We start from the raw sequence: 72,089 nt of genomic DNA, 5'->3' as shown, positions 1-72,089 counted from the left end.
CTTGGATTCACAACCAATCGAGGAAATTTACTGTTACCTTTCTAAAAGGATTACTGCAGTGCAAGATATTTAATTATAAACAATAATTAAAACATACATTGAAGCATGCAAAGTCTAAATATTTATCATGAGTAATAACTTGAAAATTAAAGCAATCATGCAATTTCAACAAGTTATTAGCATTTTATTCGAATTTATTGTTCCGGCAGGTGTGAATAAAATGATTCCAAGATCCTAAAATCATTGAAGAACTAAGCACAGTTTGTCGACTTAATCCTAAAACATCTTAGGTAAGCAAAAGCCTTTTGCTAATAGTCTAGAAACTATTCTTGGTTGATAGGTATGTCTAAGAACTTATTAGCTAAACCTATCGATTTTGCCACGACATAAAAGGACTCCTTACTTATATCGTTGAGTTTCACCAAAACTAACATGTACTCACAATTATTTGTGTACCTTGCCCCTTTAGGACCAATAAGTAACACCTCGCTGAGCGAAAACTATTACTAGATTGATGTAAAGGATATCCAAGCAAGTGTATATTTTGGCATGGCACCTTTTAACTCAATTTTTAAGTTTGGAACTTAAGGCTCTTACTATGTTGGTTAGATTTTAAGTGAACTAAAATCCTTAATCATGCAACATAATCAAGCTTTTGATCTCATGCATTTTAAGACATATTTAAAAGCAATAAATAACGTAAAACATGCATAAGATAAATGTGATCTAGTATGGCCCGACTTCATCTTGAAACTTTAACTTCAAAGTCCGTCTTGAAAATCTCCGTGGGAGGCACCATTTTCTTCAAATAGGATAAGCTATAATTAAAACTAATTACAACTATTTGATGGTACGCAGACCATATTTGAATTGAAAAACAACTTTGGTACTTTAGACCAATTACATTCAAATTAATGGTACGCAGACCATATTTTCTATCCTATTTGGGCCATACTAGTCACTTCATAACCTGCAAAACAGTACATATACAATATATACCATTCACCCATTCATTATGATGAATGGCCCCACATAGCTGGTTAGTAAAACACATTATGCATCACATAAACATTTGCATCAATTAATCAAGGGCACCAATAATCTACAAATTATTCAGTCCTTATTAATTCTAATCAAGTTGTTTTAACCTTAAGGATTTGTAGACCTAATCAAGAGTTTATGACTAAAAGGGGCTCCCACTTAAACCAATAAATTCATATGCTTTACTAATTTTAAACATAAAAATGTATTTCTAGTCTAACCGGAAACATACAAATTTAATTAAAATTTAAAGCTCATATAAATTTATAATTGAATCCAAAAAGTTTAATTTAATTTCAGTCGTATTTAAATTAATTCATGATTTTAATTTTAGTAAAATAATTAGAATAAATAAAATTTATTATAATTACAATATTCAAAATTAAAATCCAAGAAAATAATTTAAATTATTAATTTTAAAATTAATTAAAATTACATAAACTGAAAATTTCAAATTAAAATTTCAAAACGATCTAATCGCAACGCAACAACCCCACGCAACGTACGCCCATGGGCCACACGCACACAGCCATCGTTGGCCATGTGCGCGCAGCCCATGCGCTGCGTCGCATCGCTGCTGCTGCTCTCCTTCGCAAGACATCACGCGAGCTGGTGCTCGCTGCGCGCGCCAGCACTCGATGCACGCGAGCCATCGCTCGCTGCGTTCGATCGCCAGCGCTCGCTTCATGCGAGCCAGCGCTCGCTTTATGCGAGCCAGCGCTCGCTGCTCGCGCTTGCCAGCGCTCGATCCTGCGAGCCATCGCTCGCTGCGCGAGGCATCGACGCTGGGCGTAGCACTCGTGGCACGCGAGCTTGCGCTCGCTGCGCGCGAGGCTCCGCACGCTTGCGCGAGGCAGTGCGCGTTGTGGCGCAGCTCGCTTGCTGCCCACACGCGACTGCTGTGCCTGCTTTCGCCCTTGCCCATTCGTCCATTGCTCACAGCCCACGACACAAGGCAGGGCTGCTGCCTTGTGCTCGTGCACCATGGCCTTGCTCATTGCATTCGTGCCGCATGGGCGACGAGCTCCCTTGCTCGTCGTCACATGCCCGCACTATACAACACCCCTTAAGGGTAACACGTAGCGTCCATTGCTTTGTGCGTGCAAGTTATATGAGCGAATCGCATAAAATTTAAAAAATTTATATTTAAAATTAATGACAAATTAATAAATAATATTAATTTCATAATTTTAGGGCGAAAAATCGAATATTTATTATGCAATTGATTTCCGATTAACATGGATTCAAGACTAGGTCATAAAAATTTAAAATTTATCATAAATTTACAATTTTTATGGTGGTTTTTAATCATAGGTATCTAATTAAATTATAATTAATTATGAAAATCAAATTAATTCTAAATTATTCTAATTTTCAACAAATTAATCATAATTACAAATTAGATTGCATAATTAACAAGGCTAGGCATTCAAACTTGTTAAACATATACAGTAGGTCAATCAAAAATTCAAGATTTATCAACAAGAATCGCAAATATTTAATTTAACATCTTAAATTTACGAAATTTTGCATTCGAAAAACTAAAACCTCCGAAAAGTCATAGTTAGACTTCGAATTTGAGAATTCTGGGTTCGGCAGGAAAAGACTTTTTTTGTCAAAATTTTATAATGCCTTTTACATGCGGAATTGACACAAAAATCACTCGATTTGGATGAGTAACGAAGAAACTGCCGAAAAACTGCGTACGTATAATTAAATAAACGCAATTTGCAATTAATTAACAATTACGAAAATTAATCACCCCTTTTAATTCTTGCAAATTTGTAATATTTAACCATGTTCATGCAATTTAGATTATGAAAATAATAAGAGGCTCGTGATACCACTGTTAGGTTATGATACATATGACAATTCATAAATCATGCGGAAAAACCATAAAGCCAGGAAAACATATTATTTACACATAATCATTTAACATAGTTTAGATGCATACTCTTTGTTGCCTGCCTTCCCTAGCTGCGCCCGAACCGAACAAGAACAAGTCTTTAGGACTCCAAGTGTCGTCCCTCCGTAGATATTCCACAGCACGTCCGGATCCGCCTTAAGATTGACCAACTAGAATCGCCCCTTAAGGTACTATTATTTTCGGCACTTTATAGGCAATTGTGTAATTGAATTTTGCTCTCAAAAACTCACTTTGAATACTTGAATTCTCTATGTAAATATGTGACCCTAGGCACCTATTTATAGAGTTATGGAAAAGGATTTGGAATCCTATTAGGATACTAATTTATTTAATTATAATCCTACTAGGACTCTAATTAAATAAACTAAATCTTTTAGGATTAGATTTAATCATATGACAAATCCCGGTAGCTTTAGGATTCGAGTAGCACACAAACACACAAGCACGCACAGCAGCCCACGAGGGGCGCCATGCGCGCGCGCGCAGCCTGCGAGCTCGCAGCCCACTGCCGCAAGCCCACACGCTGCCGTAGCCTTGGCGCGCGCTGGGCCTGCCTTGCGGTGGGCCTGGCGCAGCCTTGGCTGGTGCGTTTGTGGCGCGCTGGCTTGCTGGGCGATGGCCTGGCTTCGTGCTGGGCCTTCGTCCGGCAGGCCTCGTCCGATGCTTATTCGTACGATACGCTTCCGATTAAATTCCCGGTTCCGGAATTCATTTCCGATACGAACAATATTTAATATTTCCGATTCCGGAATTAATTTCCGTTTCGAACAAATATTTAATATTTCCGTTTCCGGAACTATTTTCCGATTCCGATAATATTTCCGATTCTGACAATATTTCCGTTTCCGGCAATATTTCCGATTCCGGCAATATTTCCATTTCCGATAATATTTTCCGATACGTACCATGTTTCCGTTTCCGGCAACATCTACGACTTGGATAACATTTATATTTCCGATACAATCCATATTTCCGTTTCCGGCAATATCATCGTTTCCGGAGTATTCATTTCTTGCCTGTGACGATCTCAGCTCCCACTGAAACCAAGATCCGTCGATTCCGAATATCCATAGATGGAGTATTTAATGCCATTAAATACTTGATCCGTTTACGTACTATTTGTGTGACCCTACGGGTTCAGTCAAGAGTAAGCTGTGGATTAATATCATTAATTCCACTTGAACTGAAGCGGCCTCTAGCTAGGCATTCAGCTCACTTGATCTCACTGAATTATTAACTTGTTAATTAATACTGAACCGCATTTATTAGACTTAACATTGAATGCATACTTGGACCAAGGGCATTATTTCCTTCAAAAACAACAGTGCAAATGTCCTTGGAGGTTGCGTGCAATCAAATTACCTGCACTTCCCACATTTAGAATTGTGAAATATGGAGGACCTCACGCAAACACTTGTGTAGCTGAAATATGGAGGACCACCCTATTCTGTCTTCTGACTTTGTGTGCAGTGTTATACTTGATCTCATACGAGCCGAACCGTCTTTAAAAGTTCGTGCTATAGTGCAAGTTATTAAAGATCGCTTTTAGTATACCATCACATACAAGAGGGCTTGGTTAGCTAAAGAAAAGGCAATCACTAGTATTTTTGGAGATTGGGAGAAGTCATATGAAGAGTTGCCCAAATATATGCAAGCATTGAGTGAGTCAAATGTGGGTACTGTAGTTCATTGGTGTACTGAATCTACTCTAGATCCTTCAGTTTTGGTGTTTAAGAGAGTTTTTTGGGCTTTTAAGCCATCAATTGATGGTTTTAAACATTGTCGTCCTCTTATTACTATTGATGGAACTCATCTTTATGGCAAAAATAGGGGCACACTTCTAATTGCCATGGCCACTGATGCGAATTTTCAGTTATTTCCTTTAGCATTTGCTATTGTTGAAGGAGAGACAGGTGAGGCTTGGGAATGGTTCATGTTCTGCATAAGACGTTCGGTTACTCAAAGAGAAGGCCTTTGTGTTATTTCAGATAGACATGCTTCGATTTTGAAAACAATGGCCGAAGTAGGTAGTGGATGGGAGGAGCCGCATGCCCACCACAGGTTTTGTATTCGTCATCTTGCCTCAAATTTCAATTCTGAATTAAAAAATGCTCACTTGAAAAACTTATTTGGTCGAGCTGCCGATTCACGTCAAAAGGAAAAGTTTATTAAATACTTCGATGGAATTGGTGAATTGAAATTCGAAGCTCGTGAATGGTTAGTCAAAGATAAACCATTGCATAAGTGGTTAATTTATCATGATGGTGGGTTCAGATATGGTATACGAACCACAAATATGTCAGAATGCTTCAACGGTGTGTTGAAAGGAGCTCGTTTTTTACCTATTACCGCTCTAGTTAAAATGACATTCTATAGAGTTAATTCCTACTTTGTCACTAGGCGTGGCTGGGGTAAGAGAAGATTAGATGAAGGTTATGAGTACAGCAAAAAGGCATTAAAAGTAATTGAAGATAACGTGAAGAAATCAACAGCTCATAAAGTTGTACCTTTCAATAATGAACAAGGTTTGTTTGAGGTTACAACTGGTCGTGGAAGTCGCCCTTCTGGAAAAGGGGGTAATGTGCATACTGTCAATCTTTCTAGAAAAACTTGCACTTGTGAAAAACTGAAAATCTATAAATTGCCATGTTCTCATGTCTTGGCTGTTTGTCGTTATCGAAGCTTGTCACATGCTGAGTATGTAGACCCTTTCTTTAAAACATCAGAATATAGGCTTACTTATGTGAAAAGCTTCAAGCCTGTAGGGGACGTTTCTAGATGGTCTGCATATTCAGGGCCTAAAATTGTTGCTCCTCCTTCTCAAAAGAGGAAACCTGGACGCACCCCTTCTAGTAGGTTTCGAAATGAGATGGACCAGAACACACGAGGAAAAAAAATGTGCAGCATATGTCGTAAAAGAGGGCATAATAAAAAAAAACTTGTGGTTATAGGAATAATGGTCAAACTTCAGGGTAATTTTTTTTAATTTCTTCTAATGTTTTCATAATATTATTTCTATGATATTACTTAATCGCACTTGAATGTTTTGTACTCACGTGCTCACTTGTTTTAAATTTAAACTTGAATTTCAGGTCCAATGGTCAATCTGGACCCAGTTCCCTCGGTTCTTAATCTTCAAGAGGAGCATAGGAGTGAGGATGTTTGGAAGGGAGTAGGAGCGGATAAGGTATTATCATGTAGGGAGCATTTACTTTCCTTGTCTAGAGATTGGGTAGTAGATGATCGGATGCTACATTATGTTAGACAAGCAGGGTTCTACGGAGTACATAGATTAAGATGTTCTGTTGGTATTGATCGTGCTCTCATTACTGCTTTGGTTGAGAGGTGGAGGCAAGAGACACATACGTTTCATTTGGTGGTTGGTGAGGTAACTATTACTTTAGAAGATGTAGCTGTCTTGACAGGGTTGCGGGTGCATGGTGATGCCGTCATAGGTTCTACTGCTTATGAGTGGTCTGGTTTAGTAGAGGAATTGTTAGGAGTGAAGCCGGAAGTTGATGAAGAAACTCAAAAACCAGTATTGGTTGGTTCAGGTCTCACATTGTCTTGGTTGAGGAGAAACTTCTCGCACTTATCTCCAGATGCTGATGATCTGACTGTTCAAAGATTCACGAGAGCTTATATACTTATGATCATGGGTTCTGTTTTGTTTGCTGATAAGAGTGGCGATTCAGTACAACTTCTGTACTTACCATTACTTAGAGATCTTGAGAAAGCTGGAACATATAGTTGGGGGAGCGCCACTCTTGCTTTTTTGTATCGGGAATTATGTCGTGCATCAAGACGTGGAGCAAAGCAGATAGGAGGACCTGTTTTACTTCTCCAGTTATGGTCGTGGGAGCATATTCACATCGGTGTACCTACCATCTCTCGACTTCGGCAGCCCATGGATCCTTCGGATGGGGAACCTGATAGCCAGAGTGTACTTGGTTCTCAACATGAGCAGGGCCTTGATCCTTTAGCGTGCAGGTAGTTACTTGCCTCTTTTTATCTTCTCTAAAATTTTCCAACAAAAATATTACATGATCTGAAATAAGACCTTTTATTTCAGTTGGCTACGTGTTTACTTCTCACATGTAGACACGGCTTTTGGTGGCCTTTCTTATTATCGAGATGCATTGGATCACCAGAGTGATAAACAGGTAATAACTTCTCACTACAAATGTTTGTGGTTATGTTTTTGGTCAACTTTGAGATTTATTGTTTGGTTCAACTTTGGGATTGTAATGATGTTTCTGGATTACTAAGGAGCTAAAAGTTGTGAACAAATTAATAATATGAGTTCAACATACAGCTAGCAGTAGTATAACAGTTTTAACTACAAGTACATGTAAGAATTGTTATGTAAACCAAAAACAAACAGAAAACTCAAGAATTGACATATACCTTCCTGACTAGATAGAAATTTACAAATTCAGTTATAAGCTTTTTCTTTTCTTTTCTTTTCTTTAGTTGAGGGGAATTTAATTATAAGTTTAGACTAAAGAAAATCAACAGTGCATTGTAAATGCAAATGAGAATTATGAATATCTTCCATCAAATGTTGACACAGACACAAACAGACAATACTCAGTTTCACAGGAACCTTAAATGTTGACAATGTACTGATACAAGAACCTTAAAATAGGATAATTAGAGGCATAAATTAATAAAGTCAACTGATTCCAACAAAATCAAGTTCTTTTTGCTTATTAACAATTAGCAGAATGTAACTTTGAACAAATCTAGATTAGTGAAAATTAAGCAAACAAGATGTAACTTTAATTTCATTCACATTTGAACTACTCCGTATTATAGATGTAGAATTGAACACATCTTACGGAAAATGTGGACCTTATTCCCTAAAATCAACACATGTTTGTGTGCAAATATTTAAAGTTTTGTTTTGTAAGATAGAATTTATGTAGTTTCAGTTTTCATTGCGTGTACTCGTTGTCAATAAGGGAAAAGAAAATCCAAGTTCCAACAGAATTTGTCGCTTATTATTATTACAGAACAGAACAGAAGAGATCTGTAGAATGGAGAATAACCATCTGATCTGACTTTAGTGACTTTGTAATTAATTCTTAATAGATGACATGGCAGCCATATACAGAGGATATCCTTTCTTTACTTCCGGACATATGTCGAGATGATAGACATATTTGGCGTACTTACTCTCCGTTGATTTGCTTTCACATTGTTGAGTATCACTGTCCTGGTCGAGTGATGCGCCAATTCGGGTACGAGCAAATTATCCCTCTTCCTTGTGACACGAGTAGATCACTTCACCGTATTGATCGCCGAGGAACAAAATGTTAGGTTATGATACATATGATATTACATAAATCATGCGGAAACAACCATTAACCCAGGAATACATATTATTTACACATAATCATATAGCATAATTTAGATGCATACTCTTTGTTGCGTGCCTTCCCTAGCTGCGCCCGAACCGAACAAGAACAAGTCTTTAGGACTCCAAGTGTCGTCCCTCCGTAGATAGTCCACAGTACGTCCGGATCCGCCTTAAGATTGACCAACTAGAATCGCCCTTAAGGTACTAGAATTTTCGGCACTTTTGAGCAAGATGTGTGGCTGAATTTTTCTCTCAAAAACTCACTTTGAATACTTGAAAACTCGTTATAAATTGTGAACCCAGGCCACATATTTATAGGGGTATGGAAAGAGAATTGGAATCCTATTAGGATACGAATTAATTAAATTAGAATTATATCAAAACTCTTATTTAATTAATTTATCAAATAGAATTAGGAATTTAATCATTAACCGAACTCTGCACGTTTTAGGTTTCGTATGCGAACACAAACACTTACGCGAGCATGACCCGCATGCGTGCAGGCCATGCCCGCGCACAGCCCACACGGCCGCACGGCCCAAGCGAGCTACAAGCCCACGCAAGCAGCTGCGCGCGCTGCGCGCGCTGTGCGCGCTGCCACGGCCTGCTGGGCCTGGCCTTGCGCTGGGCCTGGCGTGGCCTTGGCTGTTCGTGTGGCGCGCTTGGCTTGCTGGGCGATGGCCTGGCTTCGTGCTGGGCCCTCGTCCGGCAGGCCTCGTCCGATGCTTATTCGTACGATACGCTTCCGATTAAATTCCCGATTCCGGAATATATTTCCGATACGAACAATATTTAATATTTTCGATTTCGGAATTAATTTCCGTTTCGAACAAATATTTAATATTTCCGTTTCCGGAATTATTTTCCGATTCCGATAATATTTCCGATTCTGACAATATTTCCGTTTCCGGCAATATTTCCGATTCTGGCAATATTTCTATTTCCGATAATATTTTCCGATACGTACCATGTTTCCGTTTCCGGCAACATCTACGACTTGGATAATATTTATATTTCCGATACGATCCATATTTCCGTTTCCGGCAATATCATCGTTTCCGGAGTATTCATTTCTTGCCTGTGACGATTTCAGCTCCCACTGAAACCAAGATCCGTCGATTCCGAATATCCATAGATGGAGTATCTAATGCCATTAAATACTTGATCCGTTTACGTACTATTTGTGTGACCCTACGGGTTCAGTCAAGAGTAAGTTGTGGATTAATATCATTAATTCCACTTGAACTGAAGCGGCCTCTAGCTAGGCATTCAGCTCACTTGATCTCACTGAATTATTAACTTGTTAATTAATACTGAACCGCATTTATTAGACTTAACATAGAATGCATACTTGGACCAAGGGCATTATTTCCTTCAGTCTCCCACTTGTCCTTAGGGACAAGTGTGCATTTCCTAATTCCTTTGTCGCTCGATGCTTGCTCTTGAACATAAGGTAAGAGTTGTCATCCTTATTATGTCCAGAGGTGTTCCTCGGTTTTAGAGTTCAACTGATCAAATAAACAGATAATCATAGCCTATGATTCATCCGAGCACGGCCATGCATTTCACAGTTTCTAGCTCTCCGAGTGGCCTTGTACAACTTTTAAGCATCTCATCCCGATTTATGGGAGGACAATCCCAATCTTGCGATCTTGAGATTAGACTTCGTTTGATAGGTGATTACCTGAGCGTTGCCTTTATAGCCTCCTTTTACGGTGCGACGGTTGGTCAACGTCAAAGCAACCAGTTCTCAAACAAGTAATCTCAAATCACTCAGGTATTGAGGATTTAGTGTCTAATAATTTAATGAAATTTACTTATGACAGATTTTCATCTCTTACAGTAAAGTTTCATAGGTCTTGTCCGATACTAGTCTTCCCAAAGTAAGTATCTATGCAAATGATTATGACATTGCCATGTCCACATAGTTCAAGAAACAGAACTACTAGTCATCTTGCATTCTAATCGTCTAACGTTTTCTATGCGTCCAATTTTATAGAAAACTCCGACTAGGGACCATTTTCAACCTTTGACATTCAAGTTCACTTGATAGACATTTCTTAGTCACAGGACTGGTCCTGACAGTCTATCTTGAATATATCGTCAAATTGAAGGGACTCATCATTTAATAAACCACAAATTAAATGGAAAAATGAATTCTTTTCATTTATTGTGAATGATTAACCAATAATGTTTTACAAAGATTTAAACTCTAAAACTTTAAAACATTAAACAGAGACATCAAAGCCATTCTCCAATATGCTTGATTCCCATAGCTGCAGTGTGCGAGTTGTGCTTCGCCTGCGGCAGAGGTTTAGTCAATGGATCTGATATGTTGTCATCAGTTCCAATTTTGCTTATCTCGACTTCTTTTCTTTCAACGAACTCTCGTAGAAGGTGAAATCTACGAAGTACATGCTTGACTCTCTGGTGGTGTCTAGGCTCTTTTGCCTGTGCAATAGCTCCGTTATTGTCACAATACAGGGCTATTGGTCCTTTAATGGAGGGGACTACACCAAGTTCACCTATGAACTTCCTTAGCCATATAGCTTCCTTTGCTGCTTCATGTGCAGCAATGTACTCCGCTTCAGTTGTAGAATCCGCAATGGTGCTTTGCTTAGCACTTTTCCAGCTTACTGCTCCTCCGTTGAGGCAGAAGACAAACCCAGACTGTGATCTGAAATCATCTTTGTCGGTTTGGAAACTTGCTTCCGTATAGCCTTTAACAATTAATTCATCATCTCCACCATAGACCAGGAAGTCATCTTTGTGCCTTTTTAGGTACTTCAGAATGTTCTTGGCAGCAGTCCAATGCGCCTCTCCTGGGTCTGACTGGTATCTGCTCGTAGCACTGAGTGCGTACGCAACATCCGGGCGTGTACATATCATAGCATACATTATTGAACCAATCAATGATGCATATGGAATCCCATTCATTCGTCTACGCTCATCAAGTGTTTTTGGGCACTGAGTCTTGCTTAGAGTTATTCCATGAGACATGGGTAGGTAGCCTCGCTTGGAGTCCGCCATCTTGAACCTATCAAGCACCTTATTGATATAAGTGCTTTGACTAAGTCCAATCATCTTTTTAGATCTATCTCTGTAAATCTTGATGCCTAATATGTACTGTGCTTCTCCTAGATCCTTCATCGAAAAACATTTCCCAAGCCAAATCTTGACAGAGTTCAACATAGGAATGTCATTTCCGATAAGTAATATGTCGTCGACATATAATACTAGGAAAGCAATTTTGCTCCCACTGACCTTCTTGTATACACAAGATTCGTCTGCGTTCTTGATGAAACCAAAGTCCTTGACTGCTTCATCAAAACGTATATTCCAGCTCCTGGATGCCTGCTTCAATCCGTAGATTGACTTCTTTAGCTTGCATACCTTTTTAGCATTCTTTGGATCCTCAAAACCTTCAGGCTGTGTCATAAACACAGTTTCTGTTAAAACGCCGTTTAAGAAAGCAGTTTTGACATCCATCTGCCATATTTCGTAATCGTAATATGCAGCGATTGCTAACATTATCCGAATAGACTTTAGCATTGCAACTGGTGAAAAGGTTTCATCGTAGTCCACACCGTGGACTTGCCTGTAACCTTTTGCAACCAATCTAGCTTTGAAAACTTCAAGTTTACCATCCTTGTCCTTTTTCAGTTTGAAAACCCATTTGCTTCCAATGGCTTGGTAGCCATCTGGCAAATCGACCAAATCCCATACTTGGTTTTCAGACATGGAGTCCAATTCAGATTGCATGGCTTCTTGCCATTGCTTGGAGCTAGGGCTCGTCATAGCTTGTTTGTAAGTCGCAGGTTCATCACTTTCAAGTAATAGAACGTCATAGCTCTCGTTCGTCAAAATACCTAAGTACCTTTCCGGTTGAGATCTATATCTTTGCGATCTACGCGGGGTAACATTTCTAGATTGACCATGATTCTCACCAGATTCTTCTAAAGATCTCTGAGTTTCATCCTGAATGTCATCTTGAGCATTCTCTAGAGTTTGTTGTTCGACTCGAATTTCTTCGAGGTCTACTTTTCTCCCACTTGTCATTTTGGAAATGTGATCTTTCTCCAAAAAGACACCATCTCGAGCAACAAACACCTTGTTCTCAGATGTATTGTAGAAGTAATACCCCTTTGTTTCCTTTGGATAGCCCACAAGGATACATTTGTCAGATTTTGGATGAAGTTTGTCTGAAATTAATCGTTTGACGTATACTTCACATCCCCAAATCTTAAGAAAAGACACATTTGGAGGCTTTCCAAACCATAATTCGTATGGAGTCTTTTCGACAGCTTTAGACGGAGCTCTATTTATAGTGAGTGCAGCTGTATTTAGTGCATGTCCCCAAAATTCTAATGGAAGTTCGGCCTGACCCATCATTGACCTGACCATGTCTAGCAAGGTTCTGTTCCTCCGTTCCGACACAACGTTCCATTGTGGTGTTCCAGGAGGAGTCAATTCTGATAGAATTCCACATTCTTTCAGATGGTCATCAAATTCATAGCTCAGATATTCACCGCCTCTATCAGACCGCAGTGCTTTAATCTTCTTGCCTAATTGATTCTCTACTTCACTCTGAAATTCCTTGAATTTGTCAAAGGATTCAGACTTATGCTTCATTAGGTAGACATAACCATACCTACTGAAGTCATCAGTGAAAGTGATAAAGTAGCTGAAACCACCTCTAGCATTTGTACTCATTGGTCCACATACATCTGTATGGATTAAACCCAATAGTTCATTTGCTCTTTCTCCAACTTTAGAGAAAGGTTGCTTTGTCATTTTGCCAAGTAAACATGATTCGCATTTACCATAATCCTCTAAGTCAAATGGTTCTAGAATTCCTTCCTCTTGAAGTCTTTCTAAGCGTTTCAAGTTTATATGGCCTAATCGACAATGCCACAGATAGGTGAGATCTGAATCATCCTTTTTGGCCTTTTTGGTATTTATGTTATATACTTGTTTGTCATGATCTAATAAATAAAGTCCATTGACTAATCTAGCAGATCCATAAAACATCTCTTTAAAATAAAACGAACAACTATTGTCTTTTATTAAAAAGGAAAATCCCTTAGCATCTAAGCAAGAAACTGAAATGATGTTTTTAGTAAGACTTGGAACATGGAAACAATCTTCCAGTTCCAAAACTAGCCCGGAGGGCAACGACAAATAGTAAGTTCCTACAGCTAATGCAGCAATCCGTGCTCCATTTCCCACTCGTAGGTCGACTTCACCCTTGCTTAACTTTCTACTTCTTCTTAGTCCCTGTGGATTGGAACATAAGTGTGAGCCACAACCTGTATCTAATACCCAAGAAGTTGAATTAGCAAGTATACAGTCTATAACGAAAATACCTGAAGATGGAACGACTGTTCCGTTCTTCTGATCTTCCTTTAGCTTCAAGCAATCTCTCTTCCAATGCCCCTTCTTCTTGCAGTAGAAGCATTCGGATTCAGAAGTGGGTTGACTGACCTTCCTCTTTACAGATTTGGCGCCAGTTTGCTTAGTTGGGATGGCCTTGTTGCCACCTTTCTTAGCATTCCTCTTCTTTCCAGATTTCTTGAACTTGCCCCCACGCACCATAAGCACATCCTGCTTATCACTTTTGAGCGTCTTTTCAACGGTCTTCAGCATACCGTGAAGCTCAGTGAGCGTTTTGTCCAGACTATTCATACTGTAGTTCAGTTTGAACTGATCATACCCGCTATGAAGAGAATGGAGGATGGTGTCTATAGCCATTTCCTGAGAAAATTGCTGATCCAGCCGACTCATATTCTCAATGAGTCCAATCATTTTGAGAACATGTGGACTTACGGGCTCGCCTTTCTTAAGCTTGGTCTCAAGAATTTGCCTATGAGTCTCGAATCTTTCGACTCGAGCCAGATCTTGGAACATGTTCTTCAACTCACTGATGATTGTGAAAGCATCTGAGTTGATGAACGTTTTCTGCAGATCCGCACTCATGGTGGCGAGCATTAGACATTTCACATCCTTGTTGGCATCAATCCAACGATTGAGGGCTACCTGAGTGACCCCGTCGCCTGCGGCTTCAGGCATCGCCTCATCTAGGACATACTCCTTTTCTTCCTGCATAAGAACTATTTGCAAGTTCCTTTGCCAGTCAAGGAAGTTTTTCCCGTTCAACTTCTCCTTTTCGAGAATTGATCGAATGTTGAATGAATTGTTGTTTGCCATATTAAAAACTACAATTGAAAAGAATAAACAAATAAATAACCATTCACAGTTTCTCTTAATAAACTTAAATTCTAGCATACATGCATAATTCAATGTTTATTAAGCATTTTATTCAAGTTATGTGTTCCGGCAGGTGTGAATAAAATGATTCCAAGATCCTAAAATCATTGAAGAACTAAGCACAGTTTGTCGACTTAATCCTAGAACATCTTAGGTAAGCAAAAGCCTTTTGCTAATAGTCTAGAAACTACTCTTGGTTGATAGGTACGTCTAAGAACTTATTAGGTAAACCTATCGATTTTGCCACGACATAAAAGGACTCCTTACTTATATCGTTGAGTTTCACCAAAACTAACATGTACTCACAATTATTTGTGTACCTTGCCCCTTTAGGACCAATAAGTAACACCTCGCTGAGCGAAAACTATTACTAGATTGATGTAAAGGATATCCAAGCAAGTGTATATTTTGGCATGACACCTTTTAACTCAATTTTTAAGTTTGGAACTTAAGGCTCTTACTATGTTGGTTAGATTTTAAGTGAACTAAAATCCTTAATCATGCAACATAATCAAGCTTTTGATCTCATGCATTTTAAGACATATTTAAAAGCAATAAATAACTTAAAACATGCATAAGATAAATGTGATCTAGTATGGCCCGACTTCATCTTGAAGCTTTGACTTCAAAGTCCGTCTTGAAAATCTCCGTGGGAGGCACCATTTTCTTCAAATAGGATAAGCTATAATTAATTACAACTATTTGATGGTACGCAGACCATATTTGAATTGAAAAATAACTTTGGTACTTTAGACCAATTACATTCAAATTAATGGTACGCATACCATATTTTCTATCCTATTTGGGCCATACTAGTCACTTCATATCCTGCAAAACAGTACATATACAATATATACCATTCACCCATTCATTATCATGAATGGCCCACATAGCTGGTTAGTAAAACACATTATGCATCACGTAAACATTTGCAGCAATTAATCAAGGGCACCAATAATCTACCAACTATTCAGTCCTTATTAATTCTAATCAAGTTGTTTTAACCTTAAGAATTTGTAGACCTAATCAAGAGTTTTATGACTAAAAGGGCTCCCACTTAAACCAATAAATTCATATGCTTTACTAATTTTAAACATAAAAATGTATTTCAAGTCTAACCGGAAACATACAAATTTAATTAAAATTTAAAGCTCATATAAATTTATAATTGAATCCAGAAAGTTTAATTTAATTTCAGTCGTATTTAAATTAATTCATGATTTTAATTTTAGTAAAATAATTAGAATAAATAAAATTTATTATAATTACAATATTCAAAATTAAAATCCAAGAAAATAATTTAAATTATTAATTTTAAAATTAATTAAAATTACGTAAACTGAAAATTTTCAAATTAAACATTCAAGACGATCTAATCGCAACGCAAACACCCTACGCATCGCACGCCCATGGGCCGTACGCACACAGCCATCGCTGGCCATGTGCGCGCAGCCCATGCGCTCGTCGCATAGCTGCTGCATCTCCATCGCAAGCCATCGCACGCTGTGGTGCTTGCTGTGCGCGCGCCAGCGCTCGACGCACGCGAGCCATCGCTCGCTGTGCGCGCTCGCCAGCGCACGCTGCGCGCGCTCCATCGCTCGATGTGCGCGCGAGCCATTGCTCGCTGTGCGCGCAAGCCATCGCTCGTTGTGCGCGCGAGCCATCGCTCGCTGTGCGCGCGAGCCATCGCTCGCTGTGCGCGAGCAATTGCGCGCGTTCAACGCTAGGCGCAGCGCTCGTGGCACGCGAGCTTGCGCTCGCTGCGCGCGAGGCTGCGCGCGCTTGCACGAGGCAGTGCGCGTCGTGGCGCAGCTCGCTTGCTGCCCACACGCGACTGCCTTGGCTTGCCTTTCGCCCATGCCCATTTGTTCATAGCTCGTGACCCACGACACAAGGCAGGGCTGCTGCCTTGTGCTCGTGCACCATGCCTTGCTCATTGCATTCGTGCCGCACGGGCGACGAGCTCCCTTGCTCGTCGTCGCATGCCCGCACTATACAACACCCCTTAAGGGTAACACGAAGCGTCCATTGCTTTGTGCGTGCAAGTTATATGAACGAATCGCATAAAAATTTAAAATTTATATTTAAAATTAATGACAAATTAATAAATAATATTAATTTCATAATTTTAGGGCGAAAAATCGAAAATTTATTATTCAATTGATTTCCGATTTACATGGATTCAAGTCTAGGTCATAAAAATTTAAAATTTATCATAAATTTACAATTTTTATGGTGGTTTTTAATCATAGGTTTCTAATTAAATTATAATTAATTATGAAAATCAAATTAATTCTAAATTATTCTAATTTTCAACAAATTAATCATAATTACAAATTAGATTGCATAATTAACAAGGCTAGGCATTCAAACTTGTTAAACATATACAGTAGGTCAATCAAAAATTCAAGATTTATCAACAAGAATCGCAAATATTTAATTTAACATCTTAAATTTACGAAATTTTGCATTCGAAAAACTAAAACCTTCGAAAAGTCATAGTTAGGCTTCGAATTTGAGAATTCTGGGTTCGGCAGAAAAAAATTATTTTTGTCAAAATTTTAGAATGCCTTTTACATGCGGAATTGACACAAAAATCACTCGATTTGGATGAGTAACGAAGAAACTGCCGAAAAACTGCGTACGTATAATTAAATAAACGCAATTTGCAATTAATTAACAATTACAAAAATTAATCACCCCTTTTAATTCTTGCAAATTTGTACTCCCTCCATTCCTTTTTGTTGTACCCATAAGGAATGTTGGGGGTATTTTAAGAAAACTGAATCTTGGGTTGTTATTGGGATATGGGTAATGATTGGGTGTAAGAATAATGATTGTGTGTAAGAAAAAGAATAAAGTAAAGAGAGAGAAAGTATTAAATTAATTGGGGAAAAAGTAGATATTTATTAAAGTAAACAATAAAAGGAGTTACAATTTCTGTCACATGGGCTGGGGGACCCAAATGAAAATTTTTGGACCAATCACATTACAATGAGTCACGTATTTTTGGGTGGGAATTTTGCCCAAAATTCTGACTCCCATTTTTCCCTCCAAAAATCCCACCAAATTTTCAGAAACAATAACATATTGACTTTGTTTTTCCCTCCAAAATTTTGAGGGGTAGAAAAAGTGATATGCCTTTATAAATAGGCTGACTTTCCCCACAAAACACCAAAATTCTGATCCAACTCAAGTTCAATAAATACAAACACACACCAAAATTTATTCCTCAACTCAGCATTAAATAGCTAAAAAACAGGGGACTTAATGGCTTCAGATCAAGAGGATGACGATTTCCTCGGTTTTTCTGATGATGAAGGCGACGGCATTAACTCCGATTCTGACTCAGAGGAAGGTGATGATGCTGCTGATTTGGTACAAGCTTCTCAAAATACTGCTGCTGAATTTGGGGACATTGGGTTTAATGAAGATGTACCAAACAGCACTGAATATGTACAGCAAGTACCAGAAGTAGAAGGGGAAGGGCAGCAGCAAACTACCAACTTTCAAGAGGTACCCTTTCTTTTTGATTTGAACTTTCCACCACCATCAGAAAATGCATCACTCATCATCATCAAACAGCAACACACACAACAGATCATCACAAGCCAAGGACTCCAAGAATAAATAATGAATTGAGGCTAGAAATATTGGTGTTCCTGCTCAATAGAAAGATTCCAGATTCAGAAACTTTGTTGTATGGGGCAATAAGGGATGCAGTCATAGAATATGATTACACCAGAAAAACCATAGGCAAAATATGGGACAAAGCAAAGAAACAGAAGGCAGCAATGAATTCATATATTGTGCAAAGCCAATATCACAGATGTGGAAGGAAAAAGGTTCAAGTCTCCTATGACTCAATTGCAAAAATAGGCATGGGGGACAGAACATGCATCGTAGATCTTGCAAGAATGCTGAATTTGGGACCAACAACAGTATGGAGGCTCATCAAGAGGAAAATTATAAAGCCACACTCAAGTCCCTTGCATCCAGGCATTTCAGAAGCATGCAAAATGGCAAGGATAAGGTGGGCAATCAGACTGATAATGGACTACACTATACCACAAGAACCAACATATTACAGCATGTATGACTTCATTCATATTGATGAGAAGTGGTTTTATTTGACTCAAAAAAACCAGAGAGTTTATCTTGCAAACAATGAACCCTATCCACACAGAAGTGCAAGTTCAAGAACCAAGATACCAAAATTCATGTTCATGGCAGCAGTAGCCAGACCAAGGTGGGGTGAAAATGGGGAATGTGAATTTGATGGTAAAATAGGCATATTTCCATTCACAAATGCAATTGCAGCCAAGAGGACATCAAAAAACAGACTCAAGGGGACCATTGAAACAAAGCCAGTGAAGTCTGTAAATCAAATAGAGACAAGGGCAATGATGATCAACAACCTACTTCCAGCAATCAAGGCCAAGTGGCCACCACATGAAGGGGAAAAGGTCATCTATATCATTCAAGATAATGCAAAGGCACATATATTGCAAAGTGATCCTGAATGGCAACTACACTACAAACAAGATGGGTTCACTTTTGTGTTGACTCAACAGCCAGCAAACAGTCCAGATTGCAACATCTTGGACTTGGGATTTTTCAGGTCAATACAATCACTTATGCACAAGAAAATGCCTAAAACTGTGGAGGACTTAAGTGGAGCAGTGTATGATTCTTTTAATGAGTTGCATCCTAAGACATTGTCTAATGTGTGGATGACATTACCGTTTGTTTCTAATGAGATTCTAAAACACAAAGGCAACAATGATTACCAACTTCCACACAACAAGAAGAAGATTTTAGAAGATGAAGGCAGACTGCCAGAGCAAGTCAAAGCACCTATATGGGCAGTTAATGAATGCATGCAACTCTATGATGAATGGAAAGCAAACCAGTGAAGCAAAGTGAAAACAATTAGATAACTTTTTGTGTTTTGGGGACATGTTTTTAAATTGACAAGTAAAACCAATATGTCACTTTTGTAAGCTTAAATGCAAGCATAACATGTAGGCAAAACATTTTGTAAGCATATCTTTTGGAAGCATCAATGAATGAATCTCATGTTTAAGTTTAGTAAAGTTTTTTTTCTTCATTCTTATTCACATCAATATAGAGTAATCAAGGCAAGGCAATAAACAAGGCAGCATTGGCAGAAAAAGTACAAGGCACAAGAGGTAAGGCAGCATTGGCAACACTATAAACAAGGCAGCATTGGGTTCTTAAGAACAAGGCAGCATTTGCAATATCACAACTCTAAACACATCGGCTTCAAAATGGAAATAAATAATAATATCACATCATTTTCAGATGGAAATTATTCCCATTCTGAAACCGATGCGTCAAAAGATGTAATTTTGACAAAAACAATCAATTCATCATTGATAACACATGGAATATGCCTCACATAAACAAAGAATCATAAATATCTCAGAATGTCCCCAAAAATCATTGAATCAAACCCTTTCCAATTAAACTTAGCTCCTGAAAAACATCATGGATGCTAATGGTGCATGAGTTTGATTGAAAAACAAAGGGTTTGACACTCATAAAATGAAGACTCATCACAGATCACAAGGCATAAGTACAAAAACTTTATCACATCACATCTCTAAACACATCGGCATCCAAATGGAAAGAATGCATATCACATCATTTTCAGATGGAAATTCTTCCCAATTGGATGCCGATGTGCCAAAAGATGTAATGGACAAGGAAACAAGAACAAAGCAGCAAAAACAAGGAAGCAATGAACAAGGCAACATCATTGACTCTCAGTTAAGTTGTTTTACATCATTGACAGATTTGTTTCTAAATGATTTACAACCTCACCACCAATTCACCAAAGGGGATACTAGATCAATCAATGATGTGACATGATCTGTATTCCCTTTGGTGATTGGTGGTGAGGGACATGTTTAGAATCAAATATCTCAGGTTATCAACACATACATCACAGAATATCAACACTAACATCATTGAATATCAGAAACACATTATACATGTTTTGCAATACATGAATTGCCTCTCCTGTCTAACCTGACATAAGATCTCAGAATGTCCCCAAGCATCATTGACACAAACCCTATCCCCTAACACTTAGCTCCGGAAGAGCATCAATGATGCTAATGGTGCACAAGTGTTATTGGAACATTGGGTTTGAGTCTCAGCAAATGAAAGACTCATCACAGATCAAGCATAACAATAACAATCAACAATGCATCAGATCACCATGAACTGATCAAAACATAGGGTTTGAACCTCATCAAATGAAAGACTCATCACAGACCTCCACTGATTCATGGGACATGAAGCATTAAACAGATCATTAACATGTAGGGTTTCATTTCTCAGACATATTGACACACATCATTGATCAAGTAGTTTCAATACTATCATATCTTTAACATTCTTCTGCCGAACGGAATGATTGATATTCACATTCCATTGTGTGAAATGACATTCACTCCGTTCGACAAAAGAAGTTAAAGGACAATTATCAAAACAAAGATCTCAGAATATCAACAATCACATCATTGAAGATCACAAACCTCCTAATATTGATCTCAGAATGTCCCCAAGCATCATTAAAACAACTCCAAACCACAAACACTTAGCGCCCGAGAAATATCATTACTGATACTAATGGCAGCACGAGCATTTGTGGTTAGTTGGACTTGTTCCTCAGCAAAAAAAAGACTCATCATCGATCACAACAAATAAAGGGACATTATTGTATCCTAAAGGGACATGCTTGGACATTAAGCATTCAACACCAGGCCACACTGAGAGGACTGAAATAACCCAAACCCTATCCCCAAATTATGATCATTTCATGCCCTTACTAATCCAAAACATAGTTATACTGATCAAATCTCATACTCACCAAAGCATCATATTTATCATACACAAAACATACCATAAAACAGGGGACATTAAGCCATCAAATCATGTTCATCACACAGACAACATTCCACAAAATTTCATAACCATATGGAAACACCATCATCCAATCATCATTATCAATATCAATTTCATAACATCATTATCTAACATCAACATCCATACAACTAATCACAACATCATCATCCAAACAACAACACCCCTGGCCAACAACAGATCACAGTTGTTGGCATCCACCTTATGACTCCACAGCTAGCCAGCATTCAATAAAATGAAAAAAGGGAGAAAGGAGACAGACTTATCTAAGCATCATCAGACGCTGAAGCCGATTTTTTTCCCTTCCCTCCTTTCTTTGAGGAGGGATAACCAGATGAAAGTTGTCCTGGAGACCCAACAGCATCACCATTCTCATTTTCACACTCTCCAACATACACCAGATCAAATGAATCAGACCCACTTGGTTCCTTGCAATCAACAGGGGACAAACAACATGATTAGTGCCCTCATAAAATAACAGGGGACCATGAATTAAAATCAGATTTAATCAAACAACTCAAAATAAAGTTCCAAATAATTTCAGATCACCATGGTTACCACATGCAATGAGATAAATGAGAGCAAATACATCCAGATCCCATTTTTAACCACATGCAATGGGAAATCAGATCAACAAAACACAGGAATATTCCGATTTTCTTCAAATAATTTCCAAATACCTCCAAATAAAATCAGAACTCAATTTTAACAACATGCAATGAAAAAACAGAGCATAAAATACCCATAGAACTCAATTTTAACAACATGCAATGAGAAAACAGAGCAAAGAATAACATAAAAAGCCCGAATGAATCCAACAGATCTCCAAAAAATTCTTTTAAATTTCGAAATAATACCAGATCTGCATTTTTAACACATGCAATGGGAAATCAGACCAACTTATCCAAAAAATAATCCGAGTTTAATGAACAATACTCCAAATAAATCCAACATTTATCAAATCCCACTTTTTTACACATGCAAACAATTATCAAACCATTTTTTTAAAACCGACATCAATAACCCTTAAAAAATCGCAAAAAATCAAAAGTAATACCTCATCGGAATCTCCTTCACCGAAAAAACGCAGATCTGAGGGAGTGGGTTTCCGATCGTCATATTTTGACTCAACCTCCTCTCCTGGCTCCACTTCCCTCTTCCGAAACCATTCTTCCAAATAGTTTCGAGTACTCGTATTTTCTTTTTGGGCCAAATACAGATTGTTTTTATATTCGGCGGAGTAGGAATGCTCGTTATTGGGACAGTTGCACTTGGATCCCCAATCACAGTTGGAATCGGGGATTCTTTGACCAGTAGTTCCCACCCCAGAATCACCTCGAGTTCTAGAAAAAGAAGAACCCATAACGTACCAGAAAAACAAAGATCAGCGACGATTAGGGACCAAAAAGGGGACAAAAATAGAGGGGATCTGATCGGAAAATCAATCCGAGTAATTTGTATGAAAGTTTTTCGGCAAAAACGTTTCAGATTTGTGAGATTTGGAGAGGAAAACCCAGATCAGAGGCGGAAAACCTAGGGTTTTCTCAAGAACAGGGGAGGGATTTTAAGAGAGAGAGAGAGTGAAATAAGAGAGAGAGAGAGATCCGAAGAGGTGAGAGAGAGAAATCAGAATGAGAGAGAGAGAGATCAGAATGAGAGAGTGAAATCAGAGGGATGAAAGGGATGGGTAATAAAGGGAGGGGGGGTAGGGTTAGGTTAAATAATTAAATAAGGTGGGTGGGGTAAAAGTGGGTGGGAAAGGGTAGAATCTTAGGGTATTTTTTGTAAATATTGGGGAATCTTAGGGTAAATTGGTAAAAAAACTATGGCCAAAAATAGTAAAGATTCAGTAGGGGAACAACAAAAAGAAACGCCAAAAAAGGAAATGGGAACAACAAAAAGGAATGGAGGGAGTAATATTTAACCATGTTCATGCAATTTAGATTATGAAAATAATAAGGGGCTCGTGATACCACTGTTAGGTTATGATACATATGATATTACATAAATCATGCGAAAACAACCATTAACCCAGGAATACATATTATTTACACATAATCATATAGCATAATTTAGATGCATACTCTTTGTTGCGTGCCTTCCCTAGCTGCGCCCGAACCGAACAAGAACAAGTCTTTAGGACTCCAAGTGTCGTCCCTCCGTAGATAGTCCACAGTACGTCCGGATCCGCCTTAAGATTGACCAACTAGAATCGCCCTTAAGGTACTAGAATTTTCGGCACTTTTGAGCAAGATGTGTGGCTGAATTTTTCTCTCAAAAACTCACTTTGAATACTTGAAAACTCGTTATAAATTGTGAACCCAGGCCACATATTTATAGGGGTATGGAAAGAGAATTGGAATCCTATTAGGATACGAATTAATTAAATTAGAATTATATCAAAACTCTTATTTAATTAATTTATCAAATAGAATTAGGAATTTAATCATTAACCGAACTCTGCACGTTTTAGGTTTCGTATGCGAACACAAACACTTACGCGAGCATGACCCGCATGCGTGCAGGCCATGCCCGCGCACAGCCCACACGGCCGCACGGCCCACGCGAGCTACAAGCCCACGCAAGCAGCTGCGCGCGCTGTGTGCGCTGCCACGGCCTGCTGGGCCTGGCCTTGCGCTGGGCCTGGCGTGGCCTTGGCTGTTCGTGTGGCGCGCTTGGCTTGCTGGGCGATGGCCTGGCTTCGTGCTGGGCCCTCGTCCGGCAGGCCTCGTCCGATGCTTATTCGTATGATACGCTTCCGATTAAATTCCCGATTCCGGAATATATTTCCGATACGAACAATATTTAATATTTTCGATTCCGGAATTAATTTCCGTTTCGAACAAATATTTAATATTTCCGTTTCCGGAATTATTTTCCGATTCCGATAATATATCGGATTCTGACAATATTTCCGTTTCCGGCAATATTTCCGATTCTGGCAATATTTCTATTTCCGATAATATTTTCCGATACGTACCATGTTTCCGTTTCCGGCAACATCTACGACTTGGATAATATTTATATTTCCGATACGATCCATATTTCCGTTTCCGGCAATATCATCGTTTCCGGAGTATTCATTTCTTGCCTGTGACGATCTCAGCTCCCACTGAAACCAAGATCCGTCGATTCCGAATATCCATAGATGGAGTATCTAATGCCATTAAATACTTGATCCGTTTACGTACTATTTGTGTGACCCTACGGGTTCAGTCAAGAGTAAGCTGTGGATTAATATCATTAATTCCACTTGAACTGAAGCGGCCTCTAGCTAGGCATTCAGCTCACTTGATCTCACTGAATTATTAACTTGTTAATTAATACTGAACCGCATTTATTAGACTTAACATAGAATGCATACTTGGACCAAGGGAATTATTTCCTTCACAAAAAACAAGAATTATGTAAGACTTCATGCTATCTATTTAGAAGAGTGGAATAAGCGTGAAGATAGAGTTGTAGGTGGCATTGTCACTAGGGGTCAAATAGCATCTCTGGATGCCTATATGTCTTGGTATCGGAAGATCACAAGGCTTATTATCACACCGCCTACTCAAGAGCGTCGTTCAACTCAATACCAACCTGCCTCTACGGAGTTTGCACTGGTAAGACTTGAACAAAGTATAAATTTGAAAAACTAAATTTTGGTATTTTTATCTCACATTGTAAGAAATTGAAAAATTAACTTTTATTATTTATATAGTCTCAGGTACTAGCTGATGTGGTGAAGAAATGCACTCGAGCCGTAGAGTCTACATCTGATTTGCCCCCTTCAACAGCGTTAGTGTTGGCATTGCATACCTTACAAAGCTTAGCAAATTCTTGCACCGACGCCTTATACGAGGTTGACAAGGAACACCTGCTACAAGATCTAGGTATCCCAACTCATACGTCGTCATCTCCTACCCCTGATTTTCATGGTAATGCACATAGCTCCCCCACTTTATCACATAATTTCAGAATACCTCGTGCTCCCCGCCCGCCACTACCTCCTCCTTTTGCTCCTCCTCCTCGCCCGCCAACACCTCCTCCTCTTCGCCCACCACCTCCACCTTCTCCCCCTCCTCTTTTCCCACCACCTTCATCTCCTCCTCTTCGTCCACCAACACCACCTCCACCTTCTCCTCCTCTTGATCAATCTCTTACTACTACTACTACTACTACTACTACTACTACTACTACTACTACTACTACTACTACTACTACTACTACTACTACTCATTCTCCTTTAGTTCCTCCTCGTATGTCACCACTTTTTGCTCCTATCCATTCATCACCCTTTAGTTCTCCACCATTAGCATCTCCCCCACTGCAAGTCACATACCGTAGACGCCCGCGCACTTCTATTTTGGACTCCATTGAAGAGGTGGATAAATCTGATTTGAGATCGACTCAACATTCGAAGAAACAACATATTTCTTAGTTGTTATATAGACATTTAGAAGTAAATATTTTGTAAACATTAATTACATTGATGTAGTTATGTGTCCTTAATTCAAGTTGGAGAAAACGCTTCTGGTGGAGATTTTTTTGAGTAATAACACTTGGTGTATTCTTTTGGAGCATTTGTGCAGAATATGTGAAATGTGCATTTGGATTTTATTTTTCTTTTGCTTTCTTGCAGGTATACAGGAAGGCTGTTTTTACACCCAAACAATAAATTTGTGTTGTTTATAAGAGAAACAGGATGCGCAGGAAATGAGTAATAAAATGAACCGCTAATAGCGGTAGCGGTTTAACGTAAAGAACCGCTACCGGTGGTAGTGGTTCTTTATATTAAACCGTAAACATTGATAGCGGTTCATTTCATTAAAACGCTAACACAGTTGGCGGTTTATGCTGAATTAAAAAAAAAAAAAAAATTAACGAAGTTGGTACCCAATCCTACGTGGACGGTATCATGGGAAATAGTTTTTATAGCAATGCAAATTGGGAATTAGTTTTCATTTTAGCTATTTCTAGGGAAATCGTTCTTATTATTATTATTATGATGATTATTATTATTATCATTATAATTATTATTATCATTATCTTTATTTTATTTGTGTAGGCTCCCTCCCTCCCTCATCCACCCTGCCTCGTCCCACCACCTCCCACCACCACTGAACCACCTCAAGCCACCACCTCCCACCACCACTGAACCACCTCGTCCCCCTGCGTCATCCCACCACCGAAGCACCACCATTGAACCACCTCCACCAACTCAACCTCCTCAAGCCAAGAACGAAACCGAAGCCAAGAAAAAAACCAAGGACAAAAAAAGAACCCAATAACATAGCAAAAAAGAGAGCAAATAAGGTTTTAATTTAACTAATTTACGCAATTACACCATACCTATGAACATCAACATGAAAAAATGGAGAGAATTGTGTGGTGAAGAAGGAGCTCGTCGTCGGTGAGTGGAGAGAATTGCGTGGTGAAGAAGTAGCTCGTCGCCGGTGAAAAAGGAGCAGAGGAGGGCGTGCGAGTGTGTGAATGTGATGATCGTCGTTGGTGGTTCCTCGCCGGTGGAGAAGGAGTAGAGGAAGGCGTAAAAATGTTTGTGTTTAGGGGAACAACGAGAACACGGAGGAGCAAAGGGGAGCAACGAATTTGCTTTAGGTTTAGGATGCGCTTACTCAAAATTGGAGGGAAGAGTTTAGATTTTTTATTTTATTTTTTTTCCTCAAAGGTTGCTCTTGTGTGATAACCTATAAGTCGCCACTTATAAGGATTTTTCTACTAGTGGTGGATTGTTCAATATTCCATAGGAGATTAATAAACAAGAACGGAGAGAGTATAATTGTAATAATAATAATTATTATTATTATTATAATAATTAAATTATCATTATTGTAATTAAATTATAATTATTATTATACAATATTGTAATTGTATTAGTAATAATTATTAACATTTTTATTGTTATTAAAATTATACACTCTCCATTCCTTAAAGTTTTTTCCATTTTCCTTGGACACACTTGCCAGTGCACATTTTGTATCATTAATATCTCTAGTTACATGGTAGTAAAAATTATAAAATTTTGATATTGTTAAAGTACTCTTTAAGGCGAATCAAACAAGACCTCATATGACTATGTTTTTTCTAATATATATATTAAAAAATTAATTAGAAGATTCTCTTACATTGTGAATAGTATCAAATTCCAAATGAGAAAAACAAAATGGAATAGTGGGAGTAATAGTTATGAATATTAGTTTAATAATTAACATTATTGTTATTATTACACACTCCGTCCCTTAATACTCGCTCCGCTAAAGCCGCTCCTTAATACTCACCCCGTTTCTATAAATGACATGCTTTTACTAATATTATACTCCCTCTAAACGACCGTATTTTAAAAAAGATAAGTATACACTTTCCTTTTTGGACATGTCTTGGTCCCCACTTCCAATTATATTAATATTTCTCTATTTCTTGTGGTCCTCACACTTACTCACATCATCTTTTTACTATAATAAATATTTCATCAACTACCCCACTTTCATCTTATTTTAATAAATTCAACTCACTCTCCTAAAATTACATGCTGGTCAAACTGTATCTCTTTTTAAAATACGGAGGGAGAATCATTTCTCCCATTTACCTTGAACCCACATACATTCTTACTTCATTAAAAGAACATTAAAAAAATTCAACTCACCCCCACCCCACCCCTTTATTTGACACATTTTCCACTAACTATATTAAAAAAAATACCATATTATAAATTACCACCTAATAAATTAATAAGTCAAATAAATTGCCTAAAACTTTGTGTTGGTCAAACCCGGGGTATTAAGGGACGGAGGGAGTATAATAATAATAATTTATAATAATAATAATTATTATTATTATAATCATCAATAATCATTATTATTATTGTTATTATTATTATTATTATTATTATTATTATTATTATTATTATTATTATTATTATTATTATTAAAAACGTTTACACAAAGTTGGATGGGAGTCTAGCAACTAATTGAGCTCCGAGGAAAAACACAACCGTTAAAAAAAAAAAGAACGAAAGTTAGCATTTGCCGCATTACTCTGAGCATCCCGTGTGACCCTAGACATAAACTGGAGGGCATCACTCCCCCGTTCTCCAAAAGTTGAGAAGGCAAAAGAAATAAAACTACACCCGTTATCTATGCACTTCGCTTCATACTTCTTCTTTTTCCTGGCAACAACATTAGAGACAACAGATCTAGGAACAAAAGCATCAACACCTGGCCCAGTGAAGGGAGAGACATCTGTGACATCCAAGCAAACATTTTCCCCTTTGTCTTAAGAATAGACAAGGAGGTCCGCGGGTAAGAGATCTTTCCCTTTCCCGGACAGAAATCCTAAAGGCACCTCCTTTTGGACTACAACCCCAACCCGAGTACAAATATCTTCCAAGACATCCCGAACTAAGTTATGGCGAAATTTAAGGCTAATATCATTGCCAAAATGCACGGCGTGATCCCCAAAGAAATCTATGATTTTGGATGAGCAATAAGAACAAGTAAAGTCAGCAGGAAACATAGGAATCACAACGCGATAGCACATACCACACCTGAATTATTATTATTATTATTATTATTATTATTATTATTATTATTATTATTATTATTGTTGTTGTTGTTATTATTATTATTATTATTATTATTATTATTTGTATTATTATTTATTATTATTATTGTTATTATTATTATTGTTATTATTATTATTATTATTATTAAGTTCATATCAAGTTTGATTCCAATAAGTTCAGGTAAGTTTAGATAAGCTCCAATAATTTCAGATAAGTTCAGGTTAGATAAGTTGAATAGAACGAACAATAAATCCATGTGTTTTTTTTTTTTTGAATTTCAGAGAAACTCAGTTCAGTTCAGTTAAGTTCTGTATAATTCAATTCAATTTAATTCAATAAATTCAACTTATTATTATTATTATTATTATTATTATTATTATTATTATTATTATTATTATTAATTTACTTATTTATCAATTACGTATTTATTATATTTTATTTATTCATTATTAACTCGTATTATTATTATTATTATTATTATTATTATTATATTTACTTAATTATTTATTTATTAAAAATTATTATTATTATTTATTAATATTACTCTGTATTATTATTTTAATTATTATATTTATTTCGTGTTATTTATTTTAAAAAATTATTATTATATTTAATTTTTAATTAATTATTATTATAATTAATTAATTATTATTAATTATTTAATTATTTATTATTTATTAATTATCTTTTGGTTATTTATTTATTACTATTATTATTATTTATTTATTTATTTATTAGTTTTATTAGTTTTATTATTATTATTATTATTATTATTATTAATTTTATTATTTATTATTTATTACGTATTATTTATTATTTATTAGTTATGATTATTATTATTAATTAATACTTCTATTATTTATTATTTATTTCAATTCAGTACCGAATATTCAATAAAGTATAATTTGCGAATTACTACCTAGATTATTTGTGAGTTTGTAAATTATTACCTATATCTTTAAAAGTTGTGAATTACTACCTACATCTTTAATTATTAATGCAAATTACTACCTACTTGTCATTTAATCTATTTTGTCACCAATTAGTCATCTAATAACACCATAATCATCCTAATTATATACTACTAATCATGTAGTATTAATTATTTAAATTAATAAATTAAAATTAAACTCACCTACAACTAAAAAAACCCACAATTAACAAAAATTTGACCAACCCACAACTTAAAGAAGAGACCATTAAAGAGGGGTTTGATCCTAGCAAGTAATGTCAGCTTAAGCATTATAAATAATTCTTCCAATGTTAAGAACGAGCAAGAACAATTATTTTTTATCTAATTAATTAAGAGATTAGTGAACTTTAATCTACACCGTTCAACAAGCCATAACCATCCTTCTATGGCTTCGTGAAATAATTCTTCCAATGCAGAAGGAAATTTAGTAAGTTCAATACCCAAAGTGTTTAATTATATCCTTAATTGGCCAAAATACATAAAACCCCAAATTTCCCAAACCCCGATTTAATTGAAATAAGAACCCTAATTTACGAAATTATAACAGTACCTGAGAATTGGGCATACCTTAACTAAATTGGGTCCAAAAAAATGTTGTTTGAAGGGGAGCGAACTAAGGTAGTAGCAGTAGAACGCGCGAGCAACAACAAAAATTTGGTCTTTAGATTGGGAGAACGAGAATGAACAACGAGGCCATGCAAAATACAAGAGAGAGATATGATAATTTTAGCCTGAACTCAAGCAGAAGGGAAGAAGAGAATCGAAGAACATAATTCAACAGTCAAGAGTAGAGAAGCATCCGAGCAGAAAGGGAGATGAACACAAATCTTGAAGATGGGAAGAACTATGGGTCTTTTTTTTTTTAGTTTTGGATGAGTCAAAGTTTTGGTAATTGTGGGTTTTTTAGTTTTAGTTTTAGTTGATTTTAATTTTAATTTATTAATTTAAACAATTAATATATACTCCGTAATTAGGGTGATTATGGTGTTATTAGTTGATTAATTGGTGAGAAAATAGATTAAATAACAAAAACCGGTAGTTAATTTGCATTAATAATTAAAGATGTAGGTAATAATTCACAATTTTTAAAGATATACTCCCTCCGTCCCTTAATACTCGCACCGCTTTCCTTTTCGGGCCGTCCCTTAATACTTGCACCGCTTCTATAAATGGAAATTTATATCAATATTATATTATTTCTCCACTTACTTACTAACCCCACCTACACCCCTATTCCCTACAAAAAATCATTTAAAAATTCACACCCCACTCACCACTCTCCACCTCTTACCCATTTCCCACTAACTATATTAAAAAAAAATACCCCACTATTAACTAACACTCATTAAATTAATAAGTCAATTTAAATGTATTAAACTCCGCACCGATTTCAAACCGGTGCGAGTACTAAGGGACGGAGGGAGTAGGTAATAATTTATCAACTTACCAGAGTAATTCGCAAATTTTCCTTCAATAAACTTCAATTCAATTAAATAGCATTCACCCCAATTCAATTTATAGTTCTATAGAACAGGGCTCAAGTCCTTTTCATATTTCATTAAACATTTGAACTGCATCTCCAGCAAAAAGGAAAACGAGCGATCCTACATAAAGCTAACATCAACAAGCATCGTCAATGGAGAAAGATAATGCGCAACAAACCCTAACGCCCCTCGAAAAACCACTCCGTTGCATCGTCAAGCTCGGTCTTTTCTCTCTCCTGCTTTGACATCGATTAATTTCATAATTTACCCATTTCTCTTTTTAATCTAGCATGTTTTATCAGTTTAAAATGCAGGAAGTGAGATATGGGTATTTTCTGTTGCTTGCAATTTTTCTTTTCTTAAAAAAATAAATTTGATTTTTGTTGTTGCTGTCAAGTTTAGGGGGTGCAGCAATTACATGCAAGAATGAGTTGGAGAAGATAAATGAAGAAAATTTGAAAGCGGTTTCGATACACTTGAGGGAAGCAATGATGTCTGGTGAAGTTGTGGACATGGATTGGAGTAAAAGACCCGGGAGATCAGATATTTGTGTAAATGTAAATGGCATTTCAGATCAGTCATTGTTGAACTCTAGTAACTTTATTGTTGTTCATGGAGCTGGTTAGTTGATTCATCTGGAAGCTCTTCGGTTTTGGATGCATTATTCATTTGGAAAATTGGATTTGTTTGTGATTGTAGTTACATTTTGCATTTGATTTGAATTGTTGCATCCTGAGTAGGTTATCCAGCTTGTTTGTAGGACAAGATGGAACATGAATCCACTTAGCAAAACTGAACACAGATAATTCTTGATCAGTATTCTTGATTTCCTGGTTTCGGTGTGTGTTATAGCTTTGCTTTAGTCATTTATGTGGTGCCTCGATTAAATTATGTTAGGTAAGATAAGGGTTAAATTTCTCCTGTTTATAGAACTATGCTAGGAAGAGGTTGAAACTGAATTAAGAAAGGTGATTAGTAGCTGTACATTTTTTACATCCTAAGTGTTCATCATAAAACAATGGAATTTTATCATTTGGAGCTTGTGAAGTCTTGGCAAGTAGGTGGGCAGGAGTCTTATGGTCTCTCATATGCATCTCTGTGTTATTATGCAAAATTGGTCATAACCTTTCTCTTTTACTGACTACTTTAAAATAGACTTTGTTTCAAAATTTTAGTGTAAATCAGTAGCTATGCTTTTGTTTTGTTCTTTTCGATATTGGTGGGGGGAGGGGGAGAACATCCATAAGCTAATTAATTTAAATGCAGTTAGTCCATTTACTGATGACATTGCAATTCTAGTATTTGAAGTTGACTGAGCTTTCACATGTTTTATGTGCATTGTTTAAACTAACTTTTGGATTTGTAGTTGTTACTTCATATTCTTGCAGTCTTGCCTCTTTGGTTATTCTAAGCTTATGTTTTTAGGTTCATTCGGTCATTTCCAAGCTAGCAAATCCGGGGTACACAAGGGAGGATTGGATCATTCTCTTGTTAAAGCTGGCTTTGTTGCTACCCGAATTTCCGTAAGAATTACTGATTTCCCCCTAAATCCGCTGCTTTGTAGTTGCAACAGTTTTGAAAAAACTCAGTAAAAGTAAGGAAACTCCTGTGCCAATGTGGTTATATTTCTTCCATTACAAATCTTAATAAGGTATTTAGTGATTTCTTAGAAGTATTATCTGCTTCTTTTGACAGGTCACATCACTCAATCTAGAAATTGTGAGGGCTCTTGCTCGAGGTATATGTACTGTTTCAAGTTTTTACTTTGTATCTTGATTACCTTTATATTCTTTCTGGTATAGTGGAGCCGCAGGGTTGTATACATGATCTCTTGCAAATATATTCAGGGGATATTCGGTACCATTGGCAATTTTATGTAAAATTTGGATAATAAAGTTAAACTTAGTCAGTATTCTTTGCTTTATTACCTAATCTTCTTTTCCTTGTTGTTTCACGAACTTGATTTGAAACTGAAAACGAATATTGATAACAAGAACACCACGACTCCTTAATGCTATGTTTTCGTTTGGAAAGGAAACATTGTTCAATGGTGAAAAAGAATGCTAGTTCTGCAAATCAAACTATTTCTTACTGCTCTTAACTGTTTAACCTGATACCTGATATTAAGGTTCCTCATTGTTTGTCTGTTATCTGAAATCTCCAGCTTTGTCCTTAGAAATTCAGATGCTCAAGTGTATGGAACAAGTGTAATTCATCAGGTATAGGGCAAGGGACACTTTGGGTAATGCAAATAAATTAGTTAAATTTAGCTTGGGGAAGGGGGAAGGGGGAAGTGAGTCTGTTAGAGGGAAAGGAAGTCAGTAGGCTATATATAAAGATGATCAGCTTGGGAGGAGATAGCAGAAATTGGATTGAAGTTTTATTTTACTTTGTTATCTTTGGTTAGGGAGTGTCCAGCCACTCGAAGGCCTGGGTATGCTGTATTTGGTGATTTAATCGTACCGAATGCAAAATGCAATCGACTATCGTTCTTTTTTTCTTTATTTTCCCTTTTTCCAATCTATTACACAAGCGGTATAATACATTTTGTATCCTCTTAAAATATAGTTTTCCATACATCTATACAGTACTCGAGGCCTCGAGGGAATATAACTTCTGTACTTGTGCCTTGCGGAGTAAAAGATTCGACATCTAACAAACATAATGTTATGTTGCAGAGGGTATTCCTTCAGTTGGATTATCTCCATTTTCTGGTGGATGGACAACGTTACAAAGAAATGTTAGTGGCTATTGATAATGTTAGTTAAAGTTCTTTCATATGCTTTTCTCCGGCAAATCTACCCTTGACATGATTATTCCAAATACCAGTTTAATCAATGTAGTATCGTATTTGCAGGTTGCCTCTGCTGATATCGCTACAGTGGCTAAAACTATTGACCGTGGTTTCATCCCTGTATGTCCAATGTTCTTTTTCCGTTATTGTGCCCAAGATGCAAAATTGCAAACATCCTAATTATTTCTTTTTATTGCAGTAACGAATTTTAAGATTTAATTTAATCTAAATTAGAGTTCTGGCATTGTTACATCTTAAAAGATTTTTGTGTTAAAGTTTGGAGCTGTATGCCACACCCATCAATTGACTGTGTGGTGCTTTCACATTAAATTTGATATGAGCTCAGCCAGACAATTAAATAGGTTGTGTATTAAAAGTGCAGTTATACTATCAACAAAGATCCCTGGGATCATTGGTTAGTCATCCTGACGTTTTGAACGAGGACCCGAGTTCGACTCCCATGTCGCAACTTTATTCAAGTTTTTCGCCTTAATTTTTTCTTAGAGCTTTTCTTTTTTAACAAAACACCAAATGCAAGGAGGACCCGAGTTCAACTCTCATGTCACAACTTTATTCAAGCTTTTAGGCCTTTTTTTCCTTCTTAGTGAGCTATTTTTTTTTTTTTGGTAAATGAGAAATTTTATTATCCAAGCTTTAGAACAAAGTACAACCCATACAAAATCTACAAAACCAAAGCAAGAAGCAAGCAAAACTCGGTAGGACAACCTGTTTAGGAAGGCTCCCCCTACCAAAAAAACACAACTAACCTGTTAATAAAAAGCAAAAAAAAAAAAAACTACAGAATATAGCTCCAATATTTGGAGTTTCTTAATGCAAAACATTTACTAAACTTCAACTTGGATCTGTCTACACAAACGATCAGCCTACTTTGCACAATTACTAGACTTGCGTTCATTCTTTTATCTCCAAATGTAGTAAATTGCAGTAACCAAGGATCCTGTTCAGGTGTTGTTTAGGAGAATTTCCCTTAATCTGAGTCTGGAGGAACTCCATTTCCGCTCTGCTGTCCAACTTCCTGGCAACCTGTTACACCCCTTCATCAGCAACACCTGTTTCCAAACGCTGAGTAGTTACAATTAAAAAACAAGTGAGTCAGTGTTTCATTATCTTGCTGACACAAGCTACACACGAGTCACATTGCACATATCTGCTCAATCTGTCAACAATTGACAGTCGTGCCGTTGCTTTTAACCAGCCAATAAAAACACATTTCTGGGAAGCAAAATTATTACAGACAAACTTCTTCCAAGGCACCTTGCTAATTTCACCCCATGAGAAGGAACCTTGCAGCAAGCCCAACCCCTGAGGAATCACACCAAGATACTCAACAGCTCCCATGGTCTTCCTTATCACCCCAGAAGGAATCAAATCGACATCTGATTGATGTCTCAGATGTCCCTACCCTTAATATAGTAGAGATGCCTCCATTTGATCCACACTTTGTCTTTCTTCTGCGACAAACTCCACAAAAGTTTGTATATAGCAGCCTTATTCCAAGTAGGCATGCAAGTTAAGTTCCAACCACCTGCACTTATGGGAAGACACATGGTAACCCAAACGACCAGTGCCCTGTCCAAAGAAAAATCCTACTCGCAAACTGTATGAACTTCAGAACATTGGCAGGCAAAACAAAGATTTGGCACCACTATAACACATATTTGATTAATTGGATTCTCCCTGTGTAAGAAAGCAATTTTGACGACCAAGAGTCAGTTCAGCAGAGGTTGACACTGTAAAATGGTCAGCTTTTTTGTAGAGAGGGGCATGCCTAAGTATTTAAAAGGCAAGTCACCTTTTGAACACTTAAAGTTTTCTAACATTTTAGCTTGCTTGTCCAACAGACACGCCATCAAAATACGTAGCAGTTTTGCTCAGATTAGCTTGCAACCCGGACATACTAGAGAATTCATTGAAAGCAGAGAAGAGTTACAGAACTGTTGTCATCCCTTGAAAACAGAAGCAGGACATCCGCAAAACAAACATGGGTTAACCAAAGCTTTTCGGATGATACTTAAAAAGGCTATGAATGCAGCCTTCCGAAAATCCTATTCAAGTACACCATACATATTACAAAGAGATAGGGTGACATGGGATCACCTTGTCTCAACCTTTTTTTAGCTTTGAATGGCTCGGTTAGCTCCCCATTGACATCAAAAGCATAAGACACAACAGACAAGCACCCCATTATCCACCCCACAAAATTTGAGGAAAGCCCAGGAACAACATAATATGCTTGAAGAATGGCCACTAACCTGAATCATAGGTAGCCCAGGAACAACATACTATGCTTTTGTCTATTTTGATCATACACCTAGGAGAAATGTTTTCATCAATTCACGACTGAGTAGGATATTATAAAAAATGACCCTACCTTTGATTAGTGCTGATTGATTTCACAAACAATATCAGGAAGAACTACTTGCATCCTATTTGTATTGATTTTAAAAATTATTTTGTATTAACACAGGACAACAAGCAACGTGCCTACAGTCTTTGATATGGCTGGCATTAGGAATCTTTGGAATCAAGGTAACATAAGTGCAAGAGTTGGGAGCTGACCACAAATAAAGAAGTCCTGCACTGCAGTAGTTACACTTCTACCAATAATACTCCAAACACTCCTAAAGAAATATTGTAACCATCAACCTGGAGCCTTGAGGATCCATACTAAAAAGGGCATCTTTAACCTCCTCATGTGAAACTGGACTATTGAGCATTTGTTGGCGCAATCTGGAAACAATAGTACCACTCTCAACTGTGTTCCTATTCACCATAGGAATTGATGAACCAAATTCATTTTATTTAAAGTTACTATTCATAATATTAAGATTTACTACCCATTATTATTTTTTTTTTTTGGCAAATAATATATTATTATTACCAAAGAGGAAGCTAGCAAACTAGCTTACAAACAGTACAAGCTCCAAAACCAACTGAGCCACTGAGAGCAACAGAAAGCACAAAGGCCAAAACTGAAACAAAGGTCAAAACAACAACACCCACAGCAAGCCAAAAGGCCTAAACTGAAACTAAACTACAAGTTTACATCAAGAGCAAGTTTCTTTGCTGATCAGTGGCTCTACAGGCCACTCGATATTTGATATCTCTAAGAAGATCAAGGGGACTTCTGCAGGAATGAGTGTAGATTTTTGCATTTCTTTGCAGCCATATTCCATAAAGACATTCAGCAAAGAACATCAGAAGCAACTTGAATCTGTCACCAGTTCTTTTGGCAGCTCTTGTCATCAACACCACTTCATTATCAAGCTGAGAAACAGGTCTGTGAAACTGTAAACAAGCAAGAACTGAAGACCAGATAGCAGCAGAGTAGCTACACTCAAAAAACAGATGTTGAGTAGACTCTGGCATACAAGAACATAAAGGACACACATTAGAGTCCACAATTTTCCACTTGAGAAGTCTATCCAGTGTAGGCAATCTTCCCAAAACAGCAAGCCAAGAGACAAACAAACTTTTTGGGGAAGCTTTATTATGGAAAATGATTCTCCTCCAGCTGACTTTATCACATGGCCCCATCAGCAGATGATACATGATTTGGATGGAAAAGACACCTCCCTTACTCACTGCACTCCACCCTCCAATGCTATCTATTAAACTCTGAGAGTTCAGAATTTTCCTCAAAGGCCAAGACATGTTAACAGGCCATTGAGTGCTCCCAACATCCCTCCCCTTTATGTAGTAAGCATGAACCCATTTACACCAAAGTCTATCCTTCTTATAAGTTATAGCCCAGAGGAGTTTAGCAACAGCTGCTTTGTTCCACCAGCACATATCTTTCAGATTCAAACCACCAGCAACTTTGGGCAAGCAAATCTTGTGCCAAGCAACCAGAGGTTTTTTTGAAGGGTCAGTGTTGCCTGTCCACAGGAACACCCTGCAATACCCTTGAATTTCTTTGATCACTTTCTTTGGCAAGATGAAAATCTGACACCAAAAGGATTGTAAACTCAGCAATATTGTTTGAACCAACTGGAGCCTACCTGCATAAGATAGATGCTTGACAGTCCACACTTTAGCTCTAGCCAACACCTTCTCAATTAAGGGTCTACATTGAGTATACTTCAGCTTCTTAGTTGAGAGGGTAACTCCCAAATATCTGAAGGGAAAGGAACCTTCAGGAGTAGAAACTGCATTGAGAATATCAGCTTTATCTTGACCATAAACACCCCCAACATAAATGTTACTTTTATCCATATTAGCCTCCAAACCAGAAGCTAGAGAAAACTTCTTAAAAGAAGCCAACATCATGTCAATAGAGATTAGATCTGCCCTACAGAATAGAAGCAAATCATCAGCAAACATTAGATGAGTAAGAGCCAGTTTAGCACATCTTGGGTGAAAGTTAAAATCAGGCTTGGTCTGCAACTGATGGAGATGTCTAGACAAGTATTCCATGCCAATAGCAAATAAAAAAGGAGACAAGGGATCTCCCTGTCTTAGCCCTTTTTTAGCTTTGAAAGGTGTACAAGGTTTCCCATTAATGAGCACACTGTAAGATACAGTGGAAATGCAGGTGTACACCCATTGCACAAATCTATGAGGGAAGCCAAGAGCATCCATAACACTGATCAAGAAAGGCCATTCAATTGAATCATAGGCTTTCTTTAAGTCAATCTTGAGCATACATCTGGGTGAAAGATGGGCTCTAGTGTAGCCCTTAATGAGCTCAGTAGCAAGCAGAATATTGTCAGAAATTTGCCTCTCAGGAATAAACCCAGATTGACATTCACTAACAACCTGTCCAATCACCCCTTGCATTCTTGTAGTTAGAATTTTTGAAACAATTTTGTACACCACATTACAGCATGCAATTGGTCTGTACTCTTTAACTCTTGTAGGATTAGGAACTTTTGGAATGAGAGTAATAGATGTACAGTTGTACTGGGGAAGCATGAAATTGGTAACAAACACATCCTTCACTGCTCTATAAATATCCTGTTTGATGACAGGCCAAGCCTTTTTGAAAAAGACTGCATTTAAACCATCTGGACCAGGAGCCTTATCATTGCCAATCCCATGTAATGCCAAATCAATCTCATCATCAGTAACATCCCTGCACAGATCCTGTCTAGCATCATTATTTAGCCTAGAGCCATTTCTCACTGTTGGAATGTGAATAGAGGGAAGAGTGTTTGCAGAAGTGCCAAGCAGCTTTTTGTAGAAACTCAGAATTTCTGTTTGAATTAGATCAGGATCAACCAATTTAGTGCCATTATCATCATATAGGATGGCAATGCTATTGAATCTAACTCTTTCTTTCACAGTGGAAAAGAAAAAGTGGTTGTTAGAATCACCTAGTTTTAGCCATTGGATCCTAGATTTTTGTCTCAATGCTATCTCATCAATTCTCAGCCAATGCCTAAGCTGTTTAATGCAAACCACCTCTTGGTTGAGAAGAGCAGGAGATCTACCAGTTTGCAAACTCTGTTGAACCTTATCAAGCTCACTTCTAGCAATGGTAATCTTCTCAGTAATACCAGAGAAGTCTTCTCTATGTAACTTCTTGAGTTCAGCCTTGACTTTTTTCAGCTTACACCATAGCTTAAACATAGGAGTGCCATGGTATACTTCAGTAAAAGCTGCCTGAATAATAGCAGAAAAACTACTATGATCAGCCAAATAATTGAGAAATCTGAAAGGTCTACCTCCCTCCACCTTGTCTGGCAGACAGTTTATCAGTAAAGGGGAGTGGTCAGAGATGGAAGGGTTTAGGTATTCAACCTGAACATTACTGAATTTATGAATCCATTATTTAAAGCTACTATTTTGCGGTTACTACTTAAAAATTTTGTGTTTACTACTCATAGTAATTAGAGTTACTACTTATAGATTTCGCGGTTACTACTCATATTATTTAGAGTTACCGCTTATAGATTTCGTGTTTACTACTAATATTATTTACATGCGACCAGCCAACCATGCTCACCATGCTCACCAGAGAACTTAAATTGCTGAACAAAACCACTGATCCAGCCAACACTTTAGTGATTAAACGCCTCGCGCATTTATTTAACTGTATTTTTAGGTCTAGGTTGCTCACTTAGTGATAGTGTGAACGCGCCACATCGTCAATTGATGGTGTGGCTTGTCACATATCAGTTTTAGGTTGTCAATTAACTCCCCGGGGAGGCTTGTGTGCATTCACAAAATATTTTTAATTCTATAAATAACAAGGGTTTCAAGGGACTAACATAAAATATACTACCTATGTTTTTTACGCTTGCCAACATAAAACTTTGACCATTAATATCTTAGTTATCAATAAGTAAAAATTATAAATAGTTGATATATTTGGAATTAGAATGAACCGAACAATATCCCACATGACTATGTTTTTCCTTATGTATCATCAACATTGGTCAAAGTGGAGTATGTGAATAGTGCAAAATGGCAAAGTGCATAGATTAAAAAAAAAATCAAGAGGGAGTACATCCTAAATATATAAGCATAAAATCTTAACATAATTATATTCTCTATCAGACATAATAACTTGACCTTAGAAGCTCTTTCTTCCTTAAAGCAGTGAGAATGCACATATATAATCCAGCCTTTCCAATTAATTAATGCTTAATGTTATGTTCACGGGAGAAGCCTTATTTAGGAAGACGGTGAGTGGATCACTGTGCTGACTGATTTGCAGGTTCTCAATACAGTTCTATGTTTTCTGATTAAAGACAATAGAAAAATGCCTTCCTCCAGAAGGCAAGGCACAACATCAAAAATCTTTTTCGCCCCTTTGACATGTAGCTGGTGTATTTAGGCTAATTGTTTCTTACAAGTTGTGGTTATTGTTAAATTTTTTGACGAACTTGATACATGCATCAGCTTATATATTGCCTTATTTACTAGGTCCTGCATGGGGATGCAGTGCTTGATCACTCACAGGTTTTCCGTCATATATCTAGCTCTTTTCTTCTCCTATACGAAGTATGGTCGTATGGAGTGTATGCTAATATGCCGTTGCTTACTTGCCTGATTATACAGGGTTGCACGATATTGAGTGGGGATGTTATTATACGGCACATGGCAGAACTCCTGAAGCCTGAATATGTTGTCTTTCTCGTATCCTATTGTTGGTGGCCCTTGGTGCATATCTATTTGCTGAGATTTTCAGCTAAGAGTCTCATGTAAAATGTTTTAGGATAGGCATTTGCTTGCAAAATATCTTATTCAATTGGTTCATCACCAACGGACCTTGATCGTCTTCTTATAATCTTATTCACTATGAGATGTTCAAAATGCTCTCTATAATCAGTTGTGGGGGCAATAATAACGGAGAAAAGGGATGAATTTAGTTAAAATATTCAGAATAATGTTAACTTTTTGTGCAGTGTTATTATACTTTGAGCTTTATCAGTACTTGATTCAAACTGCTGTTTTTCCAAGCTGGTGAATAGTGTTATTTCAGTTATCACTTTATACTTGTTATCCTTTACATTCATCTATCAAGACGGATGTTTTCGGTGTGTACGACCGTCCTCCATCAGAACCTGGTGCGACTTTGCTAAAAGAAATAGGTAAATTGTTTATGGAGATTGTGTTCTGTGATTTTTTGCAATTAAAAATTTATATGATGCTACTTCTACAAAACAACATTATTCATTTTATTCTTGTAACAGCTGTTGATGAAGAGGGAAGTTGGCATGTTGTGAATCCTGCCCCCAAAACTATGAATGAGAAAGGTAATAATAGCAGAACGATTTAATTCCTCAACGCTGCTGGAATGATGAATTTCCAGTGTTTTGGGTTCTTTCATAATAATTACTTTTTGTGATCATATCATAGAATTGCTAGTCAGATATTACAATTTTTTTAAATTTTTTTTGCCAAGCAAGAGATATTTTATTGATCACCAAAACCGACTACAACAAGATAGCCTTTAGAGGACAAACCTTCTAGGAAGGACCCTCCAAAAAAAAGACTACCAAACAAAAGGCTAAGAAAACCTAGCCTAACAAACAAAGTGGGAACTTATAAACTGTGTACCCACTCTCTATCTCTATTACAAGTTTTCTTGCTTAACAAGTTGACCACTCTCTCTTGACTTCAAACTGTAGTCTTGACTGTAGGAACCTTCATGGAAAACTGGATCATTTCTAATTTCTAACTTTCCAGATATTATAAACCAGGCAAACTATGGCAGTTATAGTCACTGTTTTCTTGACTTCCCCTTACAATACTTCTTAACCCAATTGAGCAAGGTATTAATGGTTCCTGCTGGATTGAAAACCCAAACAAGTCAGTATGAAGGGGAATTCAAAGAATAGACGAGTTCCACAAATGGCATATAAGTTGTTTGGCCATATGCCCAAGTTGTGCAATCTAGCTTTTGTTTTCAACCTATCCAACATTGCAAGCCAAAGTATGACTTTGTGTTTTGGAACTGAGAAAATTTGTTCCAAACATATTTTTGCCAAGGAACCTTGATCCCGTGTCTCTGAGCTGATTATACATCTCCTTGATAGAGTATTTGGGGGGAGCATAACCACTGAGTGGACTGCAGATGAGCACTGCAGTTGTTCCTTGACCTTGCACACAAATTTCACTACCCAACTAGCAGCAGCAGGAGCAGTGAACTGATTATAGCTTTCATTTTTCTCATACACTGCGTGGACCCACTTAACCCACATGTTATCCTGTTTCTATGGCCCATGCCTGTTTCCCCAGTGCAGCCTGATTCCACAACAAAAGGTTCCAAAACCCAAGACCACCATGTGATTTTGGTTGACATAACTTCTCCCATGCTACTGCACCAGGTCTGCTATCTTCAAAGGTGCTAAACCACAGAAAAGATCTGCAGATGGAGATGGTGTTGATTTTCTTGAGAATAGCTCTAAGGGACATAAATAATCTGAGACCAAACACACTGATACTCATCAGAACTGAATTACCAAGCTGTGATCTTCCTGCAATGGAGAGAGATTTCTGGAGCTCCAAATTTTTATTCTTACAAACATTTTGTCAATGATGGCATCACAGTCAGTGACTTTCAATTTCCAAGGGCTGACAGGAACTCCTAGTAAAAGGTAAGCTTTATTAACATTTAAGCCCAAAACAGAGAAAGACTACAAGGCGAAGCTCAAATAGCCAAACTCACACCAGTTTACAACTTAAACAATTTGAGGAAACAACAAACCAACACAAACTAAGGGGATTACAAAGTGTCAAACCAGGCTGTATCACTAGCTGAGACCTTTTTAGGCATATAAGCTCTCCCTCTGCTTTCAACATTAACTTTTATCTGTTTCACTACCGCATCAACCATAGGCACCCTCTTGTTCCAATAGCTCTCATTCTTTGAGCTCCAAACCTGGTAAATACAAGCACAAACTGCAGCATAGCTCACATCTCTTCTGAATTTGGAATATTAATTCAATCCATTTACAAGGAGTAAACTGCATAATGGAGATCCTTGGATCTAGTACTATGGATAGTGAATCTTGAAAAACTACTCTGAATTACTGTAGAACGCTTTTATCCTGTTGTCAGTTGCTTTCCTGCTACATTGACTAAGCACTGCTGTGAGAATACTAGATACTGGAGAATACATATTATTTGTTCTTACAGAGTTCGAGCAATTGTCTGATAGGAAATTGTAGTAAATAAACTTGTTGAATATTTGTGGGAGGAGAGACGGTTTTGGTCGTAGCTTCTTACTCAGAAAGTATTTTTTGTTACAAACCTATTGATAAGTTCGTTCAACCATATCAAAAGAGTTAAAGATATATTATCACATTAGCTCCATCTGCCTCCATGTAAAGACAAAAGACATGATCTGATTCCAGTCTATATATTATGATCCACAGTTGAGATAACTGTAGCAGCTCATGACACAACTGGGGGCATGGTGACCAAAATATCCGAAGCTGCAGCTATTGCAAAACTTGGTATTGATGTATATATTGTAAAGGTAATCACTTCCTTCCCTCTTGTGAGATTTTATAAGAATTCCCATTAATAAGATCATAGGTTCCATCTAAGCCAAATTGAACATTTTCCCAGTGATTTCCAGTTAAGCTAACTGATAAAGTCTGTGGAGGGTCTGTGGAGCAACTCCTTCGCCTTTAATATTGCAACTATTGCCTTCTGAATTTGCTTTGTCTGTTGCAGGCAGCCACTGATCATTCCTTGAAGGCGTTGAAAGGGGAAGTAAAAGGGAACATTCCTGATGATTGGCTGGGTACAGCCATCCGTTTTATGAGAAAATAGTTACAAGCAGCTTGTCATATGACACCAGAGGCATTATCATCATACATAGTCCGTAATCTCTGGTAATCTCTGACTATCAAATACCTAAACAAAAGATCCCTGACTCTGTTTGCAATTTAATAACTGGTAGATCAACCATTTTTAACAATAACCCATTTTTAATATTGTATCATTCGGCAACCATTTGCTTTTCTGGAGGAACCATAACATGATTAATATGCTTGCAGAGCAGAATGTTTTTATTAGAGTCGTCAGTTTATTCTTTAATAGACATTTATCCATGACAAAGTTTTATCTCATATGTGGATTGCATCTCTTCTGTATCAAACTACAGGTATACTTGAGTGATAGATACCTTACAAATCCTTGACATTCTGAAGTATTCAGAATTTTTAGGTAGTTAAGTTCCCAGCAAGCATTATGGTCCAAAATCAAATTATAATAGCAAAGCAACAAATATTTTGTGGATGGAGGGATTAAAAGTGGAATATCATTATAGAAATGTTACATGATGATGGACACTAGTTATGGTTTAAAAGTGGAACCTGACATCTAAGTGTTTTGTTCTTATATAATTCAAAAGAATAATTGATGTTTGAAGAAATCAGATACTCCCTCCGTTCTTAAATATTAGTCATGTTTTGACTTTTCAACTCAATATTTAAAGTTTTAAACGTAAATATCTCCAAAAACGTATGTTAAAAAAATATAAAAATTTGATATTATTAAACCGTTAAGACGAACAAAATAAGATATCACATGAATATGTTTTGAAGTACGTATTGGAAAAAAATTAGAAGATTCTCTTCAATTGTGAATAGTGTCAAAATTTCAAAATGGACTAATATTCGAGCAAAGGGAGTATAAGTAATTGGGGTATCAGGTAATAAATAAGGTATTTTTGGGGTGATGAGAAATTTAATTTTGGTAGGGATCATAGGGAAACTGTAACCTTGAGGTAGCTACAATGTTCTGTGTGTATACAGTGAAAATCTTTGCTGTGCTTGATGATAATGTCTGCAACGCTTTGTGTTTTTGGATTTTCTTGAGCTTGGACATCTTCTTTCTTCTTAAGGAGGAACTGCACAAACCCTCAAGCACTTCATCAATATATTTGCTTTTCATCAGTTCCTCTGCAGGACTGACTTGTACCTCTTTGACCAGCTCTTCAATTTGACTGAACAAAGGGTGGCTACTGATGTTGAGGGAGTTAGAGGCTAAAACCTTTAAACCACAAAAAATTAGATAAGGACAGATGAATGTGCGTGTCCATTAGGCCTGGACTTATCAAGGCTGGATCAAGCCTTGTGAAAACGATGATCCTCTCATCCCCACAATTTGACCACAGTCTATCGAGGAAGTTCAGCAGCCTCGCCAGTGACAATGAATAGTCATGTGCAGAGCCTTCATTAGTGTTCTTAATAAATGAATAGAAATTAAGTCAACTAGTCCCTCGGTCCCTCCGCCCCTAAAAGATTGCCCCCACTGCATTTTTGGGGTCAAACTTCAACCTTTGACTACAAATTTTCACTAATCACACTAACCTTTTACCTTGAAGATTTGTAATTAACGGAGCTAGTAGGGGTGGGAAGAATTGTGAGATTAGACAAAATTTGTGGTATTTTTTTCATAGTTTGACCACAAACTACATTTGGAGCTTAACCACCTTATCATGCGGGGTCTTGTTAGATTTGTCTCTATGTTTATTTTGTCTTGTTAGATATGTCTCTATGTTTATTTTCCACATATCTAATTTTGCTAAGGATTTTTTCATAATTACCACCTTATAAAGTTTATTATTCAAACTTATCACCTTATAAATAAATAAAAATTCAAAATTACCACCTTAAATTTATGTAAACTTTCAAAATCACCACCACTTCATGGAAACTGTTAAGTTTTCCGTTAAGTGGTGGTGATTTAAAAAGTTTAGATAAATTAAGGGTTGTAATTTTGGGGGAAAAAATTATAAGGTGGTAAGTTTGAAAGACTGAACTTATAAGGTGGTAATTATGAAAAAATCCTTTTGAAAAATGAATTTTCAATGCAAATTAATGAACTAAGATTTTAATGGCCAACTTGGGACTGTGACTTAAATTTATTCAAATACGAAATTATCAAGTACAATAATGAGAAACTTCACTAGCATGAACCAAAATTTCACACTATAACTCTATCACACATCCTAAGTAGTTAACCACACGACCTTTTTTTGACGGTAGAGTAGGAAAAAAATTGTCTACCAATTGGGTAAGTTACCCACCACTGATAGACAATAGTGGTAGAGAAATCTATATCATCTTTGTTAATTATTTTTTAATGTTCTATTAATGGTGAGTTATCTACCTAGTGAGTAAATATAGTAATGTCCATCAAAATAGTTATGGAGAATAATTAAGAAAACTCGTTCTTTCCTTCGGGTTTGCCAGGTTTTCCGAGAAAGTAGAGAGAGAGAGTGTGTTTAGGAATGATTGAATACCTCAGTAATGATTAGGTGGGTCATATTTATAGTAATGTTGGATGGCATAGTTTAGTAAATATGAGCAGTTGTAGGGGTATTAAATCTTGTGCCTTCTTGAGGCTGGGATTTGGGCCCCGAGATTGCTTAGGAAGCCTATCTCGAGGCTGTCGTATGGCGTATTTTGTTGATTTTAGATGTCGGTCCCTTGGGTGCCTAAACATTAGCCCATGCCAAATTTGCGAGTTAGACACTTTGAGAAGTCCGGGTTTTGTCGGAAGTTTTTGGCAATTTTGATTCGTTCGTGTTTTGAAAATGTGGTTTGTATTTTGGGAGAATGGTGCTTGAGTTTTGGTGAGCCTTGCACGTTGGGCTCTCCCCGTGCCCGGAGTAAGCACACTATGTACATGAGGTGAGTTGGGAACATAGGGCGAGCTGCGAGTCTCGAGTGAGCCACCTACGCACACGGGGCGAGCTGGGAGTGTGGCCTTCGGAGGAACTGCGGGCGTGGGCGAACTGAGGGAGAGTGAGTGTAATGAGCGTGTGCGCGACAAACCTTGGGGATGGCGAAGGCAGACACGAGCCCGCGCTGGGCGTACGCATGGGCGAGCACAGAGTGCGTACCCGAAGCATGTTTAGGAGAGGGCGAGGGCGAACGCGAGGTCTGAGCGCGCGAGGGATGCCAAGGGGATGGCGAGGGCGAGCATGGCCCCGCGTCGGGCAAGTGCATTGCGCGCAAAGCATGCCCTGAAGAGGGCGAGGGCGAGCATGGCCCCGCGCTGGGCAAGTGCATTGTGCGCAGAACATGCCCAGAAGAGGGCGAGGGCGAGCATGGTCCCGCGCTGGGCGTGCACATTGGCTAGCACAGGATGTCTAGGAGAGGGCGAGGGAGAACGCTAGCCTACACTGGGCGTGCGTATGGCGAGCATAGGGGTGACACGTTCTCAGGGACACGCGGCATGGGTTGGCACCATAGATAAAAAAAAATGCGTTATCGGTCACGGTCGCAGAGTCTCAGTAACGGAAATGATGCGTTAGTCGCGGACCGTGTCGCGGTTGTCGCGTAGGAATTTGAAATTTGAAAAAGAAGCCCCATGTCAGTCCAACTCACTACCTACCCTAGTCCCTCTCCCCTAAACCGTAAACGTGACATAATTAAATGAATTCATTTGTCTACCTTCTCTCTCCTCTCTTGTTTTAGATCTGAAAATGGAGTTCTCTACTCTATTTCAGTGGAGTTTCTCGATTCATTTCCTTTTTCCCTTTTTTTTGTCGAAAACATGGGGAATTAAAAACCGAGTAAATGTGAGGTTAATAACGTTTAATGCGGAAAAAATTCGTTCGGATCGGTTGAACCGGCCGAGATCTCGCTGTTTTTAAAAACACCTTTACAACTCTGGATATCTCGTATCGCCATCCTCCAAAACCTAGTTACTCGGGCGAGTTTTTACACCATGGTTGGCACAGGTTCATGCGATGCGAGGCTGGGTGAGCACAAGAGCGCGCAGGCTAGGGGAGCACCTTGTTGTACGTCACTTTGTTAAGTGAGGCAGGTGAGATGAGATGTCAATGGACGCGAACGCGACGACATACACGAACTAAAATGTGGGCGCGTTGTACGCGCCAATCGCGTAGGGCGAGCATGGGTGGGTAATACAGGCGGGCAGAGCAAGGCAGGGGCGATCACGAGTTGTGCTCGTTGCGCGTGGCCCTCGTCACATGATGCGGGGGAGGATGAACGCGAGGTATGTTAGCCCTGCGTTATTTTCATTAAGTGTTGTGTATGCGAGGGCGAACACACTCGTTTTGTGCCGCTACGAGATGTTGGTAAAGGCGGGCAGTTATGCTGCTATGGTGGTGACAAGAACTATGTTTATATTTAGACGCTTTTCTATACTCAACTCAACAGGACTTGACTTGAATAGACACTTGAATAGACTCACAACAGCTAGCACAAAAACACTTAGGACTACTCGATGACTTTGCCCGCTATAGGCGACGCGCACATAAGACGACAATGCAAGTTAGATCAACTATATGCAGGGGAGGTGGGAATTACTTGACTTAACGAGCATAGGGCGCGTCATAGGGCCAATGAGCCCCATGTATGGGTGAGCATGACATCATGTGCTTGACTTGGAATATTTTCTAAGTATGGAGATTGTATCTCCTTTGCCTCACAAGGCTAATGAGCCCCATGTGTGGGTGAGCATGGCATCATGTGCTTGACTTAGAATATTTTCTAAGTGTGGAGATTATATCTCCTTTGCCCACAGAGCTAATAAGCCCCATGTGTGGGTGAGCATGACACCATGTGTTTGACTTAGAATATTTTCCAAGTATGGAGATTGTATCTCATTTGCCCCGCATGACTAATGAGCCGCATGTGCGGGTGAGCATGGCACCATGTGGACTTAGAATATTTTCTAAGTATGGAGATTATATCTCCTTTTCCCCACAGGGCTAAATCCCATGTGTGGATGAGCATGACAGTGTGTGTATGACTTGAAATATTTTCTAATTATGGGGATTGCATCTTCTTTGCCCCACAGGCTAATGAGCCCCATGTGTGGGTGAGCTATCGCACCAAGTTTATGACTTAGAGTAGTTTTGCTTCTCGAGGCGAGTCCATTTTCTCTATATATACTTCATCTTTAGCCTCTTCTTTCTCATTTGTTCATTTCAAAAGTTTAGTGAGAGAAAGTGGGTAATCGAAGAGTGGGCGAAGGGAGGACGCGGCGATTGTGAGGAGGTGCTCGAGACCAGGCGAGGGCGAACACAAGTGTTTTTTTGGCGAAGGTATGTTTCGGTTTTAAGCACCTGTCTTTCTTTTGGATATGTCGGGGTGACCGGAGGGTTGGTTTATATATGGAGAATAAAACCAATCCCCTGGGTGAGCCTAGCACACACCCGTATGGCTCACCGGGGTTATCGGGGAGTCTGTTGTACAAATAGTCGATGGGTGCTCTAACTCTTCAGTCGGCCCTATGGGCGTCGTTACCTCCGAATTTCGTCGGGGTCTATTCATTATGACGAGGCATTGATCACCCGACCTTAGCGTTGTTACTGTCGCGTTCCCTAGGGTTGAACAGAGCATTTGATAAACTGCTGATTAATAACATAGTTTCAATAATGCCTCGGGCGAGTGCTCTGGACGAAGAGCCTTCGTCCTCGGGGAAAGTGACTTCACATAAGGGCCTTCATAGGATTGTGATGCGCCCCAACTTCAGTAGGCGGGCCGAAGGCAAGGGTCTTGAGCATATGATGGACCTATTTGATATTCGGTTTTCATACACGCTACACATGTCGAGCACCACCGCGACCGTGCTCACACCTCCTCCCGGATGAGTTGTTGTCTATCACGGGGTTCTAGAGTATGGTTTGCGGTTTCCTCTACACCCATTGTATGTTGAGGTATTGAACTGCTTCGGCATTTCTCTTTGAAACCTTACACCAAACTCATTTTGGTCGATCAACTCTTTTACTGCAATATGTAATCTGGGTGTCATTCCTACCTTGCGGCTTTTTCGGTAATGTTTTTCGGTTGGCTGTCGTGACAAGGGTCAGACTCGGATGGGTTATAGATTAGTGAGAGGCCTAAAGAACAACATGAAAGAATACCGAAGCTTCCCCACAGACGACGCCAACTATTTCTGCGAATAAATTACAAACAATGAGTAACGGGGAAGCTTCTTCTACTAGGTGAACTGTTTCCTTCGACCGGGTTTGTTGAGTTTTCCTACAAAAGGGCATTCCTGAGCTGGCTCGGGGGTTCCCAAAAAAACCCTATCTGACGCTTCAGTTTCTTGTAGAAAGAGAAAGTAGAGAGAGTGTGGGAATGATTGAATACCTAAGTAGTGATTAGGTGAGTCATATTTATAGTAATGTTGAATGACTATTTAATAAATATGAGCAATCGTAGGAGTATGAAATCTTGGGCCTTCCGGAGCCTGAGATTTGGGCCCCGAGATTGCTTAGGAAGTCCATTTTAAGGTTGTCGTTGGGGGTATTTTGGTAATTTTATCATTTGAGAGTATTTTGGTAATTTTGTGGATTTTAGATGTGGGTCCCGTGGGGCCAGAACAATAACCTTTACACTTGTAAAATAAAGAAGAAAATGTCCACTATCTTTGAGCCAATCTAAGTTGACTCATGTACCAAACGTAAGATACGTTCATACAACAAATGCTCTATATTTTGCTTGTTATGCAGCGTATGAATGGCTACTCCCTCTGTATTTATTTAAGGGATACACTTGCCTTTTCCGACCGTATTTATTTAAGAGATACACTTACCATTTTTAGTAACTTATCAACCCCACCATCTAATTAATAATCTATCTACACCCTACCCCTACCCCCACCCCCACCCCCCTTCCCAAAATGACATGATCTCCACTTGTTTTACTTATTAAAATATCTACCCAACTTCACTTGTTTTATTACTTTATTTCATTCAATTCTTTTTTTTAATATTTGTGCCCGACCAAGTGTATCCCTTAAATAAATACGGAGGGAGTATATATTAGTAACTCTGACATTGAATTTATTTGTGAATTACCAAATTAAATTAATTGACAATTATTTTCTAAAGGATTGTTTTCATAATACCCCCTTATAAGTTTAGTTTTTGATTTTTTTTTTTCCAAAATTACCAACTTAAATTTATCTAAACTTTCAAAGTTAACCACCCTTACGGAAATTGTTAACTTTTCTGTTAAATGGTGGTAATTTTAAAAGTTTAGATAAATTTAAGGTGGCAATCTTGAAAAATATATTTATAAAGTGGTAAGTTGGAAAAACTTAAACTTTATAAGGTGGTAACTATGAAAAACTCATTTCCCTAATATGCAATAAAAGCGATTTTGTAATAAGTAAATGAAAACAAGAAGCATATGGTCTAATTGGGTATGAATAATTTTGGTCTCTTCATCTTATCTTAATCGGGAAGTTCTTAAAATAAGATGAAGAGAACATAACCAAAGAACACTTAAACGAGAATGCGAAAAATTTGCAAAATGTTTTTCTACATTAATCTCTAATAACAGGAAAATTTGTCAAATACAACCCAATAAAGTTGCCTCATAAGTCTGCATATTAATGAACAGAAAATAAAGATGATCACTTTTTTAATTTTAGATTATTCATTTTTTTGTAGGAAATTATGTAATTGGGTTTTAAATAGATTAATGACATAATATTCAGATTGATTTCACCGGAATATGAACCGGGGTTGTAATTTAAAGTGGAGGGTTCAGTTTAAGGTTGTAATTTACAAATCTGAAAATTTTATGTTGTAATTGGCAAAGAGGCAACTTTATTGGGTTGTATTTGGTAAGTGACAGTTTACATCTACATACCTTGTTTGGCCATGAAGAAGTGGATTGGCTGCGATTTCTAGTGCGATTTCTAGTGCAGCACAACCTAAGTGTGGCAGCCTGGCAGGACCCAAATGCTTCAGCCAAGGCACTTATGAAGGGATGTGAGACATGTCACTACACTTGCCTTGAGAGCCATTGCTCTTGTATATGCATTTTGCAACCACTTGCTGTTTCTTGTCTTCCATGATATCGATGACTGCCCCAATAACATACAGAAGCCTGAAGCGGATTTTCCTAACATACCAATGACTGTCACATCAGAGGGTGGGTGGTTGGGTGATCTTGGGTGTTGTCAAACGACCGAATTCGTGCCTGCAACAACTTTGTTTTCCAGGCACTTGTAGATTATCCGCTGCTTTGATGTTGTTGATGATGGAGATTATCAGAGGGTGCGTGGCTGCTTTGATGTTGTTTTCCAGGCACTTGTAGATTATCCGCTGCTTTGATGTTTAATTCATAAAGTTGGAGAAGAAGGGTTGTTTCCATTAACGTGGGGTTTTGGGCTTGTTAGATGTGGTGATGGATATGGAGGAGTTAGGGGTCGTACAGGGTGGTGAATCATTTTTATTTATTTTTGTAAATATATAAAGTTTTCAACTTTCTGATAATTTTCCATACAACTAAACCATGGAAATTACATCTAGAATTTAAGTTTCCCCGTTGTTTTCCTCTGAGTGAGTTTCTTGATCTCTAAGGGGGGAAATGGTGATTCAAATAACAAAAGTAATAGGAAGTATTAATTTAAGGAGCAATTGTAGAATATTAAGTAGGAATCACATAAAAATTCTAAAAATCTCCCTCGAGAGAAAACTACAATATTAAGATTCTAAAAGACCTCCCTTGAGAGAAAGAAGCTATAATATTCTTCAGATACAGTAGTAAAACATCTTTGATCTGCTTGCTGATATTTTCTATGCCAATTTGCATTTACGAATTTTCCGGGTCCTGGCCAGCTCTAAAAATCCTTGAAGCACTTGATCGACATCATCGCTTTTCATCAGTTCCTCTGCAACTGTTGCCGGGGTAATTTGTACCTCTTTTATCAGCTCTTCAATTCGACCAAACAATGTGTGGCTGCTATCGTTGAGGTAGTTAGAAGCTAAAATCTTAAACCCAGCAAAAGTCAAATAAGACATATGAATGTGCATATCCATTCTGCCTGGCCTTATCAAGGCTGGATCAAGCCTCTCCTTGTAGTTGGTTGTGAACACGATGATCCTCATCACCACAACTTGACCACAGCCCATCTATGAAGTTCATCAACCCCGTTAGTGGCAATGACTGGTAACCTCCTGAACCTTGATTGATACGCGCCATGGCCATCTGTTTCAAGGCTAACTGTTGCCTCTGCAAGTAGCAGCTACTGCTACTGCAGTCTACAGCTGCCAGTTGCAAATCTAGCAATGACTACTGCTACAGTCTATGTCCTCAATCACTATTATAGACCGATTGGCAGTGGAAACCCGTCATTGCTGCTACAGTCTATGTCCTCAATCACTATTAAGTTGTCCCTAGTAGGAAGACTATTAGACGGAGGCTACATCGCTTGTGGACAGCGGCGCAATTACCCCATATCCGGGGTAAAATGATATTTTCCCTTCATGAGTTGAAAAGTCAAACAAAGTACTAAGTATCAAGTATCGGCAACAATGACAGTAGTTAGTACAATAATGACAGTATTTTAATACAACAATGACAGTATTTATGCAAACGATGAAAATACTTATATAACACTTGTATACATATTTTTACCCATTCATTTAATATGCAACACTCTTATCCATTTATTTAAGTGGTCTCTTTACTTTTTATATTTCATTACAATTGTATACATAATTTCCTTTTTTTGGTGATTGTGACAGTATTTTAATACAATAATGACATTATATATACAACAATGACAATATTTATATTATCGTTTACAGTATATAACAAGTTAGCAACACTTTTACACATTTATTTAAGGGTGGGCCATCTTTCCATTTTTTTGTTTTTTTTTGTTTTAGGGTGGGTATGGGGTCCTTATTTCGCTGTCCACCAGCGATGTAGACAACCTCAAGATTATTATGTAAAAGTTGTCAAAGAAAACATAGACTGACTTTGGGGAATTATACAATTTTTAAAATCCAGTCAAATTCTCATTTAACAGAAGAGATAGCTTTATGAGATAAACATGTAGCAAATTTAATTGTGAATTCTCCGTTACTGGAATATCCCTAGCATGGTTCATCCAACATATTAGTGGAATAACACCAATTATCAAGCTAGAAAAGGACATTAGACCATGGTCCTATTTTCCATCGTATACCTTGAAAAAGAAGAGGACAAATTTGTAAAATCTTCTTCCATATCCTGGAATCTTTTGGTTGAGGTTTGCATGAAAAAAAAAAAGCTTGTAAATGTTTTGGATGGATAGTTTCACTACTAGAAATGGTAACATTAATGACGGGAAATCCCGTCGCTAAAGACCAATAATCGTTGATTAACGACGGGATCTCCTGTTGCGAACCCGTCATAAAAGGGGGCCGTCATTAATGGAAAATTCCGTCGTTAACTCGTCGTAAAAAGACATTTGCAACGGTTGTTCCCGTCTTTGTTTGGGTGTTTGTCCCGTCGCAAAAGGCTTTTGCGACGGGATTTTCAACCCGTCGTTATTAGGTTGTCGTTAAAGATACAAATTCTTGTAGTGTTTGAACCCATGGGTTATTATTATTCATGCATAAATAAATTAGATTAAAAACATATTCCGTAGGTTTGATTTCTCAAACTTATAATATATTATCCTTGTATCTTGTTTTAAATTATTTTTCAAGCTTATTATTTAGTGTTTTGTATGTAGTAAACTATAATTATTTAATTATGTATATAAATTTTTGATTTTGTACTGAATTTACAAAAGTTAATTAGTTTATTATATGGTGATATTGTGTATTGGCAATCAAACTTTATATTTCTCTTATACGAAATTGGTACTCCGTATTTTTTTAAGATAATAACAAAAAGGTCTTGCGCGCACAAGGTGTACAATAAATTTATTGTATATCAAGATAACTTTAACCATTTTTTTGTAACTTTAACCTAGTTTTGATTAACTTTTATATTAGTAAAAAGAATTGATATATAAATATTTTAAAGGGTTAAATTATTAATTTTATACATTATTAGTGATTTTGAAGAAATAAGTTTTACTAAAATGAAAAAATTTATCACTTAAAAATAGATAACTTTTACATATATATACTTAACTTTTAAGCATTTTGACTTAATTTTTTACCGGTGTACAATATTTATTGTACACCCATTATAAATAAGAATTTGTGTGCACAAGGTGTACAATAAATTTATTGTACACCAAGATAACTTTTATGCAGTTTTTTATAACTTTAACCTATTTTTCTGTAACTTTTATATTATAAAATTAAAAAGTTGATAGATAAACATTTTAAAGAGTTAAATGATTAATTTATACATTATTAGTGATTTTGAAGAAATAATTTTTATTCAAATGAAAAAATTTATCATTAAAAAATAGATAACTTTTACATTTATAATATATAAATGTAACTTTTAAGCATTTTGAGTCAATTTTTACTCCGGTGTACAATATTTATTGTACACCCATTATAAATAAGAATTTGTTTTTGATAACAAAATCGTTGAATACTTTATGTAAGGAGTACTGCAATAAATAAAATCCGGAAATCCATCTAAAAATTAAGGGGAGGTATAAAAAATTAACTTGATCTTGTGTGTCAGATTTGTCAAAATGTATATTTTTAATATCTTATTTTTTAAATATAATTTTTACTTTATTGCAATTAAAGATGACGATTTTAGTTTAAACTAGATTTTAGCCCGTGCGATGCACAATTTTAATAAATTGTTAAGTTCAAATAAAACTCCTATAACAACTGATTTCTTACGTGGCGCTCTAATACTGGATTAGTGTTTGACTTTGGATTGAATTTTATTTTAAATTAAATTTTATTTTAGATTTATTTTTAAATTATTAGAGTATTTGATTTTGTATGGAGTTGTACATATTATTAATTAATTAATTAAAATATCTACGTGGCACTCGATTTTTTAATTCAAAAATAATTTAGAAATCTTATTTTATATTGACCGAAACCAACCGTAATCCTAGGTGGCGCTCTAATATTTCAGCAAATATTATATATATATATATATATATATATAGGGGAGGGATCCGGTGAAAATAGGTCCCTATGTGAGTATACTAGTATATATGAGAATGAATCTAATCCGTAGGATTAGATGAAATTCAAGGGCTAAGATTAACTTACCACCTACCAAGTAATAAAAGGAAGACGTTTCTCTCTCTAAAACTAATATCAGACGTTCACTCTTTTCCCTCTCTGTAAAATTCAACCTTCTTCCTCTCTCTCTCACCATTTTCTCTCTCCTCAAAAACTGCCATTAAAGCTTAAAAAAATGCCGATGAAGCTTCTATTCACTCGATTATTCGTTGATTTCAAGTAGTTTATCGTCGAATTCTTGTATATTTCTTCATTTCTTCTACAATTTTCGTCAATTTTAACCTATTTTTTTTGAGTTCGGATACAATTGAAGATGAAGAAGCAGAAAATTCACAAAAATTAGGCCGAAAACCTAGGAACGGAGAAGGTAAACAACAATACGCAAATTTCTAACTATTCGCTTGTTTTAGAATTTAATTTAAGTTAATTTGTGTTTACTTTTGATTTTAAGGAAAAATATGAAAAGTGGAGATGAAATTGCATAAAAGAAAATCGACGAAAAACAAAAATTCAGATTCAGGAGATCGAGAAGAATCGTAGGTAATTAATCGATTGAATGTTCAATACCATGATAAAAATTTTCTGAATTTTTTTGTGATTATTTTCTGAAAGTTTTGTTATTATTTTCTAAATTCATAATCAATTTGTTCTTAGTTTTTGCAATTAATTGTTCATATTTCTAAATTTTGTGATTAGCTTCTGAATTTCTGAATTTTTAGGTCATTAATTTCTGATTTTTTGAATTAATTTGTGAATTTTTTATATTTCCTGATTTATTTATTTTATGAATTAATTCATGATGTTCTATAACCTATAGTTGTATGATCTGAATGTTTAAACAGAGAAAATTCATATGACGAAAATGAGATTAAACGAGTCAAACCATCAGAGCCACAACGCACTAATAGCCCCACTGCCGAACAAGCACTTCTGAAGGACATCCTTGAAAATGTTGGGTAATATTTTATAATCTCAATTCTTTAGAACATGAAGGTTCAACATTTAGAACATGAAGGTTCACTGTTTAGAACAAAATTGTTTAATGTTTAGAACATGGAAGTTACTTTTTAGAACATCAAAATTGTTTAATGTTTAGAGCATGGAAGTTACTTTTTAGAATTTTTTGCCCTTATTTGAAGCATGGCATATTGACCTTATGTCAGACTGCTTGTAGGCTCTCTTGTGAACATATTTCTGCCTCTCCTAGTAATATGTTGTGAATGTAATGATCTTTTATTGAAAATACTAAAATCTAGATTCAAGTTGTTCAGCTAAGCATATCTGATCTTCTATTAACTAAGGTTTAGAACATATAAATTCAATTGTTAGAACATATAGCTTAACTGCTTAGAACATATAAATTCAATTGTTAGAACATATAGCTTAGCTGCTTAGAACATGTAGCAATTAACTGATTAGAACATATAGCAATAATGTACAGAACGTATAGCTTCACTTGTTAGAACATATTACTTCAATTGTTAGAACATAAATCTTATCTTGTTAGAACATATAGCTTATTCAAGGTTCGAATTCAAATTTTGATTCTATTTTCAATGCTTGAGTTTATCAAGGTGTCAAATTGCTATCCTTTCATCAATATAGTTGTGTATGCTAATATTGATCAGGTCTTTCTGTTTGCATCTGCTAAGATTATGCTTATTTTGTTCAGCGGTGACAAGTTTCTTCTGATTTTGTTCAGCTTTCTGGTATGCTTTGTCGATGTTATATGTTTGGTGTATTTGTTGGGCTTAGCTAAAGTCAGATTTATGTGGGAAATGCATATATTTTCTATCATCATATATTGCTTCTGATCTTCAGTCAAGAAACCTCCAAAAGCCTAAAACTTCTATTTGGTGAATAGATTCTTGAAATTAAATGATTATATATATAATAGATTCCAATATCGAATATTTGCTACCATAGGCTAAACTCCACCAACAAAGTGCTAAAGAAAGAGAGCAGGCGATAGTTGGGGTGGGAAGTAGAGACTGAGATGCTGCAAATTGGACTTTGACTAGAAATTATGTACATGTTCTAAACCATAATTGTACATGTTCTGAATATATGTGTACAATGTTCTGAAAAAATTAGGTATTTTCTTAAGGTAGTTAGAGCTTTCAAGATTCATGCTAATCTTCCTAGAAAGTTATGGGGGGATCGTATCCTGGCTATTACTTAAGAGAGACTAGAAAACTACTCCTAAAATTTACTTCACAAATCTTCTTCTTATGGACAACTTAGGGGTTTTGTTTGTGAATGTCTTGCTTATAACACTGATACATGTAGAGACAAGTTCAGTCTTAGAGCTATCAGGTGGATTTTCATAGGTTAAGAAGTTGATGATCTTCAAAATCTAAGGACTTTTGTTACCAGAGATATAACATCAATTAAAGTACTTTCCCTTTTCACAATCTTCAACTCATTATACTTCTTTTTTTCAGAAAGAAGATCTAACCATTCTTAATAATGTTCCCAATTCCCACTGAAAAGGCTTTTTTTGTTCCTGATGAAGATGTTTCTCCCTTAAACTGGTATTACTGTTCCAGAAAATTCTCTTCTGCTGACTAGACCAAATTTAAATTATATAACTTGATGTTCTAAATTATATAACATGATGTTCTAAATTAATTATATAACTTCATGTTCTAAATTATATAACTTGATGTTCTAAGTTATATAACTAGATGTTCTAAATTATATAACTTCATGTTCTAAATTATATAACTTCATGTTTTAAAGTTATCAGAAGGAAAACAAGCATCTGGAGAAACCATTGATTGTCAACAACCTGTTATAGAAAGTCCCCTTGGTTGTGGGTGGACCGCAATTAAAGCCCTCAATATTCCAAAACACGATTTCGGGTACCTGATCATACCCAAACTTCTGGTAATTTTCCAAAACACCTCTGGAAATATGTTTTTTTTGTCATGTTTTACACAATGACTTGCGTTCATATCTCAATAACTTTCTTCGTGACTTTTATGATGCCTTCACTAGGGTTTGAGGTATTTGCTAGAGAAGGATATATTGCCTTAAAATAGGCTTTTTAGAACATATGCTATGGATTTTTAGAACATTTATTATGGGTTTTTAGAACATTTGCTATGTGTTTTTGCATATTTATTCAATTTTTCGAACTATTTTAGCAGTTTTTTGCTGGGCGGATGTTTTGCTTTGTTTGGATGTTGCTAGCAGTTTTGTGTGTGTGTTGTTGTTGTAAGTAGTGGTTGTCAATGCTTGATGTTTTGGACAATGCCTATTAGCTCAATCGGTAGAGCTTTGTGCGATTGCATAATGATGTAGGTTCGAATCCTACATAGGCAACTCTTTGTATTTGGTTTATGATATTAATTAATTCTCATATTTGATGATTCTTTACTTTTGAATCACTTCTATTTACTTTTTAATATGTTCTATTTACTTAAGAACATATGTATACATGTTTAGAACACTAGCCTTGATTTTTAGAACATGAAATCTAACACTTGAACTGAAGGAGACGTGAAACTTAAGTTATCATTTTGGGGTTCATCTTCTAGGCCTGGTTTAATTCATGCAGCAGAACCCCGAGGATTCAGGAGACAGAATCTCCAATGCCTATGCAAGAAAAACACAATATGGGATTTGATGAGTTTGATGATGAGGACGATGATATTGATAGTTGTGAACTAGATAATCAAAACAATAATCAGAAACAGGAACCCCCTTCTCTTGCTAGAGTTGTAACAGGTGAATTTGAGCATCTGCTATTTAATTTTGGTCATGTATGCCCCATTTCATAATATAATTAAGTGAACCTTCTGTGGAAAAAACAAAAAAAATTGACAGGTTTTTCTTGGCTGACAGACTGGGGGGCACTGGTTGAATATGTCATGGCGAAGGAGGGTAACTCTCTTGTAGGACTTATCCCTATAAATACATCGGAGCTAAGTTATGTGCTCCCAACAACCTATGTAGGATTTGAACCTACATCCATGTGCAATGTCATTGCACATTGCTCTACCACTTGAGCTAATAGGTTTAAAAAATATATTCAAACAAGTGTTCATTGTTGACAACTAATTATGTAACGAAACAGAAATGAAAGCCCAAAACACATATATAAACCTTTAGAACATAAGCACCATTAATTCAGAACATATGCAACGCTAGTTTAGAACATAAGAAAAGGGCAAGACAGTGTGAGTTTCGATCTGATGCCACTAAGAAATATTAGCCTAACTCATCAAGAAAAAAAAAATATACAGAGTAGTACGGTATCAACACTAATTGGTGCACACGGTTAATGTACCCCTTTCATGTATAATCACTCTGCCGAAATATATACATACACAAGCAAAAATAGAACCATTATTGTTGCACATGAAGGCACGTGATGGTACTAGATTAACAACAATTACTTCGGAACCAATAATATTAACAAGAAAAGAAATTGCTCCATGAGCTGAACCTACACATGATGGTACACGATCAATCACAGTTACTAGAAAGGTAAAATCACCACAAGATCGAACGAGATATCAATGTATCATCATTCATTCTCTCACTAATCAAACAACAGGGAACGAGATATTGTAACATCATTCATTCATCAAACCAATCAAATTAGCAGAAATTCAAGATATTATTATGCAAGATTGCAATCTAACAAGAAGTTAGACTTAAGCAAAACCTCCTAATAAGGATAATTATTCAGAATATAACCTATTCATAAGGTTTGTCATCGTTATTATGCATTGACACCAGTTGAGTGTTACTATCCCTAAATTGTACTATTAAGGAAATACCAGTTTCAAATTTCCAGCTTCCAAATTTTGAACACACAATAGCTTAGAACATAAAAACACTAATTTAGAATACATGTATCACTAGTTTAGAACACAAACACAATTTATAGGATGCATGGTAGAGTTGTCTTACGTCATCCAAATCTTCTTTCTCTTCAACCTTATTCTCCTACTTTGGAGCCTCAGCGGCAGCAGCACCTACACCACCAGCAGTAGCAGATGACACGGCGACTGCACCTCCACTAACAAAAAAAATACAGAACATAGTTTAGATTACTACATAACAAAATATAAGTAACTCAGAACATATGCTAACACAGTTCAAAACATTGAATACATTGTTTAGAACATATTGTAGAATATTTATATAGAACATATTGTACACCGAATACAAAACATCTGTTTCTCTTATTTAAAAAACGAATTCAGCGGAACAATTCGATAATAAAAAATATTAAACAAAAACAAATCGAAATCAAAAAAAAAATCAAAAAAAAATCTGAAAATAAAAAACAAAACAGATCAATAAGGAAATCAGGAATTCGGTACTCAAAAAGCAGCTCACGAAATTCAAAATAAATAGCAGCTCACGAAATTCAGCAAACGATATAAGCAATTCGATAACCAAAAATTAGATAATCGCAATTCGAAAATAATTAAATTAAATTCAATAATCAAAACTAGGTCAAAATCGAAAAATTCTCACGCAAAATACACAAATTAGAATTGCGAAATTGAACGAAGTTGATAAAATACCTTTAAATAAACAACCAGATGAATGTATTCGAGAATATAATTGAATTTAGAAGCAAATTTGAAGCTCAATTTGACCTTGATTAAGGTCTAGTAATGGCGTAAAAAGAGAGAGAGAGAGAGAGAACAGAGGTTAGAGAGAGAAAGAAAATAAGCGTGAAATGTGATGCGATGGCTGGGTATATTTGAACAAATTTACAAAAATGCCATTAGTAATCCCTTGATTTTCAGCTGTTAAATTAGAAACGATCCAAAGGTCAAGATTTATTCTCATATAAGATTGTGTTCTCACATAGAGGGGGTGTTCTCACATGAGCCTTCCTCTCTCTCTCTATATATATATATATATATATATATTATTTTTGATTTTGGATCGAATTTATTTTTAGATTTATTTTTTTAATTATTATAGTGCTTGACTTTGGATGAAATTGTAAATGCGTATATTAATGATTAATTAATAAAAATATCTACGTGGAAATTGACTTTTTTAATTCAAAAATAATTTTCAAAATATTATTTTTCATTGGCCGGAAACATTAGATTTACTACGTGACGCTCTAATATTGGATTAGTTGAATGGAGTTGTATATATTAGTAATTAATTAATTAAAATATCTATTTCAGCAAATATGTCTCCTTTATATTAGAATATATTAGATTATATATTAGAATATATTAGATTATATATGGACATACATGAAAATCAATCAAACTACTGCAATTAGAAGTAAACCAAGAAAGTATATCATGTACTTATTCGTTACGCTGACATCTTTAATGACTAACTAAAATAATAAAAGTGGCAAGTCCGCAATCTATTTTTTTTGGGGGGGAGTTAAAAGAACAAAGTACTTAGGTAAAAGAAAATAAATAAACAAACAAAATAATTATAATAAGGCATAAAAGAATAATAATAATAATAAAAAAATAATAAAAATAAAAATAATAAGGCATGCATATATTGTTTATGTTGTTGCAGATGGATCGGAGTAGTAGATGGATGGAGTGAAAAGTGAGAAGTCAAAACTGGAGGTGATGGATTAGGTCAATTGCATTAGTAGCAAGTTGAACAATTGGTTTCATATTATATTGAAGAATATTAATGATATTGTTTCCAGCCTTTGAATTTCGAAGAAAATCCATGCATGTTTGTGTATCATTAATCACCGATTTGACGTTGTTCTCCATGCGTAACCTCTTGGTCTCTTTGGCAGCCTTATCTCCACCACCCAAGTGATTAGTAACTTCAAGTGCACTGAACAAGTCTACTCCTGCCCTCGATATTGTTTCACTACAACGCACGAAGGCAGTGACTTCGCGATGCCAATATTTAGGAGGGTTTGAGAGGCTATTAAGTTCACTTAACATTGATTGTACTTCCTCAACAGTTCGCGTTATGGCCAGACGGGTTGCTTTTTTCGCTACACCACCGATGCGGTCAGCGTACGGTACGAGCGTATCCAAGCAAAGGTTTTTGTATGTTGCGTCGTTGCATATCTTATCGACGAAAGCTATCGCAGTGGATGATGAGTCTTCTTTTGCTAAGCAACCAGAAGATATTGAGAGGAACCAAAGTATTGCTACAATAACAACAACGAATTCACGACCCATGCTTGTTTTTTTACTTTTTACTTTTACTTTGATTGTTTGATGGTATTATTGTTAGCTGCATAAATTTAATCCTATATATATATATTTGTATTTGGGGTGCCTTGAGATCGAATTATTTGTATTTGTGTAGGACTTATATTTCTACTTTTCCAGGTCGGAATAGAATTCTACTTTTGCTTGGATGTTGTGGCTTAATACTTGGTCTTAAAAACAAATCAGACTTTATTTTGCAATAAAACTCTTACACTACAGTACTACACTAGAATAACGTTTCCTTTCAACTTAAGATTTTAAGGGAAAGAGGTTTACTTGGGTTCAACCTCTAAATTCCCGTGCCCCACGCTAGAATACCAACTAATCGTACGGAGTAATTCATACGGAGTATATAAAAAGTTAAAAACATTTTAGATGGAACTTGATAGAAGTTGGCTTATACTAGTATGAGAAAGAGAGAAATTTTTCAAATACTTGGGTCAGTCTTTGGGTAAACTCATGCCGTAAATCTAAACTCCTATTATTTGAATCAAAAGATGGCAATCAACTAGACTGGAAAATGAGAACAAGCCAATTCGGGAATCGCACAATATTACGTATGGTATAACAGCACCAATACATCATTTAGCAGAAACAACAGCACCTAACATTTTGATGATGATCAAGAGTCAACATAAACAGGAGCTAAACACCAGAGGCCCTATCACAGAGGTCTTTTTCCAACACATTCTTAAACACATGAAATCTCAGTAAAGCTAGTCATAGTAATGTTTTAATGCCTAGAGAGCCAACTTGAACCGATCAGAAATCATCTACTTGGGTCCAATATCCTTGAGACCGCAGATCTGTTCCTCTCCCATGGCACACTGCACACTCACAATCAGGTCTTTCCCCTCGGCAAACCCGTCCTTAAGCTGTTGTACATACAGCAATGCAAGGTATTAGTAGCTGCCTTTTCTATGGGAAATTTCAGAAGAAAATATAAAGGGGATGATCAAATTATAAACAGTGCGTCTTCCAAACTCATACATGAATTCAAGAATCAATGCCACAAAACTTGATGATGAGCTTGCCATGGAATTTAAATAGCATGTAAATTGTGAGTTATATGAGTATATTGCCAAAAACAATCTACGTCCCAGGTCACAGGAAGTAGCAATCCATTTAGTTTCACAACAAATCCCCCTCACAGGGAAAAACAGCAAAGATTTTTTAAAACAAGAGTCATGTACACTTGTACTCCTGTTCCTTAATACTGAGCATGTCGCCACAAACACTCTCTACCGTCCAAAGTCACAGGACATAGCACTCCTTTTAGCATCAAACAAACCCCTCAAACACCCAATAAACTATAGCAAAGATTTCTAAAACAATAATATGTTCCTTGACATTTACGAAAAAATTGATGATAATCCTTCAATTTTTTTAAGAATAGCAAAGATTCTAAAACAAGATAATGTTCCTTGACATTTACAAAAATTTGTTGATAATCCTTCAATTTTTAATGGCAGCTACTAGCCCAGTATCAGGTTTGATTTCAACAAGCAATTGATACACACAAATACCTTAAAGTTCTATGTGTATACGGTATTAAACAAGTTCCAAGAACTGTAATCAGTGAAACCATGCATGTATGTGGAGTATATACTCCCAAACCTACTGGTGAGGAATAAAGGATTTTAAGATAATAAAAATTTTAGATGACTTAAATAACATAAACCAGGGAGTCAATGACAAAGCAATTAAGGAAAGTAGCGGCGTACTGTAGGTAAATACCTGTTTCAGCAGAGCATCATCAGTTGGCAGCCTCAAGTCATCCTTAGTGTCTCCATTGTCAGTCAGCAGGCTAACCTGAAATACTTTCGGGTTAGATAACAGACAACCACAATATTGAAAGACCAAACCTAACAAAACCACATTGGATGCTGCTATACTTACAAAGCCATCCTCAGTTATGTCAAGGAGCTGGTAATCAGTACGAGTGACATGGGGAACCTGCAAAACAATGGAAAATTCTATAAAGTTCAAAGAAAGGACCGGACAAAGAAGAAATAAGACAGAAAATGAAGAGATTACAGTAGGGCCATACATCAGAATTGTGAGAAGATGGAACAATATCCTCGAGCTTCTTCCCATTGAAGATATCAATACCAACAAAGTTACATTTGGCATGGCCGTGCTTGCCGGTCTTAGAAGTGGAAACTTCAACAACCTGCCATAACAAAAATAGATTTGTGAGTATTTTCATGTCAGTGAGCATTCTGCCTTCTTCAAGTGCTAATCGCAATTATAAACTTCAATTTATCTAAAACTTCTTTTCCCGACAACGCCAAAAGAGACTTGGAATACAAGAACCTCAAGGCCTTTACAAGAAACCATGAGAAACTCCACCTTCCAATGACTAAATAAACAACCAAAATAATGACAACCCTTACCTCCCCAAACAACTTATACTATTCACTTCAGCATAACCAGGACCATTAGATTGTACTACCTAAAATGAAACACATACAGAACAGCTCAAACAATTCATTCACATTTGCTTATCAAGACCAGCTCAAACAATTTACAGAGTATTAACAAGTATCACCGGCACGAAAACCACAGCACACAGTTGACAGTATCATCGAAAGACTTTGCAACAACTCTGTCTAAGATACCAATATCGTATTACAAAGACAATTTAAGGTGCAACTATTTCCAATCAACAGAAAATTCCAATAACAGATTTATTCACAGAATAACTAATATATTTCACGCTTTATATCTCCCACATGTTCACCAACATCATTTGTAATCAGGAAAAAGTAAACACCATATTCAAATGAATAAATCCCCAAAATATGACGAAAATCCTATCGGAGAAAAACATCCTATCCAGCAACATAGAATATCCGGCTGACCAATAATTTAGTGGAATTCACAGATTCAAGCAACAGAAAACTCCATTACAATCATAGAAACAGTAATAGGCAAGTGATTTGTAGTGCAAAACAATTTCATTGAAGAAAAACCCTGGCAACGGTCAGTACGAAACTAAAATAACACACTGAAATGCTAAAACCCGATTTTCATTTTAGATTATCAAACAGAAATATGAACAAAGAACACCACTACAAGGGCGAAACGCATCTTAAATTGAAGGAAATCGTCAAAAAGTATCTCATTAAAACCCGAACTAACCACGGTACGAAACCAAAATGATGCAGTAAAATCCCATTTCATACTATTACCAAATGAAATCCCAACATGTTATCATAAATATCAAACAGAAATACGACTAAAAATAACACCAAAGAAAGGGCGAAACGCAACATAAATGAAGGGAATGATAAAATTTCGTGCTAAAAACTCTAAAATCCGAGCTAAAACACCCAAAACCCGAGCTAAAAACGCAGTAAAATGATTAAATTTCATGCTTCAAGTGAAATCCCTAACAAAAAGCAGAGAAATCGAACAGTAATCCAACCCAAAAAAGCATAAATAAAATGGAGGTTATACCTTGCAGGGGCGATTCTTGATGACGATGTAACCGTTCTTACGGATAGTACCAGCTTGCTGAGGGAAAGTCTTGGACGCACCGGCGTCAGCCTTGGATTCGAACTGGTGCTCTTCGTCAGACATGGTTATGGCTTCTTCGTGTTCTTCACCAGCTACGAATCGAGGAGAGAGAAAGTTGAGAAAACCTAATGCAATGAAAATGGAGAGGGAAGAGGTGGTGCGCCGTCTGCGTGAAATGTAAGCAGGAGAGTGTAGCTTTATATTTGGGATCGTCTCACTGCGGAATTTGTTGGATTGACAGCTTTCTATTTCGGGGAACTTTTTTTTATAAAGGTTGTTTTTCTTTTACAAGTATAAGTATGGTGTACCTTGACACATTGTGCTCGTTTGGGGAAACTATGCGTGACACGGTTTTTGACTATTGCCACTCTTGCAAAAAATAAATCTCAAATTGGAAAATTTTAGACACTGAAAAACAAAATATTATTTGCACTTTAAAAAAATTTGGGATTTTTAATCGACGTCCTATTTCGCATAAACGCCCGTGTATTTAATGATGAAATAACGACTTTACCCTTTGTACGAAAATAAGCCTCCCTCCTCTTCATCGTCCCCCTTCACCCCTCCCCCTTTATCCAGCTATTTTTACCGGCCAAAGTTCAAGTGTCGCCCTCTTCTTCCCTTCCTCTGCGCCGCCGCTAATTGTAAGCAGCAACAGAACCTCCACACATTTCTAAACCCGGTAAGCAGCGACGATTATGCACAATCATGGCAATTCTGATAGATCGTGAGTGTCTCCCACCATTTTTACCGGCCAAAGTCTAACCTCTTCTTCCCTTTCTCTGAACCGTCGTTAATTGTAAGTAGCAATAGAACCTCCACATTTCTAAACCCGGTAAGCAGCGATGATTATGCACAAACATGGAAATTCCGGTAGATCTGAGAGCCGCCGCTAATTCTGGGCGGCTTGGCTATGGTTTGGGCCGCTTTATCTGGGCGACGGTGGTGGTGTTGGACGTGGCTGCTGCAAGTACGCTCGAATTTAATTATTTTTTTTATTTGTTAAAACAGGGATGCCGCCCAATTTTGGCGGCCCCGACCATGGCCCAGCCGCTTTTCCTGGGCGGCATAGTCATGGTCGGGGGCGCCAATTCTGGACGGCACCCCTGTTTTAAGAAAATAAACTTTGATTTAAGCGGAGTTGGGACGTGTCTGTTGATCGGTTCTCTGCGCAAGGGAGGTGCGGCGTGAAGGTGGCATGAGGAACATCGGCGGAGGGAGATAATTGGTGGCTGCCGCTGGGGTGGAGCCGTCGCGGAGGAGAGAGGGAGGCAGTACATGGTGGTGTTAAGAGCTGAGCAAGTCGCCGGTTTTATTTATTTATTATTAATAACCTTAATTTTTTAAATTTCAATTATTATTATTATTATTATTATTATTATTATGGATATTATTATTATGGATATAACTATATAAGGGGAAAACCGTCTTTTCATGTAAAAAACGCGGGCGATTTTAGCGTATGCGGACGTCAAATAGTGATACACAAAATTTATTGTGTCATTTCTCCTAGCGAGCAAAATACATAAAACAGTATTCACATGGTAGGTTGGTAGTGTCAAAATCATATTCTAGAGTGGGAATCATTTTTCGCTCAATGGGAAGTAGAATTTGGAATTACTATTTTACGTATGTATTTCATTTTTGACGTAGGAAAGATGGTTGCACGATTCGACAAAGAAGCAAAGCGTCGAAAACTGCTGAAATGATTTCTAGTAGTAGGACCTCTGGTGCCCGAATGCTTAATAAAATATGTTTTCGTAAAGGAAACGAGCCACGAGTTCAACTGACGACTACGCCATGACCGATGAACTTGTGGTTAAAGGTACATTGTTGTCCACATCTACCACCAAGGTCCAAGTCGTTGGTGTCGCGCATGGACAACAATGTACCTTTAACGGTGCCACCATCAACACCATTGTTTAGGTAACCATTTTTAAAAAATCATAAGAAAAAACTTGATACCTCTCGAATTTTCCAGTGGTACTAAAATCTTCAGGAGGTATTATAATGAATTAAAAAAAAAAATACATATATAATATATAATATATATATATATATATATATATATATATATATATATATATATATATATATGACCAGGTTCCGGTGAGAACCTCTCTTAAGATGAGAACTGAGAACCTATGACAATCGTTGGATTATATCAAAATCAACGGATAAGATCATATCTCAAACAATCTAATTTCCGGTTATCTTGTTTCAAATGCGCGTTTCTCTCTCCTCGTTCCCAACAAATATCAGACTTTCTCTCTCTACTTCTCTTCAAAATTGCTGCGACTTTTGTCTCTTCAAAATTGCTGCTTCAAATTTCTTCACAATAGCTGCGATTTGTGAGTGAATTTTGGAGTTGGATTTTGTGCTAATTTTGAGAATTGATGCGAGCGACTCTTTGAGAGTTTTCAAGACCTTGAGTCCGTCTGTATTGTTTTGGTGAATTCAATCCAAAATTTCTCAATGATAGAGGTAAATGTTGATAACTGGGTTCAATTTGATTTCTGGACTTTTAGTTCTCTAATTTTATCGCTAGTTTTCTTTCTTCGCATATTAATTGAATCAATTTTTGGCTCGAATTGCAAATCAATAATTTGCTGCGAGATTCTGGTAGATAGAGGAAAGAGTTGTGAAATCAGCCCAATTCGATTTCTAGGCTTTTAAATTTCTTCAGTTTAATTGAGAAATTACCTTGAGCTTCGAGGCCTAAAAAAAATTGGATTAACTAATTTAAAACTTTAATGATTTCAGCATAAGCTGCCTAACAGCAGGCCAGCAGGAGGTCCTATGCATCATTTGATTTTGATATTGCTTTTTATGCGTGCAAATTCGAGCTCAAAATCAGGTATTCTTCACTTTTTGGTTGGAAGGTAACTAAAAGTAAACTAAATATGTTCTAAAGTAAACTAAGTTTTACAGAATTAGACGAATTCTATTGTTTCAGTGACGGTTACTTGAGCATTATTCCGTTCGGTGCTTCAATTTTTCTGCCATTGTCTGATTGACGACCTCTTTTTGAGTTGTGTTAAGTCATTTTGTTATCATATATTACTCTCTCTTCATCAAGTCTGTAGGTTGTCTGATGTGGATTTTTTCATAGTTTTTTCCCTCTTATTATAAAAGGTAGATCGAAACCTAGTAAAAGTAAATCAATTAATCTGAAAAGTAAACTCATGGAGCAAGTTGGGAATTCATAAAATCCTTGATTACATTTTAATATAGACTGAAATGTTTGGGGTAGAAATTGATTCCATTTTAAAGTAGATGTTGTTAGTTTAAAGCAATGAGATGTTTTATACTTTTATATGTTTATTTATGTTTCTTTCTCTATTATCAATATTGGTTTTGCTTATATCAAAGCTATTTAACTATGTGTGGGTTTTTGAGCTATTAATCAAGCAATTTTTAGTGGATTTCAGTGCCTTTATAGAATATTGAGTGACATTATTCACTTCAAAGAACTGACTGTATAAGCTAAGCAGAGGACCAAAGGCCAGGAGCAAAAAATATTTTGTAAACTAAAAATGTGCAAAAGTAAACTAAATTGCTCTAAAAGTACACTAAATAACTTAAAAAATGTTGGAAGATAAATGTTGTAATGATTTGTGATTGTTGCTCTGTCTGCCTCTACTTCTGCTCTAAAAGTACACTAAGGTAGGTGATGGCTTGTGCTTAAGATGTATGCAGGCGAACACGAGATTGTGTTGAACTTGATTTGTGTGTTCAATTAGTTTTCATCCTAACGTGTTTTGTTTACTTTTGGACAGATTAATTTTACTTTTCAAGATATTTAGTTTACTTTTAGGGCATGGTTTGCATCTTGGTTCTTTTTTTGTGGTTTGATTGCTAGTTTGAGATGTAGTTGATGAGTACAAGAAAGAGCTTCTTGTTGGTTGTGTCAATCAGTTGGGAGGGCTATATTTTGTTGGCTTGATAGTAGTAAGACTCGAAAGTAAATAAACAATGAGTAAAAGTAAATTAATTAAACTTAAACGTAAAATAGTCTAAATGATAGAACTTGGAGTTGCAAGAGATGGTTATGCTAATAGGATGGATGTATCAGTTATATTTTCTATGGTTTCGATAAGTTAAGGGGAGTAAAATTGACTAGTAGCTCAAGAAATTGTGGGGAGCTTGTTCTTTACGGTGATGAAATTCATTTCTGGAGGTATTTTTGTTTATCAGATTACTACCCTGCGTCAAGTATAGGTTTACATAGGTAAGCTTCCTGAAATATTTTCTCATAAAGTAGTATTTTCGAAACTTGATAGAAGTAAATCAAATAGGCGCAGATGTAAATTCGCAAAAATGATGGCGTTCTATATTGTTCTCTGCTGCTGTCATTTGTTTTTGCTGGTTTTTTTGTGTCTGTTCCAAGTCTGGGGTGGATAGCTGGATGTTGGGGTTGTTTTCACTGCTACAGAGTGTTCAGTTCTCGTCTGTTGTTTAGTTGGTGTTGATGTCTGTTTGTTCACTGTTTATCTGTATCACAACTTCTGGGAATATTCGCCAACTATATTGCTTACAGGGGACTAACGCAGATTTGTGTAAATTATTGATAAAGATGGCGTTGACAGATGTATCTCTGTTTTGATCATCGATTTAAAAGTACCGAATTTATCAGCAC

General features: G+C 36.8%; 3 protein-coding genes and 1 long non-coding RNA gene across 4 annotated transcripts; 2 read left to right on the top strand and 2 right to left on the bottom strand.

Annotated features, from left to right (window-relative positions):
• Nucleotides 1-31,614: 31,614 nt before the first annotated feature.
• Nucleotides 31,615-44,867, top strand: LOC110777852 (isopentenyl phosphate kinase). Its single transcript, XM_021982439.2, has 12 exons — nucleotides 31,615-31,797; nucleotides 31,978-32,196; nucleotides 33,001-33,098; nucleotides 33,271-33,313; nucleotides 34,254-34,315; nucleotides 34,433-34,489; nucleotides 41,261-41,296; nucleotides 41,396-41,473; nucleotides 41,862-41,928; nucleotides 42,031-42,093; nucleotides 44,218-44,321; nucleotides 44,522-44,867. The coding sequence occupies exons 1-12, from the start codon at nucleotides 31,728-31,730 to the stop codon at nucleotides 44,618-44,620; spliced, it is 996 nt and encodes a 331-aa protein (XP_021838131.1). The 5' UTR covers nucleotides 31,615-31,727; the 3' UTR covers nucleotides 44,621-44,867.
• An 11,813-nt stretch (nucleotides 44,868-56,680) lies between these two features.
• LOC130464434 (uncharacterized) lies at nucleotides 56,681-57,917 on the top strand. Its single transcript, XR_008924850.1, has 3 exons — nucleotides 56,681-57,105; nucleotides 57,190-57,278; nucleotides 57,581-57,917. It is a non-coding gene; the product is annotated as an uncharacterized lncRNA (long non-coding RNA).
• Nucleotides 57,918-61,697: 3,780 nt separating this feature from the next.
• On the bottom strand, nucleotides 61,698-63,895 carry LOC110777853 (uncharacterized). Its single transcript, XM_021982440.1, has 2 exons — nucleotides 63,312-63,895; nucleotides 61,698-61,770 (listed from the first exon to the last, which is right to left on the bottom strand). The coding sequence occupies exons 1-2, from the start codon at nucleotides 63,893-63,895 to the stop codon at nucleotides 61,698-61,700; spliced, it is 657 nt and encodes a 218-aa protein (XP_021838132.1).
• A 554-nt stretch (nucleotides 63,896-64,449) lies between these two features.
• LOC110777851 (eukaryotic translation initiation factor 5A) lies at nucleotides 64,450-67,701 on the bottom strand. Its single transcript, XM_021982438.2, has 5 exons — nucleotides 67,391-67,701; nucleotides 65,979-66,101; nucleotides 65,828-65,884; nucleotides 65,666-65,740; nucleotides 64,450-64,803 (listed from the first exon to the last, which is right to left on the bottom strand). The coding sequence occupies exons 1-5, from the start codon at nucleotides 67,511-67,513 to the stop codon at nucleotides 64,702-64,704; spliced, it is 480 nt and encodes a 159-aa protein (XP_021838130.1). The 5' UTR covers nucleotides 67,514-67,701; the 3' UTR covers nucleotides 64,450-64,701.
• Nucleotides 67,702-72,089: the final 4,388 nt, after the last annotated feature.

The sequence above is a fragment of the Spinacia oleracea genome, chromosome 6 (assembly GCF_020520425.1).
Source record: "Spinacia oleracea cultivar Varoflay chromosome 6, BTI_SOV_V1, whole genome shotgun sequence".
Classification (NCBI taxonomy): Eukaryota; Viridiplantae; Streptophyta; class Magnoliopsida; order Caryophyllales; family Amaranthaceae; genus Spinacia; species Spinacia oleracea.
The sequence above is the reverse complement of the archived record's forward strand: the minus strand, read 5'-3'. Positions and strand labels throughout refer to the sequence as shown.

Coding starts and splice junctions, on each gene's coding strand:
- LOC110777853 (XM_021982440.1), bottom strand. CDS start 63,895: ATGGGTCGTGAATTCGTTGTTGTTATTGTAGCAATACTTTGGTTCCTC. Junction 61,771..63,311: donor GACCTAATCCATCACCTCCA/GTTTTGACTTCT, acceptor TTTTTTTGTTAG/TGGAGGTGCAGTCGCCGTGT.
- LOC110777851 (XM_021982438.2), bottom strand. CDS start 67,513: ATGTCTGACGAAGAGCACCAGTTCGAATCCAAGGCTGACGCCGGTGCG. Junction 65,885..65,978: donor CATCTTCTCACAATTCTGAT/GTATGGCCCTAC, acceptor ATTGTTTTGCAG/GTTCCCCATGTCACTCGTAC. Junction 65,741..65,827: donor ACATAACTGAGGATGGCTTT/GTAAGTATAGCA, acceptor AAAGTATTTCAG/GTTAGCCTGCTGACTGACAA.
- LOC110777852 (XM_021982439.2), top strand. CDS start 31,728: ATGGAGAAAGATAATGCGCAACAAACCCTAACGCCCCTCGAAAAACCA. Junction 41,474..41,861: donor CTGAATATGTTGTCTTTCTC/GTATCCTATTGT, acceptor TCATCTATCAAG/ACGGATGTTTTCGGTGTGTA. Junction 44,322..44,521: donor TTGATGTATATATTGTAAAG/GTAATCACTTCC, acceptor TGTCTGTTGCAG/GCAGCCACTGATCATTCCTT.